General features: G+C 45.5%; 1 protein-coding gene across 1 annotated transcript; it reads right to left on the bottom strand.

Moving 5' to 3' along the window:
• Positions 1 to 15,545: 15,545 nt before the first annotated feature.
• Positions 15,546 to 49,868, bottom strand: PTAFR (platelet activating factor receptor). The gene is made up of 2 exons (XM_053575815.1): positions 49,260 to 49,868; positions 15,546 to 18,777 (listed from the first exon to the last, which is right to left on the bottom strand). Exon 2 carries the CDS (start codon positions 18,724 to 18,726, stop codon positions 17,695 to 17,697), a length of 1,032 nt encoding a protein of 343 aa, XP_053431790.1. The 5' UTR covers positions 18,727 to 18,777; positions 49,260 to 49,868; the 3' UTR covers positions 15,546 to 17,694.
• Positions 49,869 to 72,089: the final 22,221 nt, after the last annotated feature.

Consider the following 72,089-nt stretch of genomic DNA (forward strand, 5'->3'; position numbering starts at 1 on the left):
GCAAAGATGACAAAATAGCTGGGCACATTGGCTCACGCCTGTAACCCTAGCACTCTGGGAGGCTGAGACAGGAGGATCGCATGAGCTCAGAGGTTTGAGACCAGCCTGAGCAAGACAGAGACCTGTCTCTACTAAAAATAGAAAAATTAGCTGGGCATTGTGGTTGCCACCTGTAGTCAGAGCTACTCGGGAGGCTGAGGCAGGAAGATCACTTGAGCCCAGGAGTTTGAGGCTGCTGTGACCTAGATTGATACCATGGCACGCTAGCCTGGGCAACAGAGTGAGACAGTCTCAAAAAAAAAAAAAAGATATGACAAAACCAGTATTTATACAATTTGCTGTCATTGTGACTAGTACAACCCTTTAAAAGCAATGCGGCAATATAATTGAGGAGGCACTAATTCCTCTCTGGAACCTTATCCCAATTAACCCATATTAAAGAGGAAACAAAGTACCAAAAGCTTGAAAATGACCTTCATGTCACAGGTGTTTTGAATGCTTACTTTGTGGCAGATTCCATGTTATACACTCAACAGAGATAATCTCATTTAATCCTCAAACCAATTCTAGGAAGTATACACTATTTTATCCCTCCTATGCCAAATGGGGAGACTGAGCCTATAGGAATTAATGTAATTTGCCTACTGCTCAACACAGTTAAGGCTGGGATTTGAACCCAAGGAGTCTGTCTCTGGGGGTCACATGCTCCATCACTGTGGTGCCTTTGCCTGGCCTCAGTCTGTGTTCAGTTAGCGGCTGCTCCCACAGGATGCTGATATCTTTTTTTTTTTGGAGACAGAGTCTCACTATGTCACCCTGGGTAGAGTGCTGTGGCATCACAGCTCACAGCAACCTCAAACTCTTGGGCTTAAGAAATTCTCTTGCCTCAGCCTCCCAATTAGCTGGGACTACAGGCACCTGCCACAACGTCCGGCTATTTTTTGGTTGTAGTTGTCATTGTTGTTTGGTGGACGCAGACTGGATTTGAACCCGTCAGCTCCCGTGTATGTGGCTGGTGCCCTAGCTGCTGAGCTATAGGCGCCGAGCCAAGGATGCTGATATCTTGATTTGAAAACAGGCTTATGAAAAGCTGTGAGGCAAGGGAGGATTTAAACAGTTGAGGGATAACAAAAGTACAGAATCTCTTTTTCTTTTTTTTTTTTTGTGGTTTTTGGCTGAGGCTGGGTTTGAACCCACCACCTCCAGCGTATGGGACTGGCGCCCTATCCCTTTGAGCCACAGGCACCGCCCCAGAATCTCTTTTTCTTCTTCTTTTTTTTTTTTATTGTTAAATCATAGCTGTGTACATTAATCTCTTTTTCTTCTATAGTGGTGTATGGAGAAGGGGCAGTGCTCAGCCATTTCTCAAGTCTCCACAATGTGCTAGATACTGTAGATTGGTCATCTCATTAAAGCCCCCCAACTCTCAAGGTAGGGGATTGTTAGCCTCTCTGACAAGTGTGATAATTAGAAAGGGGAAATGGTCAACTCAAAGTCACACAAGAGCCCACTCTCCTTCCCCAGGATGTCTCTTTAACAAAGACTGAAAATGTAGTAATTGAAGTTGACTCAGGCCTGGGGAAAGTTGGGCTGGCAGAGGTGGGGAGGACATGAGGGTGGCTGCTGAGCTTCGGGGATGACTAATCCATCTCCGGAGGCACTTTAGGGAGGGAAAGTCAGATGGTCCCAGGTTTGGGATCCAAAGAGGAGCGGGGCACATGATGTGGGCTTCTCTGCCGTGCTTACCTGATGCAGCTAAGAGACAGGTAATATACAAAGTCTGAAGCTATTTTCAGGTGCAACTGGAGAAGTTAAGTAGGGAAACTGAGGCAGAATCCCAGACAAGGACTAGGGCAACATGGCAGAAGGAGAAGACTGCAGCACCATGACTCGTGGGTCTCCAGAAGCATCTTCTAATGCATTATGGTCTTTTCTGTGGCCACACCTGCTTTCCCCACAGGAGAAAAGTGGGGAGGTCAGGGACAATGACCTCTGACTCTTTTCTGGGGATCACCTTCCTGCCTGACAGCCCACAGGCAAATGGATACAGGAGCAAGACCAGTTCTGGAATCATCTACCCCCCTTACCACCACCTCCTGCTCTTGCTGGGCTCAGCCGGGAGCCAAGTGAGGTGGGTGACAGGAAGGGCCTCAAAGGGAAGAGCTGGAAAGGCTGAGGAAGCAGGCCCAGGGGAAAAAACCATCACAGAAAACCCCATCACAGACTTGATCTCTACCCTGGGACACTCTCATATGAAATGAAAAGCTCTCTCTACATCTCCAAGACTCCTGTCCCAGCCCTCTTAAGCCAGTGGTACAACTCTCTCCCTTCTGGCAATGTAGTTCACTGGGGGACCAGGAAAGGGATTGTGCCAGTAGAGGACAAATGAAGAAAACTGGGCACAGGTCTCCATCCCACCCATTCTGTCCCCTGAGCAATAAGAAAACTAGAGTGCGGCGGCGCCTGTGGCTCAGTCGGTAAGGCGCCGGCCCCATATACCGAGGGTGGCGGGTTCAAACCCGGCCCCGGCCAAACTGCAACCAAAAAATAGCCGGGCGTTGTGGCGGGCGCCTGTAGTCCCAGCTACTCGGGAGGCTGAGGCAAGAGAATCGCTTAAGCCCAGGAGTTGGAGGTTGCTGTGAGCTGTGTGAGGCCACAGCACTCTACTGAGGGCCATAAAGTGAGACTCTGTCTCTACAAAAAAAAAACAAAACAAAAACTAGAGTGAGTCTGGGGATTGGAGTTAGCACCTCAGGATGGATGAGTCACTCCCATTGAGTGTTGAATGAGGTGTCAAGGTGTGTGGTTCCAGGAACCTTGTCAGAACAGATCAGACGCATCCAGGAAAGACGCCAAACCAAGCTGTGGATAAGACCATTCGCACCAGAAACACCATGGCACACACTCGGGCCCAGCCTGGCCAAGGCAGGGAGATGATTAATCTGGTAAGGCCGGGGAGGAACAACCAGGAATGCGCAGAGAGTTCACTGTCTCATTTAATCCTCACTCCCCCTTGGATACTCAAGCTTCTTATCTGTCCTCATTTCACAGGGGAAGAAAGGTTATTAGTTCTGATTCTTTGCATTGGAATCAACATTTCTGTGAAGTGAGCTGTTCCCCCCAAATAGGGGGAAGAATGGGTATTAGTTTCAAAGAGTGAAGGGGGTGGCCTGGAATCCAGGAACATAGATGATAATAACAGATAATGGCTTACTTAGTATTCACCACATTTAGGCATTATTCTGTGCACTAAGGGGATGTCCAACTGTGGCCCATGGCAGACTATGAACGCTTATCTAAGAGTTGTTTTGAGCCACACATTAAATACACAAACACTAACAAGAACTAATGAGCAAAACCAAGGTCCGTGCATAATTTTCATGGTATCCGCCACCACAGATAAGCATTCATAGCCAGCTGCAGGCCATAGTTGGATGCCCCTAATAGGGCAATCCCGTAAAGTAGTTAACAATATCATTCCCACGTTGCACAAGGCACAGAGAAGTTAAATGACTTACCCAGGTCCCACAGCTAATAAAGGCAAGGCCCAAATCTGAATCATGGTAGTCTAGAACCAGACACTTGCCCTTAACCACTACCCCTATGGTTAATTAGCGACATGTCTAGCTGTCTGAGAGGTGGCTGGGCCTAAGGAATTAGCTGGAATAAGGCTTTTATTCTTTCTTGCTCCCTATCAGCTGTTGCTAGTGGAAAATGGCCATAGGGAGCTCCTGAGTTCCCATCTCCGTCACTCAAATGATTTGGGTCAGATCCATTTTTCTGGTCCAGTCAGCCAGGGTAGGGTTGGGAGAAGGAAACAGAGCCAAGATTTCTGCCATTTGCGACTTAAGAGAGACCCCCAGAACACTAGGAAGTGTGAGTCACAGGAGACAAAAGCATCATTGTTCTGCTGTCATGGTCTACAGCTTTTGTCTTCAAGGTCACTTAAAGGCCCAAGACAGCTGCTTGAGCATCAAGAAAGAAGGAGGGAAAAGCGTAAGGGGCTACTTAGCTGAGACGACTCACTTGAAGCAGCATTTCCAAATGAACTATCAACTCTTTCACTTTGTAGGAAACCAGATACAGCCAATGCCCAAACAGGCCTCTTATTTGCATAAGGTTTAGTTTGAGTTGAAGGCAACTGAGAAGCAGGTACGAGAAAAACTCTCTGCTTGCCCCTATTTGCATAAAGGCAGGATACAAATTTACAAAGGTAAAGGTGTCCTTCCCCTTTCTAGCAGAAAAGACAAAAATCGATTACCAAAGACAACTTCAGACCCTTATGAGCCTGAAGAAGTCACTAGAGGAATCTACATGACAAACTTTACTAATGAGCCTTCATCCAATATTTATTTGCCGTCCCCAAATCTGCTGCCTCTGGAGACTCAAAGCTCTTTCCTTTGCTTTGTTACTTCTCTTAAAAATTTACTGTTCTTTATGAAACATGCTCTATAAACTGAAACTCAAAACCATTAACTCTCTGAGAATTAATCCCTGGTTATCTCCCATATAAATGTGAGATATCCGTGTTCATAAATTTCTGTTTTTCTCTTTTTTTTTTGTGGTTTTTGGCCGGGGCTAGGTTTGAACCCACCACCTCCGGCATATGGGACCGGCACCCTACTCCTTGAGCCACAGGCGCCACCCTGTTTTTCTCTTGTTAGTCTGTCTTTTGCTACAGGGATCTGTCCTAGCTAAGAACTATAAAAGTTAGAGAGAAAATTATTTTTCCTCCATTACAACTTGCATCTTATTGGCCAGAACTTACTTGCAAGGCTACACACAGCTGCAAGGAAATGTAATCTTTCCGCTAAATGCATTCAACACCAAATAAAACTGAGGTTCTTCTATTTAGGAAGAGGCAGAGAATAGATATTAGGCAACCAGCATTCTTGCTGCAGTTAATTGCTTACATTCAATGGTAGACGTAATGCTTCTTGACAGATTACAAAATCCAAACTCTGGATGCACTTGGTTTTCATTACTTCTCTTGATCAGCAAATGGGCATTTGCTACAACAATATATGTCATCCTTGCAATTTCTCATGCCCTAATTCTCCATTTCCCACCCAATTACCCTTTAGCTATTTTCATTACTTCTTCACTAACAAGATTACAGAAAACAAAGGAAGGGGGAGCGTGGACTTTGGAGCTAGAAACCACCCAGTTAATCCTCTGTGTTCCTGGGGGCAGATTAGTTGATGCCCTACTCCTATCAGGAGCCAGGGAGAAAAAAGCCGAATCCTCTTATCTCACACCCACAAGAACTAGTTTTTCCTTGCTCAATGGTCAGCTGCAGGTGCTGTCCTAGTTAATCTTAAAATGGCTTCCCTTGCAAATGCACAGATAAAAAAAACCTAAGGCCTTGTTAAAAAAAAAAAAAAAAAAAATGGCTTCCCAAGCCCTTTCAGGCCCCAGCCAGGCCCTTATGGACCTTTTTCCTGGGGTCCTTCCTGGCTTCAGCCAGGCCCTTACAGACCTTTTTCCTGAAGCCCTCCCTGACTTCAGGCAGGCCTGAAGGCCTTTTACCTGAAGTCCTTAGATGTTCGTGCCAAGCTGTCCCATGAAGCCCCCAGTACACTACGTACCGTTTGGAGGCTCATGTCCTCACCCGTTATTCTGCATACCTGACCCAGATCACAAAACTTTTCATACAATCATTTCATTATTATATCAATCTAACTCTGTTCTGTAAGTTAGGACAGCATAATCCTAACTTCCCGAACGTTCACCCACAGTCTGCTTCCAAGGCAAGTGAAGAGAAGAAAATTGACATCTATTAATATAATAGCCATTTTTACATGTAAGGAAAGTGAGACTCAAAGAGGTGACATGATTTTCCCAGGATAGCACAGGCAGTATGTGACAGAATTGAGAGTCAAACCATACTAACCCTGATCCGTAGCATTTGCTAATTTCTACGGTGTACGTGTGCCCAACATGGCTGGTTTCAAGCTGCCAACATAACATCTCTGAACACAGAGTTAGGAGGAGTTGCTCACGATGCTCTCACCAGCCCCTCTGAGCACTGACAGCAAGTGAAACATCTTTCATATTTTAACTCTTCCACCATCTGCTAGAGTGTGAGGATAGGACCTTACCTTTTGTTGAACTTGTCCCCACAGCACGTGGCAGATGACTAAGTGTTTGTGGAATGAAAGGACATCCATTGTCTTTCACTAGGTCACCCTGCCTCAGACAGCCCCACACACACCAAAAATAACACATGTATATAAAACTGTATTAACGTAGCTTTTTCATATATAGCAACTCAAGCAGAGTGTGTTGCCTCAATGGCAGGAAACACCACCTTGAACATGAGCACTCACTCCGTGAAAGGCTCCTCTGGGAACCTGAATTTCTCCCTGCTCAAATGGCGTCTCCTCCCCTTTTTTAAGTTTTATTTTTTATTGTGATAACACAAAATATGCTTCATTTTAACCATTAGGTATGCAGTTCCGCGCATTAAGTACGTTCATATTGCCCTGTAACCATCACCATTATCCATCTCCAGAACTTTTTTATCTTCCCAGACTGAAACTCTGTATCCACTAACCACTTCCCATCATTCTACTTTCTGCCTTTATGAATTTGCTCTAAGTGCTTCATATAATATTTGTGTTTTTGTGTCTGATATGTCATTGAGCATAACAGTTCATCCATCTTTGTAGCTTATATCAAGATGTCCTTCCTTTTTTTTTTTTTTTTAATTTTTGCCGGGGCTGGGTTTGAACCCGCCACCTCTGGCATATGGGACCGGCGCCCTACTCCTTGAGCCACAGGTGCCGCCCAAAATGTCCTTCCTTTTTAATGCTGAATAATGTTCCATTGTGTGTCTCTACCACATTTTGTTTACCCATTCGTTCCTCCATAGACAACTGAGTTGCTTCCACCTTTTGCCTACTGTGAACGATGTAGCTAGGGATATTGGTGTACAAATACCTATTTGAGTCCCTGTTTTCTATTCTTTTGGGTATATGCCCAGAAGTGGAATTGCTGCCATAGCATTTTCCGCCGCAGCTGTAGCCCTTGACATTCACACTGACAAGGTGGGAATGCATGACAGTTCCAACCTGGTGACATTCTTGCCAACGCTTTTTTTCTTTTCTTTTCTTTTTGTCACAGTGTGGTTTTGATTTGCTTTTCCCTACTGGTAAGTGATGTTGAGTATCTTTTCATGGGCTTACTGGCCAGCTGTATATCTTCTTGGAGAAATGTATGTTCAAGTCCTTTTTTCATTTTTTTTTGGTTTTTGGCCAGGGCTAAGTTTGAACCCGCCACCTCCGGCATATGGGACCGGCGCCCTACTCCTTGAGCCACAGGCGCCGCCCCCTTTTTTCATTTTTTAATCAAGTTGTTTGATTTTTTTGTTGTTGTTGAATTGTGGGATTCTTTATGGATTCTGGATATCAATCTCATATCAGATACCTGACTTACAAATATTTCCTCTTAGGTCATAGGTTGCCTTTTCAACTCTGTTGATAGAGTCCTTTGATGCCTCATCCTCCTTATTAAGTAACTAATTCATTGTTTATTTCCAAAGGCCAACATCTCCTGACTAATTCCTAAGGCAATTATGATTTCTTAAAATACAGTCTGAATTATTTTAGAATGGCCTGGGGAGTCAAATAAAGGGAAAGCCCGACTAGTCACACCCTGTTCCTCCCCCCTACAGATGTATGTTTCTAAGGAAAATACAGTGTTACAGAATACAACCATGGGGGAAAGAAGGGGAGAAACAGGGTTACAGGCTAGAGTGAAAAAGAAGTCTGTGGGCGGCACCTGTGGCTCAGTGGGTAGGGCACCGGCCCCAGATACTAAGGGTGGCAGGTTCGAACCTAGCCCCAGCCAGCTAAAACAGCAGGGACAACTGCAACAAAAAATATCCAGGCATTGTGGTGGGTGCCTGTAGTCCCAGATACTCATGAGGCTGAGGCAAAAGAATCACCTAAACCCAAGTGTTGGAGGTTGCTGTGAGCTGTGACATCACAGCACCCTACCAAGGGCAACAAAGTGAGACTCTGTTTCAAAAAAAAAAAAAAAAAAAGGCTGTGGAGAGAAACACACACTCTTTCCTGGACTGGAAATAACATTTACGAAGTTTATGCTGTGGCCGGGCACAGTGGCTCATGCCTGTAAACCTAGCACTCTGGGACACTGAAGCAGGTGAATTGCCTGAGCTCAGGAGTTTGAGACCAGCCTGAGCAAGAGGGGGACCCCCCCCATCTCTAAAAATAGCTGGGAATTCTGGCTTGCACCTATAGTTGCAGCTACTTGGGAGGCTGAATTCTCAAGCAAGAGAATTGCTTGAGCCCAAAAGTTTGAGGTTGCTGTGAACTATGATGCCACCACACTCTACTGAGGGCAACAAAGTGTGAGGAGAAACACGCTTTTCTAGGACAAGACATAACATTTACTAAGTTTATTCTTTGGCCAGGCACAGTGGCTTAAAAAAAAGGTTTCTTCTGTGCTAGGAGCCTGACACAGTGGCTCACGCTGGTAATCCTAGGACTCTGGGAGACCGAGGCAGGAGGATCACTTGAGCTCAGGATTTTGAGAACAGCCTAATCAAGAATGAGACTTTGTCTCTACTAAAAATAGAAAAATTAGCTGGGCGTTGTGGTGTGGGCCTGTGGTACCAGCTACTCAGGTGGCTGGGGCAGGAAGATCTCTTGAACTCGGGAGTTTGAGGTTGCTGTGAGCTAGGTTGATGCCATGGCACTCTAGCCTAGCCAACAGAGTAAGGCTCTGTCTCAAAAACAAAACAAAAACTAAGTTATATATTCTGTGCCAGAGACTATTCCAAGCAATTTTAAATCCTCAAAACCACCCTATTATGTCAATGGTATCATTATTGCCATTTTACAGATGGAGAAACAGGTTCAAATAGGTTAAGCAATCAGCCCCAAATTACAGACTAGGAAAATGTGGAACCAGAAATTGAACCCTGGGGCAATGTGATCCCAGAGCCACTTTATTGGTCTTTCTGTGGAACTAGGCAGGCTTTGAAGTTAGACTTGCCTGAATTCTAACTCAAATGACTAATGAATATACGATTACAAAGCCATTAGCGATATGAGAGAAATCCAAACTAAACCAAGATTTACTTTACACCTACCTGCAATGTGAAAGTTGGACAATGCCAAGTGTAGGTGGGGATGCCATTACCCACATCCGTATGGGTTGGAGTGTAGACTGGTGCAGCGTGCTAGAAGCAATTTGGCAGTTCTTTATCAAATTTAGTGTGGGTGTAGCTTACAATCCAGGAATGTTCCTCCTGGGTTTATGTCCTAAAGAAATCCCTACACTGATCCATAGTAAACACCCGGAAGGACCTCCTTATAGTACTGTATATAGAAAAGGGAGTTGAAGGCAAACTAAGCGTTTGGTGCCAGGGGAATAGGTAAGATGTTGATGTGCACGATGCAAGATCAACCAGACGTTAGCATCAAGGAACTAGATGTACATCTTCATCATGGCTAAATCGTAAAACAATGCTGAGTGTACCTTAACCACTGTGCTATAGGCACTGAGTGTCAGCATTAGCCAAACATAACTTTTTTTGAGACAGAGTCTCACTATGTCATCCTCAGTAGAGTGCTGTGGCGTCACATCTCACAGCAACCTCAAACTCTTGGGCTTAAGCAATTCTCTTGCCTCAGCCTACCAAGTAGTTGGGACCACAATGCCTAGCTAGTTGTCATTGTTGTTTAGCAGGCCTGGGCCAGGTTTGAACCTACTAGGCCCAGTGCATGTGGCTGGTGCCCTAACCATGAGCTATGGGTGCCGAGCCAAAAACTTATAACTTATATGTAAGTTTAAAATGAATACACACACAAAGTAGCACTATACATTTTGTTTATTTATTTATCTAGGATGCAGAGTCACCCTCAGTAGAGTGCTGTGGCATCACAGCTCACAGCAACCTCAAACTCTTGAGCTCAAGCGATCCTCTTGCCTTCGTTTTTCTATTTTTAGTCAAGATGGGGTCTCACTCTGGCTCAGGCTGGTCTCGAACTTGTAAGCTCAGGCAATCCACCCACCTTGGCCTCTCAGAGTGCTAGGGTTACAGGCGTGAGTCACCGCGCCCGGCCAGCACTATACATTTTATAAGGATACACACAAAATCAAGGATACGTGTCAGACACACTGCAACTGTCAAGGAGGAGGAGACTGGGAAATGATGATGAAAGAAAACAATAGGCATTCAGACTGGAGATGTATAAAAGAAGCATCTCGCACAGTGGGGGTGAAAAAACAATCTTTGTGTCCCAGTTCTACCATGTTATTGCTGTGACCAGGGGTAAGTCATTTCACCTTCTTTTTTTTTAGAGACAGAGTCTCCCTTTGTCACCCTCGGTAGAGTGCTGTGGTGTCACAGCTCACAGCAACCTCCAGTCTTGGGCTTAGGCGATCCTCTTGCCTCAGCCTCCCGAGTAGCTGGGACTGCAGGTGCCTGCCACAACCCTTAGCTACTTTTTGTTGCAGTTTGGCTGGGGCAGGGTTCAAACCCATTACCCTTGGTATATGGGGCCAGCGCTCTACTCACTGAGCCACAGGCACTGCCCCATTTCACCTTCTTGATATCTTTTTTTTTTTAAACATACAAAAAAATTGACTCTATTGGGTATACTATGAATTTTAACATCGGCTGAATCCATGTTAGCCACTTGGTTAACCACTGCCATGATCAGGATATAGAATGCTTCTATCACCATGAAAAGCTCCCTCAAGCCATCCCTTTGTAGTCACAGCCTATAGCCACCAGTCATTTGTTCTAGTAGTTTTGTTAATAGGGATTTTCTTAAGACAGTCTCTCCCGTTCATGAATAGGAATGGTTTTATTTTCTCCTTTTCAATCTATATGCTTTTTTCCTTTTTTCTTGACTTATGAACTAACTAGGACTTTTTCATTATGATGGATACTTGTCTTTCTTCCATCTCTCTGTAAGATGGAAGACATGGACCTCACATTCTGTATCACAAAGGTGTCTGTAGAGAAAAGCAGTGGAGCGGAGCAAAAAGTACATGGGCTTGGAGCCAGACAGCCAGAGCAGCCATCCGTGGTATAGCCTTTGGGAATCACTTCCTTTTCTAAGCTTCTGGGGGTGTTTTTTGATTTGTTTTGTTTTTTTAAGACAGGCTCTTGCTCTGTTGCCTGGGCTAGAGTACAGTGGTGTCGGCCAACTCACAGCGACCTCAATCACCCAGGCTCAAGTGATGCTCCTGCTTCAGCCTCATAAGGAACTACAGGTGCACACCACCATGTCTGGCTGATTTTTAAACTATATCTTTTGTAGAGACGGGTCTCACTGTGTTGCTCAGGCTGATCTCAAACCCCTGGCCTCAAACAATCCTACCGCCTCAGACTCCCAAAATGCTAGGATTACAACTGTGAGCCACTGTACCCAGCCAAAACCTCTATTTTAAATGAGGTGTCAGGGCAGGCCTCACGGAGAACGGATGTTTGAGTAAAGCTTCGAAGTAGCATGGAGTGAGCCATATGGATATCTGGGGTAAAAGTAAGACAGGCAGAAGAAAGAGACAGTTCTACCCAATGGTGTTGGGAGGAGTAAATGACGTAAAGGTCCCCTCCCAGAGTAAGTGCAGTAAGCAGTTAGCTAATGTTGAGGGGGCGCCCCTGTGTCTCTTCTTACAGAGCTGTCAGAATCCAGGTGACCGCCTTCTAACTCCAGTGATAGTAACACTCTGGCTTCTGAGGTTCTTTGAAACACTATATTCACATACTCACAAAACCCACCCCCAGACACATACCATACTGTCTAGAGGGGCTTGGACAAGGGTACGGTCCCATGGGCGAGGAGAGAAGGAAAGGGATCCATACTTACTAAAGCAGAGCTGGGTTTGAATATTATTCTGCACTTAATAGCTCTAGTACCTTTCTAGTACCACAATGCCCGGCTATTTCTTGGTTGCAGTTGTCATTGGTGTTTAGCAGGCCCGGGCTGGGCTCCAACCCACCACCTTCAGTGTATGTGGCTGGCGCCCTACTCACTGAGCTACGGGCACCAAGCCCAGGTCCTTATTTATTTTATTCATTTCTGAGGGGGTAAAATCACTTACCTTTCAGGGAGAGTATCAGGTTTCAATGAGATAACAGATCAAAACTGTGCTTAGCATAGCTAGTGGACCAAAATAAGTGGACTCCATAAGTACTTGTTGGGTAACTGGATGGATGGATGGATGGATGGTTGATATGATGGCTGGGTGGATGGACAGGTGAATAGATGATAGATGATGGATGAATGGATGGATGGATGAATAGATGGATGGGTGGGTAGGTGATAGATGATGGATAAAGTGGATGAATGAATGGATGAATGGGTAGATTAATAGATGGATGGATAGATAGATGGGTAGATAGATGGATGGGGGTGGTGATGACAGGATGGCTTGCTGACAGGATGTCAAGGAGAACATGATTTGTTCTGCAGAAATACCAAGTCTGCACAAAACCAGGTTCTTTACAAAAGGGGTTTATTATGTCTCTTTGTGGCCCTAGGTCTTGAGCAGAGACATAACACAAATGAGTTAAAAATGGGCATAAACAAAAAAAAAAAATTCTTAAAGGCGGTGCCTGTGGCTCAACAGAGTAGGGCACCGGCCCCATATGCCGAAGGTGGTGGGTTCAAACCCGGCCCTTGCCAAAAACTGCCAAAAAAAAAAAAAAAATGGGCATAAACATATCTAGTTGTAGTCAACTGTGACTTACACTTACCATTTTCGCATCTATGACTCACCTCGATGAGGCCAGTTTTACATGAGCCAGCATTCTCCAAGTGAGATCACTGGTAATTCCCTGGGGTGAGGGCTGAGATTGGGAAATTGCAAGGTGAAGCCTTCCTAATCCACAGGATGCATTGGAAATCAATGATGTTTCACCAAAAGAATTAGGACCCAACTTTTCCCATAATCCCTATCACCTAAGATATGCAGGTGAACAGCCAGTTCTGTGCTGTGTAGTTTCAGCACAGAACTACACACTTAGCCCCTCTGACCCCTGTGTTCCCCTTAGAAAGATGAAGGCCTTGGACCCTTCCAGCTTCAAAATATTCTGGTCTTCCAAAAAATTCCTTATGTCTTCTATCAAAATTAAAATAAAAATGTAGAGGAATCTCTAAATTTAATATATTATTTGGGGCCAGGCGGGGTGGCTCATGCCTGTAATCCTAGCTCTCTGGGAGGCCAAGACGTGGATTGCTTGAGCCCAGGAGTTCGACACCAGTCTGAGCAAGAGTGAGACCCGGTTTCTTCTAAAAACAGAAAACCTAGCCAGATGTTGTGGCTTGCACCTGTAGTCCCAGCTACTTGGGAGGCTGAGGCAAAAGGATTGCCCAAGCCAGAGAGTTTGAGGTTGCTGTGAGCTGTGATGATGCCACAGCACTCCAGAGTGACAGAGTGAGATTCTGTCTTAAATATATACATTATTTAGGTGACTGTGGTGAGCAAAATTAGTCCTGGAGGTACAGCAAGTTATCTCAGCAACTGTACATAAAACTGGTTTCAGGTTACAATAGGCAGTTTCAGACATTGGACTTGCAGAGAATTACATTTATAGAGCAATGTTATGTACCCTGAGTCCTTTTTCCCCCTGGTACCTCAACTCTGATTTAGTTGGATAGGACAAAAATGACCCAATTCAGATGATCGCCTTACCTTTCACACTTCCTTTAAAATATAGACCTAGAATTTTGGAAGAATGTATGTTAAATTTCTTTCCTATACTGTCTCTATAGAGTCTCCTTAAATCCTTTCAAAATATTTGCATGTATATCAATATGTCTGCTTCTCTGGGGAAGACATACATTTTGGAGACAGGCAGATGTCAATTCCGGCTGTTTGTGAGATGATTAATAAGACCCAGTTCTTGCCCCCCAGGGTAGGGAAGACATACAGTGAAATGGATTAACCTCAATAGTCATAATAATTAAGGTATTAAAAATGTTGAACCCCCCAGTCCCAAAATGCTGCTCTCAGGAATTCAGAAGACTGCCTATTGGAGGTATTCCAGGCTAGGTCAAAAAGAAGAGATGGGGCCAGGCACTGTGGCTCTCGCCTATGGAAGGCCAGACAGGTGGATTGCTGGAGCTCATGAGTTCAAGACCAGTCTGAGCAAAACCAAGACCCCGTCTCTACTAAAAATAGAAAAACTGAGGCAAGAGGATCCCTTGAGCCCAAGAGTTTGAGGTTGCTGTGAGCTATGATGCCACAACACTCTACCCAGGGTGACAGTTTGAGACTCTGTCTCAAAAAAAGAAATGGGCTGGGTGTGGTGGCTTACACCTCTAGTCTCAACTGAGGTGAGAGGATCCCATGAGCCCTGGAATTCTAGGCTGCAGTGCACAATGATCATGTCTGTGAATAGCCACTGCTCTCCAGCCTGGAACATAGTGAGACCCCAGTCTCTAGAAAAAAAAAGAAGGAGAAGGAGAAAGAAGAAAAGGTGTGGGAGAGGACGCCACCAGGCAGAGGTTACAGGAGGAGCCATGGTGGCTGTATTGGGGTGGTGAGGAGAGCAGCAGGGCTGGAGCACCTGCTGTAGCCTGATCTCCTCTTCCCACCTCCCTGGCCCTAAGACGGAGTGAGAGGCTGGCCCATGTGTTGATGCAACGTCCTGGGAGAAGCAAGAAGGTAATCACAGGTCATTGTCTAGGAACTGTCAGAGGTGCGCTATATTGAGCACTTCCTGAATGAAGACCCTGGCACTTTATACACATTATACAGCTGGGTTTTCTGAAGTACACTATGTAAGTCACTGGGAGATATGAGGCAACTTTAGACAGAACACAGAGAAACATCTCTAGTAATTATGTTGTTATGTTTATAGTCACTTTCCTGTTTTATTTGTGTGTGTGTGTGTTTCTTTGAGACAGATTTTGCTCTGTCACCCTGGCTAGACTGCCATGGTGTCATAGCTCATAGCAACCTCAAATCCCTGGGTTCAAGTGATCCTCTTGCTTCAGACTCCCAAGTTGCTGGGACTACAGGCGTGCGCCACAACACCTGGCTAGTTTTACTATTTTTAGTAGAGACAGGGTCTTGCTCTTGCTCAGGCTGGTCTTGAACTCCTGAGCTCAAGTAATCCACCTGCCTCGGCCTCCCAGAATGCTAGGATTACAGGCGTGAGCCACCTCACCCAGCTCATGGTTACCTTCTATTTGTGGCAAGTGTCAAAATTAGTTTTTATATCATTTACAAGTTTTCTTTTAAGTAAATATATATATATATATATTTTTTTTTTTTTTTTTTTGCAGTTTTTGGCTGGGGCTGGGTTTGAACCCACCACCTCTGGCATATGGGGCTGGTGCCCTATTCCTTTGAGCCACAGGCGCCATCCTCTTTTAAGTAAATATAAATTTTTAAAAGTGACTCAATTTATGGGCAGCGCCTGTGGCTCAGTGAATAGGGTGCCAGCCCCAAATACTGAGGGTGGCAGGTTCAAACCTGGCCCCGGCCAAACTGCAACAACAACAACAAAAGAAAAAAGTGACTCAATTTAAATAAAAATATTTATTACATAAACATACAGGTAATACATATTGCAAAAATTGCGGGGGGGATGTGGGTACACAAATGACTGAAATTCAGAAAACACCGTGCATCCTCCATGTATCAGCATTTACCTCCTTTGGAGATCTCTGGTTGCAAGTGATAGACACCCCCTCTTAAGCAAAATAAGAGAATGTATCCCAACAAGGGAATCTCAAAGGAAGGAGTACAGATGCTGCGCCTTCAGAAGGGCTAGGCCCAGAGAGGAAGCACCTGTGACTTTCTCTGGTCTCTGCTTTGCTGTACACACCTTTCTGAGCAGGGCTATTTTCTCTACTGCATTCATGCAGGTAACCAGCCTCCCCTCACACACATAGCTAAGCATGCATGTAGACACATTCACAGCTGCAGAGTTTATATATCTTCAGGCAAATGACCTGCAGGGCCTGAAACAGCATCCCTGAACCTAGCCGCTCAGCTCTCTTCCTTTCAGCTCTTATTAGAGGACTGAGGGGAACAAATTCTTAGAAAAGGGGAGGGTCCTAATAGCCGAGCCTTGTGGCAGGCGCCTGTAGTCCCAGCTACTCGGGAGGCTGAGGCAAGAGAATTGCCTAAGGCCAGGAGTTGGAGGTTGCTGTGAGCTGTGATGCTACGGCACTCTACCGAGGGTGATAAAGTGAGACTCTGTCTCCAAAAAAAAAAAAAAAAAGGGAGGAGGGTCCAGGATGAGCTGTCACCCTGACCAAGAGGTGTCTGCTTCAACATTTATGCTCCTAACAATCCTAAGAGGTAGGTTTTACCTCCTAGGTAACAATCCTAAGAGGTAGGAAATTCAGCTCCCTCAACAGGAAATGACAAAGCCCAGGCTTGAACCTCAGTCTCTGTGACACTGAAGCTCAAATATGCTGCACTAGTCACCTGGTCACCATCAGCTAAGTCCAGCTCACAGCTACCATCCCAGACCCAAGCAGGTTACTACTCCAGGGGGAGGCATTCATCCAAATTAGCAATCCAGTGTTTACAGGAAAGAAGTGTCCTGACTTCATGGGGACACAGCCTGGAAGGAAGGAAGACTTCGCAGAAGCACAGAGATCTGGAAGCCAGGGAAGTCTCCTCTGAGCCCCTGAATCTGGAGGGGCTCAATGTGAGGTTCACATTGCAGGTGTATGTCTCAGGGCAGGAGAGACGGCTCAGTTGGAGACATTTGCCAAAACTCACAAACAGGCATTTAGAGTTCCTCACAAGAAGCCAATACCTGCTACGTCCTGGGACTGTGACTCCTGGAAGCCACATTGGGAGGAGACACCTAGAGAACAGGGAGGAAGGAGAACAGACGGGCTTCTTCCCCCAAAAGGCCTCACGTTTTCCCAGCCCAACTACCTGTTCCCATGGAAGCCTCTGGACTCTGAGGTGGCCAGGCCTGGAGGGCCCTAATTTAGCTTTGAGGGGCCACTGAGCCACAGTGGGCAGCTGCCCCACAGGAGGTACTTAACGCCTGTTGTTGAGAAAGAAAGATGGACGAGACCATCATCTCTTTCACACTTCCCCACAGCTGACCCAGGCCTGAGGGGAGGCCTGTGCAGAGAGATGCAAGAGCCTCAGGAAATGAGCTCCTGTCCTAGCTTTCTGACTGTTCATGTTTTATCTTTTCAGGTCAACAGTCAGGACAGGATTCTAGGTAAGTCAGGAGAAGGCTCCACGGAGCCACTTCCCCTGGGAGGTGTCACAAAGACTTTATGCCTGAGAGGGGAGAGAGGATGGTACCATCCTAGCTCAAAAGTCTGCCCCAAAGATAGTGCCACACAGCCATGGGGATGTCCCTTTCCCAAATTTCTTTTCTGCCGTTATCACCTGGTGTGGTTGCTCAAAACTTTAGGCTGCTGCCCCAATGGGATGAACTAGGCTCAAAGTCTGCTGTTAACATCTGCACTTGGCCCTGACATTCCTCTCAGCCCCATAAGACTCGGGGACTCAGGATAAGATCGCAGGCCAAGGTTACTATAAAATGTGCCCAAAGATGGATGGAGGAGCTCATTCAAGCTCTGGATTTTCTAGCAGTCAGCTCTGCCATCGTCCCTGTCAGGTCCCAGTGTCTAGGGAGGAGGTGCTCAAACCTTAACACCCAGCTCAGTCAGGGACATGCATAGAAGAAAAGAATCTGGGCCTGGACTCGACAAGCAGGGACTAATTTTTGAGAGACTTGACAGGGAGCTGGTTGAGTGGCACAATCACTTCAGTGCCTGTCTCCGTGGTGGCCCGGGAGCATTTCCGGCTGCTGCGCATACTGTAGAATTTCTCAGTGAGGTGCTTGCGGAACTTCTTGGTGAGGAAACAGTAGATGATGGGGTCTAAGACACAATTGGTGCTGAGGAGGCAGAGGGTGACCTGATGTGCATCGTTAATAGCCTGGTGGAAGTTACTGCTTCGGTAGCCCAGTTCGGCCAGTGTCCAGGGCAGCTGCACCATGTGGTGGGGCACAAAGCAGATGATGAACACGGCCAAGACGGTGCACACCATCCACAGCGCCCGGCGCTTGACTTCAGCATTGCGTGGCTGCTGCACCGGCTGGGTGAGCAGCGTCCGGATGATGACCAGGTTGCAGAAGAGTATGATGAGGAAGACGAGGAAGAAGCTGAGCACGATGAAGATATGGATGACAAGGACAGGCAGGCTGCCCTGCTCGTAATGCTCAAAGCAGCGGGTGATGTTGCCCGAGCCGGCCTGATTAGGTATGGTGTTGGTGGAGTCTAGGATGAGGAAATAGGATGCGGCGGCCACGATGGCCACCCAGATGACCAGGGACAAAGAGATGCCACGCTTGCGGGTGGTGGCCTGAGCAGTCTTGATGGGCCGTGTTACCGCCTGGAAGCGGTTATAAGTGATGACACCCAGAAAGGCCACAGAGCAGTAGGTGTTGATGAAGAAGAGGCAGCCAGCCAGGTTGCACAGGAATTTGGGGAGAGTCCAGTTGCCCTCGTTGTAGTAGTAGATAATCCACAGAGGCAGGGAGATCAAGAAGAGCAGGTCGGCCATGGTGAGGTTCACCATGAAGATCTTTATCTCATTCAGTTTCTTAGAAGGGTACAGGCGGGCAAAGACCCACAGTACATAGCCATTGGAGATGACCCCAAGAACAAAGATGATGCTGTAAACAATCGGGAAGAGAGTGTATCGGAACTCAGAATCCACACGGGAGGAATCATTTGGCTCCATCATTCTGGGCAGGAAGGGTCAGCAGGTCATAGGGTCCTGGCTGTACCTGGAGAACTACACAGGAATTCTGATTAATAAAGGGCCAAGAAGGGCGGCGCCTGTGGCTCAGCGAGTAGGGCACCGGCCCCATATGCCGAGGGTGGCGGGTTCAAACCCAGCCCCGGCCAAAAAAAAAAATAGCCGGGCGTTGTGGCAGGCGCCTGTAGTCCCAGCTGCTCGGGAGGCTGAGGCAAGAGAATCGCGGAAGCCCAGGAGTTAGAGGTTGCTGTGAGCCGTGTGACTCCACGGCACTCTACCCGAGGGCGGTACAGTGAGACTCTGTCTCTACAAAAAAAAAAAATAAAGGGCCAAGAAGGGCCTGTCTCTTTTCACCAATCCCAGGACTCCTTGCTGTGGTTGGAATGAGGGTGGTGTCAAACTCCTGAGCTCAGGCAATCCACCTGCCTCAGCCTCTCAGACTGCTAGGATTATAGGCGTGAGCCATGTCTCCTGGCATAAATTTCAGTTTTTTATAAACCAGCCAGTCTCAGCACTAATAAACACTCCCATTTTGCACATTTTTTAAACTCTAAAGTTGATGGTATCTTCCAATTAATTGGCAGTGTTTTATTTATCCACATAAAATAATAGTGTTTTTTTTACTAGAATAACACTCGATTTCAATGATATCAGCAGTTTAGTTTCTTTTCTTGTATGCATTTTTTTTTTTGTCGCCCTCAGTAGAGTGCCATAGCGTCACAGCTTATAGCAACCTTCAGCTCTAGGGCAATTCTCTCACCTCAGGGGCCCGAGTAGCTAGGACTACAGGCCCAGCTATTTTTTGTTGCAGTTTGGCGGGGGGCTGAGTTCAAACCCACCACCTTTGGTAGGTGGGGCCCGCACCCTACTCACTGAGCCTCAGGCACTGCCATCTTTGTATTCATTTTTTTTTTATCTTGTATTCTTTCTTTTTTTGGCCGGAGCTGGGTTTGAACCCGCCACCTCTGGCATATGGGACCGGCGCCCTACTCCTTGAGCCACAGGCGCCGCCCATCTTGTATTCATTTTTAAATGAAAGATACACCTCAAACAGTTTACAGTAGCCTCTGGAAAGGTGAAGTAGGCTTGGTGAGAAAATACTTGGTGAGGGTGGCCCCTGTGGCTCAGTGAGCAGGGTGCCGGCCCCATATACCGAGGGTGGCGGGTTCAAACCCGGCCCCGGCCAAACTGCAACAAAAAAAAAAGCCGGGCGTTGTGGCGGGCGCCTGTAGTCCCAGCTACTCGGGAGGCTGAGGCAGGAGAATCGCCTAGGTCCAGGAGTTGGAGGTTGCTGTGAGCTGTGTGACGCCACGGCACTCTACCGAGGGCGATAAAGTGAAACTCTGTCTCTACAAAAAAAAAAAAAAAAAAAGAAAATACTTGGTGAGAGTTCTCTCTTGGTAAGAACTTTTAAGGGGCATTTATTATTTTTTTTTTTTAATAGAAACAGGGTCTCACTATGTTGCCCCGGCAAGATTCAAACTCCTGGACTCAAGCAATCCTCCCACCTCAGCTTTATTATCCTAACAATTAAAAACTATTTAAATACAATTTTAAAAGAAGAGTAAGCTAGGCCTGGTGGCTCACACTGGGAGGCTGAAGTAGGAGGATCACTTGAGGTCCAGAGTTCATGACTAGCCTGAACATAGCAAGATCCTGTCTCTACTAAAAATAGAAAAACTAGCCCGGTGTGGTAGCATGAGCCTATGGTCTCAGCTACTTGGCAGGCTGAGGCAGGAGGATTACTTGAGCCTAGGACTTTGAGTTGCAGTAGGCTATGATAGTGCCACTGCACTATAGTCCTGGGACAGAGCAGGACCCTATCTTTAAAATAAAAGACCAAAAAACAAGAAAAGGGAACAACAACAACAACCAGTTGCTTCCTTTTATCCCCTCCCTCCCCTCTCGTTCCTCCCACTGCTGCCACTGCCTTCTCCTGGAAAGATCTCAGCTGGGGCTAAGCAAGGCCCAGGCTCATCATCTGTCCCAGTGAAGTAAAGAGCACAGAACTGGCATCAAAAAGCAAGAAAGACAATTAGCACTTTGGAGCCAGGTACCCTGCTAGGGTCTTCTACTACTGCACTACCTCGCTTGAGCCTCACAAAAACCCTTTGTGTTAGGGAGCATAATGTGCATGTTACAGAATGGGAAACCGACTACATTGTTGTGTGACTCATAGGAGATCACATAGTTATTAAGGGATGGTGCCTGGACCTCGAATGCAGCTCTGTTCTTTCATACATTCGCCCAGCAAATGTTCCTGAGCACCAGCTGCATGCAGGCACCCTGCTGAGCACAAGAGACACAGGCTGAGCAGTAACAGTGAAGGGCCTGTCCTCGGGAGTCATGCAGTGTCACAGGGAAACAGACCAAAGCAATTTAAACATAGTTGCCATCCAAAGAAAATGGGGTGCTGATAGGGAGAACAAAGAAAGAGTGACAAAGGAGGTTAACATTTCAGTTGAGACCTGAAGGAAGACTAAGGGAAGAACATTCCAGGGATCTGCCTGGGTCTAGGACTAAGGCAGGAAAGAGCTTGGTAATTTCCAGGAACTGAAATAAGTCCACCAGAAGGCCCTTGCTTTGACCTCCAGCTGCAACTCTACCCTCATCTCGTGCCCTTACCAGAGGCTCTAGCCAAAATGGATTTCCTAGGTGAGTCTTCAAACCCGTCCAGCCATTTCCTGAGTGGCCTCCACAATAACCATCTGCGCATCTTGAATGCGCTTCCCTATCAACACTTCACTTTCACCTGGCCAACTCCAACTCATGCTCGCTGGCCACAAGACTGAGACACCCCCCCCCCAAAAAAAAAGTTCCTATATTTGACAAATCTTGTGAGATGGATGCCAGCAGCCTCATCACCTCCAGCCTCCAGGAGGAGGGCAGGGTGTGGTCCCTCTGAGGGGAGGTGCCCCCTGGAAACATCCCAGGGTCCCCAGAGAACCTGGAGCCCTCAGGAGACTGGCTGATGATCATGCCTAAATTCACCTGTGAATCCATCTCCGGCCGTAAGCCACTTTAATATCTATTTTTGACTAGTGTCTGCAGACGTTAACGTACCTGTTAATATTATTTTTGTTGTACTTATTTGTTGTAGATTATTGTAAAAATATGTAACTGTTTGTTGAATTCAGTTGTTATAATTTGTGTAGAGCCCTTAGGAACCTCCAAGGGAAGGCCAAAGAGACAGGAACTTTAGACAGGGACCCCGAGTTGCCGGGCTATTGGCCTGTCAGAAGCTCTCAGAGGTGTGTGTCATGTGTTGGTAGAACAATCAGACCAGTGGGGAGCCTCAGCCCTACTGGCCTGTCACGGGCTCCCAGAAATGTGTGTCAACACTCATCACCAGAAGCACCATTGAAATAAAAGCGGGGATCCAATCAACCCCCATGATGTTAGATCACCCACAGGCCTGTTAAAAAGTGTACGAGAGTGAGAGAGTGTTCTGGTTCTGGCTCTGAGAGTACGGGAGTATGAGAGTGCCGGGCCGTGTCTGCCTTGTCGTTTCCATTCGTTCAGTGTTTATTGGAGGATTGGTCTCGACCTGAAACAAACAATCTTGGAAACATTTGTGAGTGGATTGCAGATCTTTTCTTTCAAGGGACCCTTCAAGACTTTACTCCTTCTGAGACCGCCTTATTTATCTACTTGGTTTTATGTGTCCTACACCCCTCACCACCTGGTCCGCCTTTGGCCTGGCAATCATCAGTCTCTTCATCCTTATTATTGGTATTGGGCTTGGTAGCACTGCCCCTCCGGACTGGTCCACCAGGGAGCATGTGGCCCTGACTTGTTTTTATCTCTCTGTGGTGACCTTGTTCATACTTCTGTCCCCACCTGAAGTATTTTTCCCAGCTAGTTCTCATTCTTCTTCGTCTCTCTAACTCTTTGATTCCCCATCGTCACTGGACTTTGGGCTCCACCTTTTTCTGTTGCCTAGGGAGGATCCTTCTATCAGAGCAACTAGCCCTTGATGTGGGGCCCTCTCCTTTTCCTAGTCTAAGGAGGTGCTATTGCAGGAAGTGAAAACACTCTTGAACCGTATAAAGATCCCGGCCACTTGCCCCTTTTGTTTTCCCACTGATTCTGTTTTCAATGGCAGTTGGAGTGAAAAATCGAAGCTGCCCAGGTTAAGAAATAAGTCGGAATGTGTGTATGTGAGTGCTTGGAAACTAACTGAAATGAATAACAATGTACTTCTTAGAGATCTTGGGAAAGCAATAGGCAGCTGCAGAAGAGCTCCTCTAAAGATAAAAACAAAACACTGAGCTAAAATAACCTTGAAAAGAACTCTGTAACTGACACCACCACCCTAGTGTCTAACATCTGTAGCTAGCACCATGTAGCTGATACTGAACTGAAGAGAAAAAGAAGAATAAAAGAGTTTGGGAAAATGTTCTCTAGACTCAGCATTTTATGTGTTGAGGCACCTGAGTTCCTGCCAGCAATTAAAGGTTGCTTTCTGTATATTGTTGGTGTGTCTGTCTGTTTTAATTCGCTGTTTTCCTGCAACATTCTGGTTTCCTGATGGGGATGGCGGTGCTCCCCAGCACCCTGACTTATGCCATTCTCTAAGAGCCCTCCCGTGCTGATTACACAGAGATGAAGGATTTGGCAGAGATGGGGCGGTCCCATGATGGTCCTCTTGATAGCACCTCACCAATAGAGGAATAAACATCCAGGGGAAGAGCAGGCTCTGACAATGAGCCTGCTTTTGTAACTCCATCTCTGAAGTAAAAAGTAAAATACAACCCCCTGTGTATTCTGCAACTTCTTTGCCTCTGGAAAATGAAGTTTTACTACCCTACCCCACTGTTCATATGGAATCTTAAAGTTAAGTTACACCTAACTCCTTTAGCATCACAGACTTTTAGAGAAACTTGACTGAAACTTTGTATACAATTTTCTTTTTTCTAAGTTTGGAATTAAAAATAAAAGGAACCAGTAAATAGGGGAGAGAGAGATGTGTAGAAAGACATGGGTCTAAAGATGTAGTTTTAGTAAGGAAGGATAAAAGAAAAGAGAACAATTTTGTGTAAGAAAAAATCTTGTCTGAAAACTTTTTGTCTTAAAGTAACTGGTGGTTTTAAAAAGGAAGATTTAAGACAAAAATGAAGGATTTTAAATGGTTGAAAGGTGGTGCGTGTAAGTTGTAAATAGGAAAAATTTAAAAGGAATTTCAAAATGTAATAATTTAGCTATTTAAATTGTTAGGGAAACTGGGTCTTTGTCAAAGAAAAAAATTCTTGCTTTTTAAATCTAATTATCAGTTTGACAGAACGAATAATTGGCTTCATAGTGAACTGGGATCCTGCTTTGTCGGAAATATATTTTTGAAAGTAGGAGAAATTAGACTGAAAGGAAAATGGCATTGTATAAGGAAAAAATCTTGTGTCATAAATTTGTCGTGAAACAAAATAGTTGTATAGAAAAGTGAAAGGCAGGGCAAAGATTAAAGGAAGTTTAAAATATTTGTAAAATGTCTATGCAGGTTAAATAAAACTTATGCAGATGAAGACGTTTACATGTAATCCAGTTAACTATGTATTTTCTTTAAAATCTTTTGACTTGTAATCTTGTTTGAACAAATGTTTTAAGCCTCTGATATTTGACAAAACTTCCAAAGTCAAAACTCTATAAATTTGGAGCTCGGCACCCGTAGTACTGTGGTTGCGGCGCTGGCCACATGCACCAGGGCTGGCAGATTCAAACTCAGCCTGGGCCAACTAAACACCAAAAACACAACTTGAAATTTGGTCTTTTTTTTTTTTTTTTTGTAGAGACACAGTCTCACTTTATGGCCCTCAGTAGAGTGCAGTGGCCTCACACAGCTCACAGCAACCTCCAACTCCTGGGCTTAAGCGATTCTCTTGCCTCAGCCTCCCAAGTAGCTGGGACTACAGGCGCCCGCCACAACGCCCAGCTATTTTTTGGTTGCAGTTTGGCCGGGGCTGGGTTTGAACCCGCCACCCTCGGCATATGGGGCCCGCGCCTTACCAACTGAGCCACAGGCACCACCCTAAAATTTGGTCTTTTTGAAATGGTAAAGCCACTGAAAACCTGAGGAGAACAAATTAGACTTGATTCCTTAAAATGTATAGGAAACATTGTCAAATATGAAATGGTAATTAATTTTGTATGAATTATGGTTATATGTATGTTCCAATATTATAAGACATTAGTCTGTCCTAAAGCATAAAATATTGGTCTGTCTTGGGTGGCGCCTTGGCTCAAGGAGTAGGGTGCCGGTCCCATATCCAGAGGTGGCGGGTTCAAACCCAGCCCAGGCCAAAAACCACACACACAAAAAAAAAATTGGTCTGTCTTAATGTATATTATCAGTAATAATTTTAATTCATCTAAAGGAAGGGGAAAAAAAGAAATATTAAGAGAGACTGACAATTCCCTCTAATTCAAATTTCTTTTTTTTTTTTTTTTTTTGCAGTTTTTGGCCGGGTCTGAGTTTGAACCCACCACCTCCAGCATATGGGGCCAGCGCCCTACTCCTTTGAGCCACAGGTGCCGCCCTCAAATTTCTAATGTCTTTGGAAATTGGGTACCTTTAGACTAAAAACAGACTTTTAGAACTTTCATAAAAAAGATAACATGTCTATAAGTATTGTTAACCTAACTTCAAACAGAACAGAAATCAGTTACGTGGAACTAAGCTGATTTGTTATAGTTTTTGTTTGAAATATTGCTGATTCTTTCTGTGGTTTGTTTTCCAGAAGTCACAAAAACCATCTTCTATCTTTTAAGCTATTTATAGCTTTTCAAGTATGTACTTATGAGCAGAATCTGAAACATGTATTTTTTTCTCTCTCATTAATTTCTCTGAAATTTAAAGGCCATTTGTAAATATTCTTAATTTCTGATAATAGTTATTTGCCCAAGTTCATTAAAAATCTGTTTTGTTCTATAGAATAATGAAGGCACTGGTTATTTTGCCAAGGCTTTGGCTGGAATAGCATTTCCAGAGGTGTCCAGACTGCATTAAGGAATTGAGGTTGACTTTATAAGCCAACAAAAAGCCCTTTGGAAAAACTGGCCAAATACCCATCAATGATGTGTCCTGATCTGTGGTAAGTAACAAAGGTCCCTTTCTAACAGGTCTGAGAATCAAAATGTGCTTGGGAACCTCAAGAGAAGAGGAATTTACCCAATGCATACAGGTATCTAATGGCACAGATGAAACCTGGGCTCGTGAAAGGCTTCAAGTCCAACTGAGATCCTTTATAAAAGATTCCAGCAAAGCCAATTTTAAAGGAAAACCTAAATGGCTAATAACTAATTATTCTTACTGCACTCTATGCAAATAGTCAAACCCGGTATGCTGAAGGTATAGCCTATTTTGGCAACTGAATTGGTTCTGCTGAAATTTATCTTCAATAGAAAAAGAAATCAGAGAGAGAGAAAAATGGTTTGAAAGAAAAGGAAGACTATGGCCCACCTATATTAAACCCCAGCCTTGCCTGTAATGTCAACTCATAAAGTGAGACATAATTGTTTTACTAAACTGATTTGTTAAATGGGGCTAAAAGACTGGCCAAAGAGTATAGAATTATATACAGTAGTTATATTTACTCTGAAGCCTTAAGACTTAACAAATCTGTTGACTACACTGGAAAAATGGGTGCAGTATTAAATGTTATCTGCTATGTCTAAATGTTGCCCAGGGAAATCATCCTATGGTGTAAGTTGCTACTCTGGTTTAAATTTGACAATGAACTAGCCTTCATAACAGAAAGAATGCAAATAATAACTAAAACTTTCGGTATCACCTGGAAACTGTATATAACTTAATAGGCCTCAAAGCATAAACAAAGTAAAATGCATAAACAAAACCATAAAAAAGAAATGAGTAAACTCTGCCAGGAAGCAAAGTTTAATTAGAAACAGGCCTTGCCACTAGTGTTATTCAAAGAGGCCTCTGTCAATCCTCCGCAATTTGGCAGGAACTCCTAAAAGAACTGGAAGAGACTAAATTAAATAAACGAAAACCCTAGAAAGAGTAACAAGAAAAGTCTTCACTTGCGTATTTAACAGTGTTCTGTTAGTTTCTGTGTCTGTACATTCTTTCTCTCTGAAAAATCAAGGGAATTAAGTCTAAATCCAGGATCAGAACCTATTCCCCCTAACCAAGGCAGAAAGAACTTTATAGCATCATCCTGACCACAGGACACCTTGGCTAACTACGTTCCTCTCCCACTGTTCTGTTCCTAGTGGGACTAACACACTCCAAAAGAGAGCACGGATAGTGAAACATAGTATTATGAGCACACTATCTACATATCCATTAAGATAAGAATGGAGCGATGGTTTGATTCCCCGAAATCAGAAAGGGAGAATGAGATGGGTGCCAGCAGCCTCATCACCCCCGTAAGATGGATACCGCTGCCACCGACGTGCACCAGGGGGCTGTGTAGGATAAAAGATGAAAGGACAAAAAAAGATGAGTATACCATAACTCTGAAATGATGACAGGCACCCTTACTCTAAGATGGGTCCGGATCGGCCGCAACAGAACAAGATAAGAACGAATGGGCCAAGTACTATCACAATGAGTGTTAAGGAGCTAAGTGCTGTGACCAATTGTTTTACTTATCCGTCAGTTGCTAGATCTGCATTATGTTACCTTGTTATCTAACTGCCCTTTATGTGACCTATTGGGTAAACCGCTAAATTGCAAGGTTCGCTTCTGTAAAAAAGGTTATCGTGATCCCGTGCTCGCTTTTCGCTTCTTTTGCCAACTTTCTTTTTGTTCTAATTGCTAACTTTCAGCCCACCTGTTTGGCCCTTTGCCAACTTTCAGACTAGAAAAACCCCAACTTCAGACCCCTCCCTGCTCTCTCACTTAGTCTGCTTTAGACTTTGCTGAGACAGCCCCGTGGTTAGTAAAAGACTCCTTTTTGAAATTCTAATTTGAGTTGGTGGTCCTTATCTTGCCCCATAACACTTGTAATCAGATTAGTATTTGTGGGATTACTTCATGCTTCCCCACTTGTCTCTCTATTCATCAATGTAACCCTAACACCCAAAACGAATAAATGAAGGAATGGGTGATAAAGTCTGTTAATGACACCCGGTGCTATTTTGGGGAGGCCCAGAAGTGGAAACACTTGAAGAAAACCTAAGGATACTTAACAGACATATTTAAAGAAGCCACTGCCTCTAATTGTAATTTTGTTGATTAAGAACTTTTTTGTGCTTTGCTCTATTTAGTGTGGCAGTGGTTAACCAACATTAAATTAAATAAATGTAGGCCTCATTATTCCCAGTAAATCATCATGATTCCTTTTTTTTTTTTTGAGAGAGAGAGAGTTTCACTATGTCACCCTTGGTAGAGTGCAGTGGCATCTCAGCTCACAGCAACCTCAAACTCTTGGGCTTAAGCAATTCTCTTGCCTCAGCCTCCCAAGTAGCCGAACACAGATGCTCACCACAACACCCGGCTACTTTTTTGTCGTAGTTGTCATTGTTGTTTAGCAGGCCCAGGCCGGGTTCGAACCTGCCTGCCTCAGTGTATGTAGCTGGTGCCCTAACCACCAACCTATAGGCGCTGAGCCATGTGATTCCTTTAAAAACAAATTTATCCTCCGGTCACACTTTCTACATAGTTAATTTGAAGGTACATTTTATGCTGTTTCCTCAGCAGCAAAATTATGCGCTTACACTGGGCTGGGACCTTTTCCATCCTGAGGTAGTCTTGCCATCTGATTCCAAAGCCGGTGGACAATAGTTCTCAAAGGGTGGTCCATGGAATTGGGGGCAGGGAGATCTATGAGGTAAAAACTATTTTCATAATAGTTTTATGATACCAAGTTTCATAATACCAATAATTATTTTCCTTTTCCCTTTTTGTACTAATAATGCAAAAGCAATGGTGGAAAAAACTTCTGGGTCCTTAGCACAAATCCAGGCTGGGACACCAACCTGTACCAGAGTTACTGTATTCATCAGAGCCATGGAGTTGCGGAGGAGGCAGAGGGAAGGCCAATGTCTCTTTAAAATGTCCTTGATAAAGAAAGGAAATTATTAATTTTATTAAATCTTGACTATGCATCTTTTTTTTTTTTTTGAGACAGTCTCACTATGTCGCCCTCTGTAGAGTGCTTTAGCATCACAGCTCACAGCAACATTCAACTCCTGGGCTTATGCGATTCTCTTGCCTTGCCTACCAAGTAGCTGGGACTACAGGCACCTGCCACAACGCCCGGCTATTTTTTGGTTCTAGTTGTCATTGTTGTTTGGCAGGCCTGGGCTGGATTCGAACCTGCCAACTTTGGTGTATGTGGCTGGCACCCTAGCCGCTGAGCTACAGGCGCCGAGCCATTGACCATACATCTTTTTAATATTCTGTATGTAAAATGAGAAATACACATGAAGTACTTCTGCCATAAACCAAAGTATAATGCTTGTCTTCAGGAAAAGCACTTCTGCAATTATTCCAGTTATGAGCCGATCTTTCTTCCTGGCTCACTATATCAGAAAAAATAACGAACAAAATAGAGTTTATCAGTCTTGAGCACCTGGCAGATATTTTCTCTAATATAAAATAAGAGACCCTGTCCCTTCAAGGAAAACAAATGATGGGACTTGTTGCCTATGATAAAATTCAAGAGGAAGTTAGAATTTTTGGAAAACTTATATTTGCCAGGGTAAGCTTGCCAGCTTTCTAATATTTAAAGAATCTTCTGAAGAGATTGGTGGCAATATTAATGAACACAACTTTGTGGTATTATATGATGATAGGCCAACCTTTAGAAGACCTGCATAACTCAGTGAGCCAATATTTTTCTGAACAAGGAATTTATCATTTCAAAAATATACACAGGTAAAAGATCCAGTCATTGGCAAGATAGACCAATTCAGTGTAGTGTAAGCAGTTACCAAAAGTTCAATGATATGAACTAGGTTCTCTATTACAAATAACCTTTAAGAAACTCCCATTTGTGGAACTTTGACATAGTGTCAAAGAAGAGTATCACCGGCTCGGCACCTGTAGCACAGTGGTTACGGCGGCAGCCACATACACCGAGGCTGGCAGGTTCGAACCTGGCCCGGGTTAGCTAAACAGCAATGACAACTGCAACAAAACATAGCCAGGCACTGTGGCAAGCACCTGTGGTCCCAGCTACTTGGGAGGCTGAGGCAGGAGAATCACTTAAGTCCAACAGTTTGAGGTTGCTCTGATCTGTGATGCCACGGCACTCTACCCAGGGCGACAGCTTGAGACTTTGTCTCGAAAAAAAAAAAAGAGTATCACCAATTCTAGCACTCTGGGAGGCCGAGGCAGGAAGACTGCCTTCACCCACGATTTTGAGACCAGCCTGAGCAAGAGTGAGACCAGGCTCTACTAAAAATAGAAAAACTAGCCAGGCATTGTGGTGGGCACCTGTAGTCCCTGCTACTCAGGAGGCTGAGGCAAGAGTATTGTTTGAGCCCAAGAGTTTGAGGTTACTGTGAGCTATGACACCACAGCACTCTAGGCAGAGCAACAGAGTGAGACTTTGTCTCAAAAAAAAAAAAAGAGTATCACCAATTATCTGAAAAAGCCATTGAAACCTGCCTCCCTTTACAAGTATATAGCTCTGTGAGGACAGATTTTCTTCACCTACTTCAACCAGAACAACTCATCACAACAGATTGAATCCAGAAGCAGATATGAGAACCCAGCTGTTTTCTGTTAAGCACATCAAAGAGATTTATAAAATATATATATATCTATATGTCAGTGCCACTCTTCTCCCTAAATTGTTTGTGTCTTAGAAAATCTAGTTATTTTTCACAAAAATGTGTTATTTATGTTAACACGAAAGTTTATTTATTGGTTTTTGTTTTTTTTTTGTAGAGACAGAGTCTCACTGTACCGCCCTCGGGTAGAGTGCCGTGGCGTCACACGGCTCACAGCAACCTCTAACTCTCGGGCTTACGCGATTCTCTTGCCTCAGCCTCCCAAGCAGCTGGGACTACAGGCGCCCACCACAACGCCCGGCTATTTTTTGGTTGCAGTTTGGCCGGGGCTGGGTTTGAACCCGCCACCCTCCGTATATGGGGCCGGCGCCCTACGCACTGAGCCACAGGCGCCACCCTATTTATTGAGCTTTTTGATTTAAAAATGAAAAATTTTAGAATGTATACAGTAAATGTTGATAGATAGGGCAGCGCCTTGGCTCAGTGGGTAGGGCGCCGGCCCCATATACTGAGGGTGGTGGGTTCCAACCCGGCCCCGGCCAAACTGCAACAACAAAAAAAATAGCCAGGTGTTGTGGTGGGTCCCCGCTACTCGGGAGGCTGAGGCAAGGGAATTGCTTAAGCCCAGGAGTTGGAGGTTGCTGTGGGCTGTGATGCCACAGTACTCTACCAAGGGCAATAAAGTGAGACTCTATCTCTAAAAAAAAAAAAAAAAAAAGTGATAGATATAATCTGTGTAAACAATTAGAGTCTGTAATAATTTTTAAAGATACAAAGGGATTCTGAGAGCAGAAGATTTGAATACTGCTGCTTCACAATCTCAGCACCAAGATGCCCATTCGTGTGGACTGGCCTCCTTTCTTTTGCTATACCCACCTGGCTTGGGAGGCTCTGTTCCTGGGGTGAGGAGACACATTTGGCCTAGCCCTGGCTTGAGAGAGGCAAGGGCTAAGGGAAAGTCCACGCTTGGGCCAGGCATGGGCCATGCTCACTCTGGGTCTTTAGGGAAGTCATGTCCCTACCCGCCCCCCCATGTAGGAGGTACCTTCCTCTTCTAGAACTTGGGCTCCAGCTCAGTGGGGTGAGGGCAGCCATCCTCCGGAAACTCTCCCGCCAGAGGACTCAACCCAGGACATCCTGAGCCCTCCCCCCGTACCTTGCCTGCCTCAGCCTGTGGAGAAAGTCTTCCTACCAGGGCCAGGATCAGAGTGAATCAAGTGAGGCACTCAACTGCATACAAAATTTAAAGAAGCAGCAAAACCTCAGTAATCGTGATAATTCTAATGTAATTTTTTTTTTTTTTGCAGTTTTTTGCCGGGGGCCGGGTTTGAACCCGCCACCTCCAGTATATGGGGCTGGCACCCTACTCCTTTGAGCCACAGGCACTGCCCCTAATACAATATTTTAAAAAATCAGAAGGAGTATTACTGATTGTTCCTTTTGCCTTCAGCTCTAACATCTCTCTGACTGGTGCTATTATGACCTTGTCTTTTAAAATTTTGGTATTTTGTTCAATATGAATTGTTTTGGCATTAATTTTTATTTAAATACACACATAGGTTAGCCCACTTCACCCATCCAGTCATCACATGTGCATTCAGTAGGCAAGCACGCACAGCTGCAGGATGTGAGAAGGGTACTGAGGCCTCAGGGAACAGTTCCAGTCCTTGACCTTGAGTGGCTCACAGACCATGTGCAAGAGATAGATTCAGAAACAGACAAGTGGAAAATGCTCCGATGCCGGGCGGGTCAGATGTAATGCAAATTCATAGGAGTTGCCACAGTCCAGATTTGAAGGTGAGGAACGACCTGCCTATGCTCAGGAAGAGAAGGAGTTAGCTTGGTGAAGCAAGGTGAGGGGGATCCCAGGCAGAGGAGACAACACATGGCGAGGTCACACAGAATAGGAGGGAACTTGTAACCTTTGATTTGACTAAAACTTAAAGTCCGAGGTGGGTGAGAAGAGACAGGGCTACAAAAGTAAGAAATCAGACCAGGTGCAATGCTCACACCTGTAATCCTAGTACTCTGGGAGGCAGAGACAGAAGATTGTTTGGGTTCAGGCGTTTGAGATCAGTCAGAGCAAGAGCAAGACCCCATCTCTACAAAAAACAGAAATATTAGTTGGGCATGGAATCGCACGCCTATAGCCCCAGCCTAGGCAGGAGGATCGTTTGAGCCCAGGAGTTTGAGGCTGCAGTGAGCTATGATGTTGTATGTGTCCAGGGGCAGAGCCAATGTCCATTCACTCACTTCACAGTCACAGACATCCTACTGTGGGCAGGAGGCTGCTGGCACTATGTTGAGGATACTGCAGCAATAGAACAGACAAGATTCCTGCTCATGAGGAGCTTATGCTGACGTTCAGAGAAATAGTAAAAAATAAGTAGAGAGATAAATGAACAAGATCGCTTCAAATTGTGATGAACTCAATAAAAGAACTAAAAAATAGTGACATAGGCTCAGCGCCTGCAGCTCAAACAGCTAAGGCACCAGCCACATACACCAGAGCTGGTGGGTTCAAATCCAGCACAGGCCTGCCAAACAACAATGACAACTACAATAAAAAAATAGCCAGGCGTTGTGGAGGGCACCTGTAGTCCCAGCTACTTGGGAGGCTAAGGCAAAAGAATCACTTGAGCCCAGGAGTTGGATGTTGCTATGAGCTTTGACTCGCAGCACTCTACCCAAGCCAATAGCTTAAGGCTCTGTCTCAAGAAAAAAAAAATAGTGACATAGTGAAAATTGGGTATAGGGGGCTGCTCTAAAGATAGTGACCAGGGAAGGCTTCTCAAAGGAGAGAAACCAGGCAGATTTACCATGAACTCAAGGAAGTATAAGCTTCAAGACCCCTTCCTAAGCCCCGTATCTTATTGTTTGTAATTTAGTATCTTTTCTTCAAAGAGTGACCTCCAAATTGTGTAAGCTGTAGGGACCTGAAAATCCTGTATCTTTCCCTGGCTTTAATCTAAAAAATGAGAAGGAACAAATCAGGTAAAGACGTGGAAGAAGGGTATTCCAGGCAAAGGGTACCATGTGCAAAGGTCCTGAGGTAGGAACAAGAAACTAAAAGTCTGATGTGGCCCTATGAGAGTGAGAAATGGGAAGACGGCGATATAATCAGAGGGCAACAAGCCCAAATTAAGTAACTATCAAGTTACTCTGTGACTATCAGAATCATTGCAGTGGTGTTAAACAGGGAAGAAACATGATCTCACTTGCTCTAGCTGCTGAGCAGAAAATGGATGGTAGGGGCAAGAGTGGAAACAGAGTCAGTTTTGAAGGTGAGAGATGGTGGTGATGTGGACCAGAGAGAGGCATTTCGGTTCCTCTCCCCATCCCAGCATGAGCTTGTCCAGAGCTAGAGTTTGGTAAACATTTGTCAAGTGAACAAATACCTCACAACCAACAGGATCGCCTGCTCCCAAGAGGAGCCTCTACACAAGATAGAGCCCACTACAACCTGATCACTCACATTGTGGTCCTTGGACCAGGAGCATCAGCATCACCTCAGACAAAGAAGCATCTGCTTATTCCAAATGCAGAATCTCGGGCCTCAGGCCAGGTCCATTGTATCCGAATCCACATCTTAACAATCTCCGCAGGTGATTCATGCACACATTGAAATCTGAGAAGTGCTGGACCTGAGCACGCTACCAGCCACATATGTGTCTGATTTAATACCACCTTGGCTCCCCTTGCACAAGATCAAGTCCATGCTCTCTTCTACCTCACCTCCCACCATTCTCTGCTACATGCTCCACTCTGGCCACAATGAATTTCTTGCTGCTTCCCTAAAAATTCTATTTCTCCTCAAACCTTTGTGCTTTTGTCCCTACTGTGGCCCCTACTGGGAGTACCTTTTTCCTATTGCTTTACCTAGAAAAATCTTGCCTTTGAGGCCTAAAGAGTGCTTCCTCTGGGGTAACTTCTCTGATTGCCACAGGTAAGATGAGTTGCCTTCTTCTCTGGGTCCCAAAACACTGGACATATTCCTCAGCATTATCACCTGACACACTATGTTTTAAGTATTGATTTCTGTGGCTGTTTCCTTAGATAGGAGCTTCTTGGGGGGCAGAGACTAGAACTGTTTCGCTTCTTTACTCCCAGGGTGAGGCACCTAGGAATGAATGAATGACCATACTCCTGATGACTATTCCCAAGAGCCTGGCACAGAGGAAATGTGCGGTCTCTCTGGGGGAGACGCACTGGTTGGGGAATGGGTTGGGGAGAATAAGGCCTCTGGAGTCAGAAAGACAAGAGTTTATACCTGGCTCGCCATTTCCTTGCCATGTGAACTTGGACAAGTAACTTCACCTCTCTGAGCCCCAGTTACTTAATTTGAAAATCTCACAATCCTCACAATGGCTCCAAAGGTAAGTATGCAAAGTGGCTAGGACAGGGTCGGAGGCACAAATGGCCAGGTCTCCCTCTCCCCACTGGCCCAGCTGCATGGAGCCAGGAAAGGAGACTATGGGACACTACTGACCCAGGGGCTTTGGCTCACACTGGCTCTCCCGCCAGCTCCCAACAGAACCTCCAGCTAATGCCAACAAAACTTTCAACAGCTCAGGAAGGGGATGAGCATTTGGAGAGAGAAGAAGTTTAATACATAGGCTCAGTTCCCTGATGGATCAAGGCTGGGCAGCTGGCCCAGGCAAAGTCCTTAGTGTGGGGGGGTAGGGTAGGGAGGCCCTAAACAATCATGGAGACAAAAGAATTCTGCTATCTGGATCTCCCACCCTTTGCCCTGCACAGTGTTGGGCCCCCACCCGCACTGGTAACATTCCCAGTCCCTAGGGAACCTGGAGAAGGGAGTTCTCATCCAAAGCTGGGCAGTCAGAGGGGAGAGATAATTGAGAGCCAGGCAGAAAGAAGCATGTGCTGGTTAATTCCCCAGAGCCGACTGTAGGTCAGGAAATTGGGTTCACCAGTCAGGCTAGCCCCTAATATCTGAAGCCAATTGAAGTCAAGAGTACAAAAGTCTAAATATTTATAAAGTAAAAATCAGACATGTCCACGTTCATCCACAGCCCTTGCACAATGGCTACAAGTGCTGTAGAGCATGGGCTACAAGTGGTGGCAGCTGAAGAACTTAGGTTCCCAGTGGGCACAATGACTTGGATCCAGAGCACTTTGCTCCGTGGGGGACATGTGGCTGGAGGGGGGTCAGAACCAGCCTACCCAAATTCAGGGCTTGGGGCACCATTTACTGGTTAAATGGACAGACACTTCTTACCCATGATTGTATATCCTCCTCAAATCAGCTTCTTAAGGTAAATTTTACATGTGCAAGTGCCCATTTTTCCAGGGAAGAAATTAGGTTAGAGAAGAAAACAGACTTGTCCACAGTCACACATCTAGAAAGTGGCCGACTTGGAGTTTTGAACTCCAAGGCTTGTCCTGAACTCCTAAACCAAGCTATGACACCTGCTGGGATCAAACAACTCCTTGGCCAATTTGTCCACTCGCAGGCCTGTCCTATGGCCTGAGAACAGGAGCTGCAGATGCTGTGAGGCTCTAAGAAGAGATGCCTTTGGCCTAGGGCGTCCTGTCTTTGCCTTTTCTCCCTGAAGACGGAAAGGGACCAGGACAAAGGGTAGTTTGCATGCTCTGTTCTGTGTCTATCTGACTTCTACTTGGCAGCACCAGAGCTGGAACCAAACCCTGGACCAGCCACTAAACTCCCTCAGAGTCTCTGTATCCTCATTTATAAAATGCAGGGTTTTTGTGTTTTTTGAGACAGAGTCTTACTCTCTTGCCCAAGTGAGAAAGCCATGGCCTCAGCCTAGCTCATAGCAACCTCAAACTTTTGGGTTCAAGTGATCCTCCTGCCTCCCAAGTAGCTGGGACTACCAGTGCCCACCACGACACCCAGCTAATTTTTCTATTTTCAGTAAAGATGAGGTCTCATTCTTGCTCAGGCTGGTCTTGAACTCTTGAGTGCAATCAATACTCCCACCTTGGCCTCCCAGAGTGCCAGGATTATAGGCATGAGCCACCAAGCCTGGCCAAAATGCAGATTTTTTAAATGTACCTCAGAGAAAAGAAAATTAAGAAAACAATCCCATTTATAATAGGATCAAAATAAATTTAAAAACTTGGGAATAAACTTAACTAAGGAGACAAAATACTAATACACTGAAAAGTAGAAAACATTGCTGAAAGAAATTAAAGATGATGGCTGGGCACAGTAACTCCTGCCTATAATCCTAGCACTCTGGAAGATCAAGGTGGGTAGATTGCCTGAGCTCGTAAGTTCGAGACCAGCCTGAGCCCGAGTGAGACCCTGTCTCTAAAAATAGCTGGGCATTGTGGCAGGCATCTTGTAGTCCCAGCTACTTGAGAGGCTGAGGCAAGAGAATCTCTTGAGCCCAAGAGCTGTGAGCTGTGACACTACAGCACTCCACCAAGGGCAACAAAATGAGACTCTGTCTCAAAAAAAATAAATAAATAAAAGAAATTAAAAATGACACAAATAAATGGAAAGACATCCCAAGTCCATGAGTCAGAAGACTTAATAGTGTTAAAATGTCCATATTTGGGACTGCAAAGTAATGCAGCCTCTTTGGAAATGAGTATGAGGAATCCTCAAAGAACTCAGACTTCTCATTTGACCCCACAAACTACTAGGCATCTACGCTGAAGAAAAAAACTCATTTTATCATCAGGACATATGCACTAGATGGTTTATCACAGCTCAATTTACTTTTCTTTTTTTTGGTAGAGACAGAGTCTCACTTTATCGCCCTTGGTAGAGTGCCATGGCATCACACAGCTCACAGCAACCTCCAACTCCTGGGCTTAAGCGATTCTCTTGCCTCAGCCTCCCAAGTAGCTGGGACTACAGGTGCCCGCCACAACACCCGGCTATTTTTTTGTTGCAGTTTGGCCGGGGCCGGGTTTGAACCCGCCACCCTCGGTATATGGGGCCGGTGCCTTACCGACTGAGCCACAGGTGCCGCCCATCACAGCTCAATTTACAATCGCCAAGACGTGGAAACAACCTAAATGCCCATCAATTCAGGAATGGATTGACAAACTGTGGTATATGCATACCATGGGATACTATTCAGCCACAAAAAAGAGGGTGACTTTGGGTGGTACCTGTGGCTCAGTGAGTAGGGCGCCGGCTTCATATAACAAGGGTGGTGGGTTCAAACCTGACCCCGGCCAAAATGCAACAACAATAAAATAGCCGGGTGTTGTGGCAGGCACCTATAGTCCCAGCTACTCGGGAGGCTGAGGCAAGAGAATCACCTAAGTCCAAGAACTGGAGGTTGCTGTGAGATGCCATAGCACTCTACCCAGGGTGACAAAATAAGACTCTGTCTCTAAAAAAGAAAAAAAGATGGTGACTTTACATCTTTTGTATTAACCTGGATGGAGTTGAAACACATTCTTCTCTGTAAAGTATTACAAGAATGGAAAAGCAAATATCCAATGTACTCAATACTAACATGAAGCCAGTAGATGATCTAATTCATGCCCACATAGGAGAAAAACTCATTTCAATTCAAGTTGTGGGGAAGAGGAACAAGGAAGGAGGTGAAGGGTTTGGGGTGCTAACACTGCCTGGGCACCATGTAGGGGCATATGGTACACCTTTTCATTTGAAACCTCACATGAACCTGAAATTTAAAAATTAAATTAAATTAAAAAATAAAATGTCCATACTACCCAAAATGTTCTACAGATTCAATGCAATGCCTACAAAAATATCAATATTGGGCTGGGTGTGGTGGCTCATGTCTGTAATCCCAGCAATTTGGGAGGCCGAGGCAGGTGGATGACTTGAGCTCAAGAGTGTGAGACCAGCCTGAGCAAGAGCAAGACCCCATCTCTACTAAAAATAAAAAAACTGAGGCAAGAGGATGGCTTGAGCCCAAGAGTTTGAGGTTGCTGTACGCGATGACACCAGGGCACTGTACTCGGTGCACCAGAGAGAGACTCTATCTCAAAAAACAATAAAATAAACTTCTTTTTTAAAAAAAGTCTCAATATCATTTTTTATAGGAATAAAAAAATTCTAAAATTCATATGACATCTAAAAGGACCCCAGATAGCCAAAACAATACTGAGAAAGAACAAAGCTGGAAGCCTTACAATTCCTGATTTAAAAATATATTCCAAAATTGCAGTGACCGAAATAGAGTGGTATTGGCATAGAGACAGAAACATAGATGAATGGAGAACAAAGAGCCCCCAAATCAACCCTCACATCTAAAGTCACAGAATTTTTGATAAGTGGGCCAAGACTAAAAAGAATAGTCCCTTCAACAAATGGTGCTAGGAAAACTGCACATTCATCTGCAAAAGAATGAAGATGAACTCTTACTGTGCACCATATACAAAATATAACTTAAAAATTAAAGACCTAAGTCCTGAAACTATAAAACTCCTAAAAGAAAACATAGGATAAAAGCTTCACAACATTGGAATGGGTAATGGTTTCTCAAATACAACACCAAAAGCATAGGCAATAAAAGCAAAAATAGACAAATGGGACCATGGGACTATTTGCCTGGGTTTTGTTTGTTTGTCAAAGTTAAAAGTTTCCATGCAGCAAATGAAAACAATCGACAGAATGAAAAGCTAATCTATAGATGGGAGAAAAGGCAACCTACAGAATGGGTCCGTATATCAGGTAAGGGGTTAATATCCAGGACTCCTATAACTCAGTAACAACAACAGACAATAAATAAGTAAATGACTCAACTGAAAAAGGTAAAGGACTCGAATAGACATTTCTGCTAAGAAGATATACAAATGGGCCGGGTGCGGCTCACACCTATAATCCTAGCACTCTGGGAGGCCAAGGCAGGTGGATTTCCTAAACTCACAGCTTTAAGATCAGCCTGAGCCAGAGCAAGACCACGTCTCTAAAAATAGCCAGGCGTTGTAGCAGGCGCCTGTAGTCCCAGCTACTTGGGAGGCTGAGGCAAGAGAATCGCTTAAGCCCAAGAGTTGGAGGTTGCTGTGAGCTGTGTGACGCCATGGCACTCTATCAAGGGTGACAAGTGAGACTCTGTCTCAAGAAAAAAAAAAGAAGAAAATATACAAATCTCAAATAAGTATGTGAAACGATGCTCAACATCACCAATCATCAGAGAACTGCAAATTAAAATATCACCTCACACCCATTAGGATGGCCATAATGAAAAATAGAAAATAGTAAGTATTGGTGAAGATGTGAAAAACTGGAACATTCAGACAATGTTCCCCCCACCTACACCTAGAAGGGTAGGCAGACTGGGTTAATTTCCCCACAAACTAGATGTAGGTTGCTACCTGAAGTTTTGTCAAGCGTCTTTCCCCCTTCCTAAAGCTAATGCTGACTTCCTAAGGTGATCTGAATCCTTATAAGCCAGGGGAGCTCAGAAGTTTTAACACGGTGTCTAGTCATAGCATGCGCACACCATCAAAACTTCATTGTTCTCAAGACCAAAAAAAAAAAAGCTGTTCTGCAAAGAACGCCACAGCAAAATCAAAGGCCCGAATCAAGAGACAAATGATATATCCACTGTCATCAAGAGGAATGACTTGTAGGAATACTTGTAGCAGAGGCACAATTACCCCGCTGTATGTTACTTTAAAAGTACTTTATCAGAATACAGGGTTTTTTTTTTTGTTTGTTTTTTTAATTAAATCACAGCTGTGTACAGTGATATGATCATGGGGCATCATTCACTAGCTTCACAGACCGTTTGACACACTTTCATCACACTGGTTAACATAGCCTTCCTGGCTTTCTCTCAGTTACTGTGCCAAGACACTTACATTCCACATTTACCAAGTTTCACATGTACCCTTGTAAGATGCACCGCTGGTGTAATCCCACCAATCCCCTTCCCTCTACCCACTTCCCCCTCCTTCCCCTCCCTTTCCCACCCACTTCCCCCAATTCTTAGGTTATAAGTGGGTTATAGCTTTCATGTGAAAACCCTAAATTAGTTTCATAGTAGGGCTGAGTACATTGGATACTTTTTATTCCATTCTTGAGATACTTTACTAAGAAGAATATGTTCCAGCTCCATCCATGTAAACATGAAAGAGGTAAAGTCTCCATCTTTCTTTAAGGCTGCGTAATATTCCATGGTGTACATATACCACAATTTATTGATCCATTCGTGGATTAATGGGCACTTGGGCTTTTTCCATGACTTAGCAATTATGAATAGGGCTGCAATAAACATTCTGGTACAAATATCTTTGTTATGATGTGATTTTTGGTCTTCTGGGTATATGCCCAGTAGAGAGGTAGGAGGATTCTTGAGGCCAGGAATTACAGACAAGCCTGGGCAACATAGCAAGACCCTATCTCTACAAAAAAATTTAGCCGGTCGTGGTGGCACGCACCAGTTGACCTAGCCATTCTCAGCGGCAGGAGGATCACTTGAGCCCCAGAGTTGGAGGTTACAGAGTTGGAGCGATGATTGCACTGCAGCCAGAGCAACAAAGAGAGACACTGTCTCTCTCTCTTTTTTTTTTAAGACAGTCTTACTATGTCACCCTCGGTAGAGTGCTGTGGCGTCACAGCTCACAGTAACCTCAAATTCTTGGGCTTAAGTGATTCTCTTACCTCAGCCTCCCAAGTAGGTGGGACTACAGGTGCCCGCCACAACACCCGGCTATTTTTTTATTGCAGTTGTCATTGTTGTTTAGCTGGTCTGGGCTGGGTTTGAACCCACCAGCCTCAGCATGTGGCCAGTGGCTTAACATTGTGCTACAGGCACCGAGCTTTTTTTTTTTTTTTTCTTTTTGAGACAGTCTCTTGCTGTCTTTCCCAGACTAGAGTGTCAGGGCCTCAGCCTAACTCACAGCAATCTCAAGTTCCTGGGCTCAAGCAATCCTCTTGCTTCAGCTTCCTTAGTAGCTGAGGCCACAGGTGCACACACCATACCTGGCTTATTTTTCTATTTTTAGTAGAGATAGGGTCTCACTTTGCTCAATGTGGTCTTGAACTCCTGAGCTCAAGTGATCCTCCTGGCTTGGCCTCCAAGAGTGCTAGGATTACAGGTTTGAGCCACTGTGCCTGGCCAGAAGAAATGCTTTCCAGAAATCCTAACCAATAGACCATCGGGAGTCTCAGCCAGTGCACCAGGCTTGCCCTGTCTCTTACAAAAGAAAAATTGGAACTCTTGCCCACTGTGGGTGGGATTATAAAATGGTATAGCTGCTGTGGAAAACAGTACGGAGGTTCCTCAAAACAATAAAAATAGAATGATCATACGACACAGAAATTCCACTTCTGAGTATGCTACATATCCAAAAGAACTGAAAACAGGATCTTGAAACGATATTTACACATCCATGTTCATAGCAGCATTATTCATAATAGCCAAGCTGTGGAAGTAGCCTAAACGTCCATCAACAGATGAATGGATAAACAAAATGTGGTATATACAGATAATGAAATAATTAGCCTTAAAAAGAAAGGAAATTCTGACACACCCTACAACATGGATGAACCTTTAAGACATAATGCTAAGTGAAATAAGCCAGCCACAAAATGACAAATACCATATGATTCTGTTTACACGAGGCATCTAAAGTGATCAAATGTAAAAGTAAAGTGAGCTGGGGGGTGGGGGAAATGGAGAGTTGTTCAATGGATATAAAGTTCACTTATGCAAGATAAAAGAGTTCTAGAGATCTGTTATACAACGTGACTATAGATAACATGCCTGAACTGTACACCCCAAAATTATTTAAAAGGCCTGTAATGAAACCTATATGGGTAAGGATATCTGACAGTGGTGATGAGAATGCCACTGCTTTGAAGAAAAAAAAAATTGTTAAGAAGGTAAATGTATGTTATTTTTTTTACCATAGCAAAAACAAATTAATGGGCCTAAGAGATGACAGATTTGAAAGTATATTGTACATTTCTAACGTGTAATGATATGACTCAGCTTTAGGACTTAATAACTGTGTAGCCTTTGACAAAACTGCTTCTCCTGTCTGAACTTTGTGAACTATAATAAAATCTTAAACACCCCAGCTGACTGAATGGACCCCCTCTTGGCCAAGAGGACCTCCCGAATCCCCTAAAGCTGAGTTGCTGGCCACAAGAAGGGAGGTTTTCCTGCCCCTCTTCCTTTCCTGGAGACATCCTTTGTAACTCATTAACAGGCCTAACGCCATAGAAGGCAAAGCTTAAACCACACACCTGCAGGTATTTTTTTTTTTTTTGTAGAGACAGAGTCTCACCTTACCGCCTTCAGTAGAGTGCCATGATGTACACAGGACTCACAGCAACCTCTAGCTCTTGGGCTTCCGCGATTCTCCTGCCTCAGCCTCCCAAGCAGCTGGGATTACAGGCGCCCGCCACAACGCCCGGCTATTTTTTGGTTGCAGTTCAGCAGGGGCTGGGTTTGAACCCGCCACCCTCGGTATATGGGGCCGGCACCTTACTCACTGAGCCACAGGCACCACCAGGTATTTTGTTTTAATTAACAGATCCCTTGAGTCTGGGTACTGTCCAGTGACTGGTCTCTGACTAACAGATTTCCATCTTAAAACACTCCAAGTCTTTTTTTTTTTTTTGAGACAGAGCCTCAAGCTGTCGCCCTAGGTAGAGTGCTATGGCATCACAGCTCACAGCAACCTCCAACTCCTGGGCTCAAGCGATTCTCCTGCCTCAGCCTCCCAAGTAGCTGGGAGTACAGGCTACTGCCACAAAGCCTGGATATTTTTTTTTTTTTTGCAGTTGTCATTGTTGTTTGGCAGGCCCGGGCTGGATTCAAACCCTTCAACTCAGGTGTATGTGGCTGGTGCCTTAGCCGCTTGAGCCACAGGTGCCAAGCCCAATACAAGTCTTTTGACAAAGCGTCATTTCCTTAACCAATAGCAAATCAAAGAATCTTTAAACCCATCTATACCCAGTAATGTCCTACTTAGAGATGACCTTTTGGGGCCAAACCAATGTACACCTTCCCTGTATTGATTTATAACTTTATGAGTGATTCCTGACTCCCTGAAATCTATCAAACCAAACTGGAAACCAACCACTGCAACACCACTTGTTCAAGGCTTCTTGGGCATGGCTCTCTGGGCCATGGTCTCACATATTTGGCTCAGAATAAACATCTTTAAATTATTTTACAGTTTGGTTTCTTTTCCATTGACAGCTTCATCTTTAAAAGGTGTATAGTAACACTCCTTCTTTTTTTGTTGTTGTAATTTGGCCAAGGCCGGGTTCGAACCTGCCACCCTCAATATGTGGGGCCGGTGCCCTACCCACTGAACCACAAGTGCTGCCCTTAACACTCCTTCTTTATAGGGCTTTTGTAAAGATAAGTGAAATAAAGGGCTTGGCACCTCTAGATCAAGCAGCTAAGGCGCCAGCCACATACACCTGAGCTGGCGGGTTTGAATCCAGCCCGGGGCCTGCCAAACAACGACAGCTACAACCAAAAATAGCCCGGTGTTGTGGTGGGTGCCTGTAGTCCTAGCTACTTGTTAGGCTAAGGCAAGAGAATCACTTACCCCTAGGAGTTGTAGGTTGCTGTGAGCTGTGACACCACAGCACTCTACCCAGGGCAACAGCTTGAGGCTCTGTCTCAAAAAAAAAAGTGAAATAAAGGATGCGTAGTATTTAGAGAACAATGGCTAAGAAGACAGGCTCTAGAGTCAGACAAACCTAAGTTCAAATCCTGCCTCTCTCACTTCCTAGCCACAAGATCATCTCTCTGAGTCTCAAGTCCTTCCTCTGTAAGTGGAGCAGATAATAGCCTTTCCAGAGTGGTGCGAAGATTCAGTGAAATAGTATGTGTAAAAGGCTTAGCACAATTCAAGTTGTTTACACTCAACAGCTCTAAAAAGCTGTGTCTACAGGAAATCAAGACAATTTGCTAATTAGTTCAGATCACATGTTTCTCCAAACAGTGCCCCTGTCCCTGCTCACATTGCCCCAGCTTGAAGCCAGCTATATGAGGCCACCGGCTATAACATTACATTACCCCTGCAAGCTCGTGGGAGCCAGTTATAGTCTTTTCTTGGCAGCTGGGGTCAGTTGGCACAATGTCGTTGGCTGATTCTTACCCAAGACAAGTGATTTAACTTCCATAAGCTTCTGTTTACTCATTTGTAAAGTGGAAATAATAATAATGCCTACCTCATAGGATTTGTGTAAGGGTTAAATAGAACATGTCTGATATATAGTGAGCACTCACTGAGTGCTGGCTATTGTAATCTTACTTGTAATCTCCACCCCAGACCAGGTTCCTGTAACAACACACATTAAGTTATGTTATAACAGCTGTTGAAGTCTCCCTCCTGGGCTGGGAACTCCCTTGGGCTAAGGCTTTTGCATATCACCAATACCCATCAGAGGGCCTCCTGAACAGCAAATTCTCAAGACCTCCCCTCCCCCCCGCCCCCACACACACAAGCACATGTGCACACAGGCGCACGCACAGAGTCACAGGGTCCCTCACCCTTCACTTCCAAATCTTTACAGAGCAGCTTCAGCTACTCCCAGCTCTCAGCCTCCCAATCCCAGTTTCCTCTTCTATAAAATGGAAATAAGGTCAATATTGACCTCACCGGATAGCCCTGAGGGTATTTTGTTTGCTTGGGTTTTTCTGTGACAGAGTCTCACTCATTTGCCCTAGGTAGAGTACTTTGGCATCATAGCTCACAGCAACCTCAAACTCTTAGGCTCAAGTGATCCTTCTGCCTTAGCCTCCCGAGTATCTGTAACTACAGGCACCCGCCACAATGCTTGGCTAGTTCTTCTATTTTTAGTAGAGACAGAACTGGGGGTGGGGGTGGGAGGTGTCTCATTCTTGCTCAGGCTGGTCTTGAACTCCTGAGCTCAAGCCATCCACCCTCTTCCCAGAGTGCTGGGATTACAGGTGTGAGCCACCACACCAGGCCAGCCCTGAGGTGAAAGACAGATAAACCTCTAATGTGGTTGGCAATTGCAATAAATGAGTTACTTCTTATTCTGACATCCCCTGTTGCTTGACATTTGTGTCCTGGCCTGGCCATGCTGGCCATACCCTCTAAAGATTCCCCTCACACAGCTCGGCGCCTGTAATTCAGTGGTTAGGCGCCAGCCACATACACCAAGTCAGGAGGGTTCAAACACAGCCGGGGCCTGCTAAACAACGATGACAACTGCAACAACAAAAAAATAGCCGGGCATTGTGCGGGGTGCCTGTAGTCCCAGCTACTTGGGAGTCTGAGGCAAGAGAATCGCCTAAGCCCAAGAGTTTGAGGTTGCTGTGAGCTGTGTCGCCATAGTTCTCTACTGAGGGCAACATAGTGAGACTCTGTCTCAAATGAAAAAAAAAAAAGATTCCCCCACAGAGTCATTTCATTGTTATTTCTGCAACATTCAGAAGGATTTGAGGGACAAATTAAGGAGGCAAGTATTCTGACCTCTGGGGAATTCTGTACTGCACACCACAACTCCCAGTATAAGGAGCTGGGCCTTTTCGTTGGTTGATGAGTGTGGTTGTGTCTGTGAAGGTGGGGAAGGACAGTGACAGGGCTTAGGGCCTCAGAGATAGGGTGGTCTGGGTCCTAGTCAGAGTTCCCCAATGTTCTTTCTCACTGGGGGCCCTACCCTGGCCCCCATGTACTTGTATTACATTGATAAGATTCAGTCTCTGCCCAGGGGCCTAGGGAGTCCCCATGAAGCAGCAGATCCTAAACTTGGCCTGGATCTCTCCTCCCAGCTGCCAGGTGGTATCTGTGGGTCACCTTCCCTTACTTTGCTTCCTGGAAGTCAGGGAGAGCAGAGCAGGGCAGGGCAGCGGGTGTAGGGAAGAGCCTCCTCCCCGGGCTTCCCCAGCACTGGGCTCTCACCTCTGTTATACCAGGAATCACGCTGACTTCCCCGCCCGCCCGCAGCTCCTCAGTCCAGCAGGTGTCCTGGCGGCCAGCCCAGGGTCTGGCCCAGGAAGAAAGTAAATATAGGCACAGGCCCTGGAGCCGCACAGACACTAGCTTTGCTCTTTCCTTGCTGTGTGATCTTTGGCTCTCCCAGCCTCCCTTTCTTCATCTGCAAAATGATAATTCTGAACTTTCCTTACGGGGTAGTTGTGAAAACAGAATAAAGCAATTTGCTCAATAACTGTGAGCTTCCTTCCCCGCTGTCCTCAGAAAACATTTGTTAAATAAATGAATAAAGAAGCAAACAAATTGGCCATCCACCAAGCTCATGCATCATGTCTTTTGAAAGAAGCAACCAGGGTGGATGGAGAGAAAACATAGGAGTTGGAACCAAGATCCAGGCTCTGATCTCTGTCAGACCACCCACCGCTGTGACTGAGTCTCTCCCCCATCTCTGAGCCTTGGGATTTTTTTATCTGCTAAATTTTATCTGCTAAATGCAATCAGTATCCGGCTTACCTTACCTCGAAACATTGTTGTAAAAAGGAAGTAAGATTATTGTGGTGACAAAGAGTTTGGTAAACAGTAAAATACTTGGTAAAGTGATATGGGCTTTGTAAACTGTAAAGGGCTATCCATACATTTTTGACATGCTTCTCCCATCAGCCAGCTGAGCTTAACTCCAAGTCCAGTCCCTGAGGGTCCCCCTCCTACAAAACTAAGGGAGGGGGCGATGAGTAGGGATTCTTCCCACTCACATTCTCTCGCTCTGTCTCTTTCTCACACACACAAAGTCTGCCCCTGGTTCCCACTGGCTGAAGACACAGACTTATCAACCTCTCAGCTGGTTTTGTTGGTGATCCCGCTTCTGGGAGCTGTGGGCTGGACCAGGCCCACCTGCTGGCTGGAGGGACGCTCCTGGATGGCACCGCCTCTTCAGCTATGTGGACAGAGCCCATCCATCCCATATAACCACAGACACACACACACAAAGATACACCAGCGGCTTCCCCTTGCTCTTTCCATGCTGCCAGAGAAACCAAGAGTTCTCTGACCTCTCGGATTGGAGAGGTGGCTGCAGCAGGGGCTCAGTATTTGGATTTGAGAACCAGTTCCACTCCCAACCCAGACATCCCCATCCAGGATGCCCCGGGGAGCATTCCCAGGTTCTTGGCCCAAGCCTCCACCCCACCTGAGGACCAGTACAGGAAAAGAGGGACGCCACTGAAAAGGAGAATGCCCTCCTCTTCAACGAGGCCTTTCTCCCTACCTCCCACCCCAGCACTAATCAGAGGAAACTCAGTCTTGGAGGCACATTTCATCATGAACGCTGTAGACTGTGGATCCTTTATCAAACCATCAACAGACAGTTGGGAAAACAGAGACCCAGAGAGGAGAAAGGATTTTCCAGAGGTGACAGTAGTGTCCAGGGCAGAGCTGGGACCAGATGCTGCACCTCTGTTTCACTGTCCATTCTCTTCCAATTAGGACACACTGTTCTATCACTCAGGTATTCAGTGGATATTCTGAGTGTGTAACTGTGTGCCAAACTCTATGCTAAGGGCGAGGATAAAACGATGAATAAAATGAATTTCTCATCCTTACAGCATTGAAGGTAAAATAGAGTGTCAGCGTTAGCAGTGACACAGAAGCTCACATTTGTACAGCATTCCCCAATTGACAAAGCATTTTCCTACCCTGCCTCTTACTTCATCCTCCCCACCAACCCACAGACCCCACAAACCCACAAATCAGTATTTTCGCCCCTAATCTGAAAAGGAGCAAAGTGGAGCTGCTGAATGGCTCTTGGCCTGGCTTGTAAGCAAGAGCTGAAATTAAAACTCTGGGCGCCCACCTTAGGCCCAGGGTCATTTCTCCACCTGAGCTAACTTCTTTCTCTGGCTGGCTTGTCAGGACCTAAAGATAAGGACATCTGGCCAGGTATGGTAGCTCACAACTCTAATCCTAGCACTCCGGGAGGCCGGGCAGGTGGATTGCTTGAGCTCACGAGTTCAAGACCAGGCTGAGCAAGAGCAAGACCCCACTTCTACTAAAAATAGAAAAACTAGCCAATCGTTGTGGTGGGCATCTAAAGTCCCAGCTACTCAAGAGCCTGAGGCAAGAGGATCATTTCAGCCCAAGAATTTGAGGTTGCTGTGAGCTATGACAACACAGCACTCTTCCAAGGGCAACAGAGGAAGACTCTGTCCAAAAAGAAAAGAATAGGGACATTTCTTACTTTTGCTTCCTGCCCTCCCTTAGCCCCCCACCGACACATACATATCAGACATCTGGAACACAGCTGGGTATTAGATCAGAGCTAAATGAGAGTGGCCTGAATGTCTGGGGAAAAAGTCTATTCTTCTCTCCTTCTTCACAGGTAGGTGAGTGCACAACCTCACATCTGGTCGTCCTACCAATGAAAGACAAGGAGCGCCAGCCTGGATGCTGTCGCCAGCACCAGATAGGGAACACTGCCTATGAGCCTGGCCCTTTCAATAATCTGGCTATTTTCACCATCCCCTGGGCAAACCTAGCAATTAGTGAGTTCCTTAGTACCCAGCCCTATACCAGACCCTTTATCCTTTCCAACAATTATGTTGGGAAAATGGCATTGTCCTCATTTGACAATTCAGAAAACTACACAGAGAGAGGGTGTGACTTAGCCAAGGTCACACAACTAATAAAGTCAATGGCATTCGGCACCTTGAGATCTAAGTAGCCCCCTCTTATTGCTTCTGTCACCTCCCAGTGATGTCTCTGCTGTCATCTCAGCACGGCTTTGGCCTCAGAGAACAAAAAGAAGTATTGGGTTTCCAGGGAAAGGTAGGTCATGAGGAGTTCCTTCTAAACATGAACAGTCCCTTCAAAACAGAACCACCCTCCAGGTGCAGGCTAGAGGCCTGGCCATGGCCTCCTGAAGACATTTTCATACACCTCCCCCCATGCCCAGCAGGGACTGGGACCCCTCTTACCTGCACCAGGGGCAGGGACGGTGGACCCTCAGGGACTGAGTGTCTCTGTCTGCGTCCTAGCCCCAACCCCAGCCCCAGCCTCTGCGCGTCTGGCAATTGCAGAAGTGAGGAAACACAGCCTATCACTGCCAAGTCACCCTGAGAGGAAATACTGTGACCCTAGGGCCCCTCCAACGGATGCCACAGACAGCTCCCAGCTGGGCAGCGCAGCCCTGGGCACTGTGCAGAGGCTCCTCACAAAGCCAGGGGCAGGGCTGCGCGTGGTCAGCACCAGGGCAGGGAGCTGCAGGGAGCGGGGAAAAGCGGGAGAGAGAAAGCAAGAAAGCGGGACAGCGTGTCCTCAGGGGGCGTGAGAAAGGGAGCGTGGGAGTGAGGAAGAGGAGAGAAGAGAGAGAGGAGGGCAAGAAGGAGTAAGGGAAAAAAGGAGAGGGCCGAGGAAGAGATGGAGGGCAAGAGAGACGAATGTAAACCGGGGAAGGATTGGGAGAGGAATGGGCAGATGCAGAGACCAAAGGAGTTGGAAGAGAAAAAGACAAGACGCAGATAGTGAGCATGTGGCTGCTCTGGATGGAGTGAGGGAGAAAATGAAAGAAAGGGGGTGGAGGAAAGGGAGAAGCCGCCAGCTTGTGTGCCCCCTTGGTCAGTAGCACGACTGGGCAGGGCATCCGTGGCAACCAAGAAGCGCTGAGCCCCGGACTCCCAAGGGACAGAGTGCTGCAGGGGTGTGGCAGGGAGGAAACTTCCTAAGCCAGCTCGTAGTTCAGGGGAATGTGAGGGTGAGGGGATGTGGGCAGTTGAGTGTGGGTGTGGGCCTAATGTGAGCCCGGTAGGGATTTCCTGCATAGTAAGTAGTGGGGGATGAGCCAGACTCCCTGCCTCAGTTTCCAGTCCATTTACCCATTCATGCATTCAACCAGTCAATCAACATTGACCGGGCACCCCTAGGCATCAGGCATATCAGGCTTCAGACATATCAGCCAATCCAACATCCTCAACACTAAGTAGGAAGCCGAAGTCCAGACGGGTATCAGGGGCCCACAGTGAGGCAAGTGCAAAGCCAAGGCAGGAGTACAGGCTCCCGACTCCTCACTCAGGGTCGAGCCTTGGATCTGCCCTGGGTGTCTGGGCTAGCCTTGTCCTGCTGTTCAGACCCCACTGCTGTCCCTTATCCAGCCAAAAATGGCTATCAAGAACAAACCACCTGGCTGGGTGCGGTGGTTCACACCTAGCACTCTGGGAGGCCAAGGCAGGTGGATTTCTTGAGCTCAAAGGTTCAAGACCAGCTTGCACAAAAGTGAGACCTCATCTCTAAAAATAGCCAGGTGTTGTGGCAGGTGCCTATAGTCCCAGCTACTTGGGAGGCTGAGGAAAGAGAATCCCTTAAACCCAATAGTTTGAGGTTTCTATGAGCTGTGATGCCATGGCACTCTACCGAGTGTAACAAAGTGAAATTCTGTCTCAAAAAAAAAAAAAGAACAAATCACCTTTAACATGGACCTCAGCCCTGAAGGACTAGACCCAAGAATCTGCACTTCCCCACACCCTTGCACACAAACACACTCAAACCATTTATGCTGTAACACTTGCACACTCAGCACAAACTCTGATGCAAAGATACCCACTCGCATTATGTTCCCTTCACTCACATCTATGCTCCCCTCATTCACACCAGAGGCTCACCTCCTTCCTCAAGGTCATGCACCTGCACTTCTCCACACTCACCCACCACACAGTCCCAACATGCAGCCCATTATCTCCCTTAGAGGGCTTGTGAGCCTAAAGTGGCCTGAGACACAGAGGCCATAGTCTGCACATTGCCTTTAATCTCCACAGAAACTGTCCACCTGTGAGGCAAGCCACCAGCTCTGCTCCTCAATTAAAATTCTTGTTCCCTGGGCGGCACTTGTGGCTCAGGGTGTAGGGCGCCGGCCCCATATGCCGAGGGTGGCAGGTTCAAACCCAGCCTGGGCCAAACTGCAACAAAAAAACAATAGCCAGGCATTGTGGCGGGCGCCTGTAGTCCCAGCTGTTTGGAAGGCTGAGGCAAGAGAATAGCATAAGCCCAAGAGTTAGAGGTTGCTGTGAGCCGTGTGACATCATGGCACTCTACCCGAGGGCGGTACAGTGAGACTCTGTCTCTACAAAAAAAAAAAAAAAAAATTCTTGTTCCCAAAACAGTTCCACCTCCTAGGCCTTTCTCAGGCCACTAGCCCCCAGGAGGGATGCCGAGCCTGGGAAGGACCTCCATCTGTAAAAATAGCTGTGCATTATGGCAGGTGGCGGTAGTCCCACTTACTTGGGATGCTGAGGCAAGAGGATCACTTAAACCCAAGACTTTGGGGTTGTTGTGAGCATGATGCCAGGGCACTCTAGCCAGGGTGACAAAATGAGACTCTGTCTCAAAAAAGAAAAAGATCCAGGACTGTTTTGTCTCAGCCTGTTTTCCATTTTCTATGTGTACATGTAGAAATTGCATGTCAATATCTCTTTTGAGATTGTCAATAAGCAGGATAGGCAGGTAGATATTATTATCAATAGTTGACAAATGTTCTCGGCACCTGTACTCAGTGGCTAAGGGTGCCAGCCACATACACCGGAGCTGGTGGGTTTGAATCCAGCCCGGCCTTGCCAAACAACAATGACTACAACCAAAAAATAGCTGGGCATTGTGGCAGGCACCTGTAGTCCCAGCTGTTTGGGAGGCTGAGGCAAGAGAATTGCTTAAGCCCAAGGTTGCTGTGAGCTGTGATGCCACAGCACTCTACCAAAGGCGACATAGTGAGACTGTCTCAAAAAAAAAAAAAGAAAAAAGAAAAGACAAGACCAGCCTTGGCAACATATCAAGACTCCTGTCCCTACCAAAAAAAAAAAAAAAGACTTTTTTTTTTTAAAGACACGTAGACAGAGCTGAAGACCCAAAGGGAGGGGCCACTAAAACCTGAAGAGAAGGAGATGTGACCTTGCAGAGAAAATTGCAGCTGATCCTGCAACTGGCAAGGAGAGAACAAAGAGGTAAATACTCAACCTCTCTCTTCTCCCTCTGACATCTTACCAGTGCTCTGGTTGAGCCCAACCAGAAGCAAGGGAGCCAGTTAAGGCAGTCGTGCAGATCATCCTCTAGGGGCACAGAGAGGGGCGAAGAAGGTTGGAGAGTGGGTCTGGAGGGGAAAACAGAAGATATCTAGGGCAGATATAATTGAGAAAAATCAGGGAATTTTATTTTATTTTATTTTATTTTTTGAGACAGAGTCTTGCTCTGTTTTCCTGGGTAGAGTACTGTGGCTTCAAAACTCACAGCAATCTCAAACACTTGGGCTCAAGTGATCCTCCTGCCTCAGCCTCCCAAGTAGCTGAGACTATAGGCTCCCAACACAATGCCTGGCTAGTCATTTTTAGTAGAGGTAGGGGTCTCACTTCTGCTCAGGCTGGTCTTGAACTCCTGAGATCAAGGAATCCACCCACCTCGGCCTCCCAGAGTGCTAGGATGATAGGCATGAGCCACTATGCCTAGCCCAGGATTTTATTTTATTTTATTTTATTTTTTTGAGACCAGAATCTCATTCTATTGCCCAGGCTAGAGTGCCGCGGCGTCAGCCTACCTCACAGCAACCTCAAGTGCCTGGGCTCAGGTGGATCCTCCCGCCTCCACCTCCCAAGTAGATGGGACAATGCCCAGCTAATTTTTCTGTTTTTAGTAGAGAAGGGATCTTGCTTTGCTCAGGCTGGTCTCAAACTCCTGAGCTCAAAGGATTCTTCCACCTTAGCCTCCCAGAGTGCTAGGATTGCAGGCATGAGCCACTGTGCCAGGCCTGATGGAATTTTAGATGATTCTAAGGAATTACTGTTCATTTTATTAGGTGATAATTTGTGTTATAGCTATAAAATAAAATGTTCATATATGTGGAAATATTTAAGGATGAAATTATAGGCATTTGCTTTAAACAACTACAGCAAAATAAGAGGAAAGGATGGAGAAAGAGAGAAAGAAAAGAAGCAAAGGAAGAAGGAAGAGAAAGAAAAGAAAGGAAGGGGAAAGGACGGCGGCGCCTGTGGCTCAGTAGGTAGGGCGCCAGCCCCATAAACCGAGGGTGGCGGGTTCAAACCCAGCCCCAGCCAAACTGCAACAAAAAATAGCTGGGCGTTGTGACAGGCGCCTATAGTCCCAGCTACTCGGGAGGCTGAGGCAAGAGAATCACCTAAACCCAAGAGCTGGAGGTTGCTGTGAGCTGTGATGCCACAGCACTCTACCGAGGGCGACAAACTAACACCCTGTCTCTAAAAAAAAAAAAAAACAACGAAAGAAAAGAAAGAAGGATGGAACGATAGAGAAAGGACGGAATATTGGGAGGGAGGGGGAAATAGAGACTGTGGCAATGTATTTATTGTTATTGAATCTGGGGAATGATTATTGTAGGACACTGAATAAAAGCCCTCAAAGATATGAATTCCTAACTTGTGGAACTTGTAAATACTACCTTATATGGCAAAGACTTTGCAGATGTGAGTAAATTAATGATCGTGACTCAAGAAGATTATCCTGGATTATCCAAGAGGGCCTTCATACAATTGTAAGTATCCATATAAAAGGGACAAGGAGGGAGATTTGACTTCAGACAAAGAGAAGGCACTGTGGTCACAGAGGCAAAGTGGTGAGGCCACAAACTGGGAAGGCCTGTAGCCACCGGAAGACACAAGGAAACAGATTCTGCCCTAGAGCCTCTGGAAGGAGCATGGCTCTGATGGCACCTGGATTTTGGCCCAGGGATACTGAATTCGGGGCTCCGGCCTCCAGAACCATAAGAGAATAAATGTGTGTTGTTTTAAGCCCTTTGTGGCACCTTCCGCAGGAAACAAATACAGGTAATACAGAGATTTATTACACTCTTCTCTCTCTCTCTCTTTTTTTATTTTTGCAGTTTTTTCAGTTTTTTTTGGGGGGGGGCTAGGGCCGGCCCCCTACTCCTTTGAGCCACGGGCACCACCCTTCTTTCTCTTTTTGTGTATGTTTGAAAATTCTCCTAATAAAGTTGTGTTTGAGCACGCACAATTCACAACTACTTATGAAATAGTCTTGCCAAGGAAACAAAAACAGAACCAGCAAGGTCAGCCGCCAGTTTACAGGAAATACAGAGAGGAACAGATCCTAGAGACACACTCAACAAATCAGACAATACAGAACGGGACAAACAACCTGGTTTCTTCGACAAATAAATTGTGAGAAAGAAAAAAAGATGAAGGGAGAAACTACAGATTAATAAAGGATTAAGACACCAGTGCAGTGTCTCACGCCTGTAATCCTTGCACTCTGGGAGGCCGAGGCTGGAGAATAGCTTGAACTCAGGAGTTTGAGACCAGCCTGAGTAAAAGCAAGATCCTGTCTCTAGCAAGAATTGAAAAATTAGCTGGACGCTGTGGCCAGCGCCTACAGTCCCAGGTACTCAAGAGGCTGAGGCAGGAGGATTGCTTGAACCCAAGAGTTTGAGGTTGCTGCGAGTGAGGCTGACACCATGGCACTCTAGCCTGGGCCACCCAGCAAGATGTCTCAAAATATAAATTAAATTATATTAAACTTAAAAAAAAGAATTAAAAAAATATAGATGTCAATTGCTGTATGAGAATCTTTTTTAGATCCTGATTCCACAAACAAAAGAAAAGGCCAGGCAATGCAGCTCACACCCAGCACTTCAGGAGGCCGAGGCTGGTGGATTGCTTAAGCTCGAGAGTTCAATATTAGCCTGAGCAAGAGTGAGACCCCCAACCCTACTAAAAATAGAAAAATCAGCCAGGCATGGTGGTGGGTGCCTGCAGTCCCAGCTACTCAGGAGGCTGAGGTAAGAGGATTGCTTTAACCCAGGAGTTTGAGGTTGCTATGAGCTATGTGATGTCACAGCACTCTACCTAGGGTGACAGAGTAAGACTCTGTCTAAAAAAGAAGAAGAAAAACAAAAGATAAAGATTGATGAGAAAATTAGAAATTTGAATGCTTATAAACATACTAAAGTGTTTTCCTGTAGGGCGGCGGCTCACACCTATAATCCTAGCATTCTGGGAGTCTGAGGCAAGTGGATTGCCTGAGCTCACGAGTTTGAGACCAGCCTGAGCAAGAATGAGACCCATCTCTAAAAATAGCCGGACATTGTGGCAGGCGCTTATAGTCACAGCTACTCTGGAGGCTGAGGCAAGAGAATCACTTGGGTCCAAGAGTTTGAAGTTCCCTTGAGCTATGACACCATGGCACTCTACTGAGGGCAACAAAGTGAGACTCTTGTCTCCAAAAAAAGTGTTTTCCTGACATTAATGTATTTAGCCTTCATAATTACGAAATGGATGCTATTATTATCCCCATCTTAAAGATGAGGCAACTGAGATTCAGGGATAAAGTAATAAAATTGCCCAGGGTCACTACCACCCCCCCCCCAAAAAAAGAAACTTGAACTCTTAGGATAGTCAATTATGTTAAGGAATTAATGTTAACTATTGGATGTGTTAATGATTTCATAGTTACTGGTAAAAAAAAGAATCCTTGTCTTTTAGAGATACACATAGATATTTACAGATGAAATTGTACATTTGAGATTTGCTTCAAAATAATACAGAGCCCATCTCAGTGGGAAAGGGTGAGTTAATAATTACTGAAGTTGGCTGAGGGCCTATGGGGATCCATTATATCATTAAGGGCACTCTTGCATGTGTTTTCAACTTTTTATAAGAAACAAAAATTTTCTTATTAGTTTCTTAAAGCAATTCACATTTGTTTGGATTAGATTTTGAAGATCAGAATAGCAGTGAAAAAGAAAACTGTCCCAATGTTATAATTGTGCCTTGGGATGTAATTTTCTTGTAGTAGCATCTGATTGGGATGTTAAGCACTGTTATCTCCTTCAGCGTGGATGGGAGTGAAAATTATGTAACCTAGAAAGCTCTGTGAAATGACAGAAAAGGAGCCATAATAACAATGAAGAGATGAAGATGCTTACCTCAGAAGTGCATGTAAAGGGTTTGAATAAATTTGTTTCATCAAATTTAAGACTATAATAGTCCAGCAAGAGGGAGAAAAGGGGAGGGAGAGGGGAGAGGGGTGGGCAAGTGGAGGGAGGAGGGAGGGCATTTGGTGAGATATCACCTAATGTGCACAATGAAAGGGCACATTTCAGAACAACTAAGAGTAACTTATAAATGTCTTACCACAAAAAATAAGTGATGTGATGTTTACATTAATCAGTTTGATTTAAGTGTTCCACATTGTATATCAAATCAGCACATGGTACCCCATAAACGTATACAGTTCTAATTCCATTACAAATTAAATTAAAAAATTAAATTTAGGGGAAGCACCTGTGGCTCAAAGGAGTAGGGTGCCAGCCCCATTTGCCGGAGGTGGTGGGTTCAAACCCCGCCCTGGCCAAAAACTGCAAAAAAAAAATTTTTTTTTAATTTAAAGATAATTTAAGAATATAAAAAAAAGTGTTTATAAAATAACCAACTTCAGGTGATTGGTGGGATTACACCTGTGGTGCATTTTACAAGGGTACATGTGAAAAACTTAGTAAATGTAAAATATAAATGTCTTAACACAATAACTTAGTAAATGTAGAATATATAAATGTCTTACACAATAACTAAGAAAAAATAACTAGGAAGGCTATGTTAACCAGTGTGATGAAAATGTGTCAAACAGTCTATAAAACCAGTGTATGGTGCCCCATGATCGCATTAATGTACACAGCTATGATTTAATAATAAAAAAATAAAATAAAAAATAAAAGGACCTTTTACATATGTATGATTTTTTATCATGCATTGGTAATATGGAAAATTACTTTATTAAATTATAAAAATCTTCCAAAAATAAATAAATACATAAAAAATAACAAACTTCGTTTTTGTTTTGAGACAGCGTCTCACTTTGTCACCCTCAGTTAGAGTGCTGTGGCGTCATAGCTCACAGCAACCTCAAATTCCCAGGCTCAAGCGATTCTCTTGCCTCAGCCCCACGAATAGCTGGGATTACAGGTGCCCACCACAGCAGTTGGCTATTTTTAGAGATGGGCTCTCGCTCTGGCTCAGGCTGGTTTCGAACTCCTGAGCTCAAGCAATCCACCTGACTCAGTCTCGGCCTATTTTTTTGTTGTTGTTATCATTGTTGTTCTAACATGCCTGGGCCGGGTTTGAATCCACCAGCCCCAGTGCATGTGGCCAGTGCCCTAATCACTGAGCTACAGGCGCCGAGCCCAACCAGCAGATATTTTTGAACAGCCTGGAGATGTTTTTCAAAGTCTGGAGACATTTTTGGTGGTCCCAACTGGCAGGCGGGTTGGGCTGGGGGTATACTGCTGGCATCTAGTGGCAGAGGCTAAGGTGCTGCTAAACAACCTACAATGCACAGAGCAGCCCCTACCACAAAAATATTACTTGACCCAAAATGTTACTACTTCTGAGTTTAATAAACTCTGGACTATATTATCTATATTCCTAAGAGTTTATATATTCAAGTTGGCCTACAATAAATCCTTTTTGGTGGGTTCTGTGCCAGTAATAGAAAAAAAATTTTTTTAAATCTCTTTAGGGATTATCCCCAGGAAAATAAGGAATTGCTTATTTTAGGGGTTACCTTATGTTTGTGTTTATATTTTAAAGATTCATTCATCAAATAAACTTGTCTTAAATTTTAAGTTAAATAAATTTACTTTAAACTTCAAATGATGAATAGATAAAAAGGGAGATGCAAAATCTGACTCCTCACCACCGTCACTGCTAAGCCCTGGTCCAAGCCATCTATCTCCTCCCTGGACTGCAGCTTCCTCACAGTCTCCCTGCCTCCACCCTAGCGCCCCCTTTTGTCTATTCTCAGCACAGCAACATGATTGAATCTTTTGAACGTCAGTTGAATCTCATCACTCTTCCACTTAAAACCCTCAAAACCGGGCAGCGCCTGTGGCTCAGTGAGTTAGGCGCCGGCTCCATATGCTGAGGGTGGTGGGTTCAAGCCCAGCCCCGGCCAAACTGCAACATAAAAATAGCCGGGCGTTGTGGCGGGCGCCTGTAGTCCCAGCTGCTCAGGAGGCTGAGGCAAGAGAATTGCCTAAGCCCAAGTGTTAGAGCTTGCTGTAAGCTGTGTGATGCCACGGCACTCCACCGAGGGTGATAAAGTGAGACTCTGTCTCTACAAAAAAAAAAAAAAAAACTCAAAACCCTGCCAGGTACAGAGTCTCATGCCTTCCTGGCACTTAGGAAGCAGAGGTGGGGGATGGCTTAAGCTCAGGAGTTCGTAGACCAGCCTGAGCAAGAGCAACATCTCATCTCTACTAAAAATAGAAAAACTAGCTGGATGTTGTGGCTGACATCTGTAGTCCCAGCTACTCGGGAGGCTGAGGCAGGAGGATCACTTGAACCCAGGAGTTTGAACTATGATCACCCTACAGCACTCTAGCCTGGGCAACGGAGGGAGACTCTATTTAAAAAACAAACAAATAGCCAGGCCTTGTGGCAGGCACCTGTAATCCCAGCTACTTGGGAGTCTGAGGCAAGAGAATAGCCTGAGCCCAAAAGTTTAAGGTTGCTGTGAGCTATGATGCCACAGCACTCTACCAAGGGTGACAAAGTGAGACTCTGTCTCAAACAAAAAAAAACTTCAAAACCCATCCCACTTAGAGAAAAAGCCAGAGTCTTTTAAAACACGTGCAAAGCCATCTAAGACTGGCCTCATCCCCTAAGTCTCCCCAACCCTGTTCTATTCACTCTGGCCTTCTTGCCTTTCCTCAGCACACCATGCACACTACTGCCTCAACCTTCTGCACCTGCTGTTCTCTATCCTTGAAACAGTCTTCCCCAGACACTAAGTTCAGGCCTTTCCTCAAATGCCACTTTCTCAGTGAGGCCTTTCCTGACCACTGTAGTAAAACTGCAGCCATCCCCCTGACACTGCCTGGTACTTTGCAGGTGCTGGATATTCTGTCCCTAGCTCCTAACCCTTTTAAAGTTTATTGAATGAATGAGTGAGATTAAAGAGAAGAAGTGACTTATCCAAGGTAACATAGCTGGTAGGTGGCAGAGCTGAAATGAGACCCAGATACAACAAACCCCAGCTTGGTCCTGCACAATTGCTATAAAGACTTTGTTAAGTTCTTGGAAACTGTCCTTTACCCCTTCACCTAGAGTGGACGCTTCACTTCTGTGAGCAGCCCTTTTCTTGTCTGTAAATTGAGGATTGTTGGTGTGACCCGATGCAAAATGAATAAAACCTACTCAGTCCATTTGCATTGAACTCCTGGGGGATAGGGAGATTGAGCCAGTGGCCTGCAGAATCTTCTTCACAGATTCCTCACAACTGCCTCACAGAGCAGCCTCCTCTGTGTTTTCCTGTACACGAGGAACCATTTGTCAGTGTGACTCAATGCAAATGAATAACACCTACTCAGTTCATTTTGCATTGAACTGAGAGACCCAAGGAGGCCAATACCAACAAGCACTCTGCCTGAGGATACAAGAGTGAGGCACCTCCCAACAATCCTCACAGACTTTTATTGCAATCTCGAGCATGAGAAAACAGAACAGTGACAAGCTTCAAAGAGAGAATAAAGGTTAAAAAACAAAAAAAAATTTTTTTTCAACTGTGCTTCTGTCTTCCCATCATCTTATCACCACTAATATATAACTTAGGGCTGAGGCAGTATGCTGTGTCTAGTGAGTACTGGTTTTAGTATTCAGGGCCAGCTGCGATTCTTGGCTTTTGCCCGAACCATTCTGTCCCTAGCTCCTAACCCTTTTAATCCTATCCTGACTCTTTTAGCCCTTTCCTACAGAGGATAATATGGAGGAAGAATAGCATAGTGAAAAGAAGCTGGGTTTTAGAATCAAATCTTGTCTGCCGCACTCACTTTCTGTGTGAACTTGAAAAAGCCAAATTACCTCTTCAAGCCTCAGTTTCCTAGTCTGCAAACTTTGAATCATCATATAGGAATAATCAAAACCTCACTCTGTTAAGAATACGAGACCCCCCCCTTTTAAAAGTTATAAAGATTGGAAAGGAAAAGCAAAACTATCATTTTCACAGACAATGTAACTATTTACATAGAAAAATTACAGCTATTCAATGGACAAATTAATAGAACCAATAAAAAACTCCAACAAGATTTGTGAATATAAAATCATCACATAAGAAGCAATCACCTTCCTATATAAGCAAATGATTAATCAGAAAATGTCTTTTTTTTTTTTTTATCACGGGCTTGTTCTCTGAATTTTTTTGGTTGGGGGGGACAGGGTCTCTTTCTGTCTCCCAGACTGGAGTGCAATGTCACAATTACAGCTCACTGCAACCTCCAATTCTCAGGCTTAAGTGAGCCTCCCAGTTCAGCCTCTTGAGTAGCTGGGACTACAGACAGGCTCCATCATGCCCAGCTAATTTTTTTTTTTTAGAGATGGGATCTCAAACTCCTGGCTTCAAGTAATCCTTTCACCTCAGCCTCCCAAAGATGAGATTATAGGTGTGAGCTACCATGCCCAGCTGAAATATGTCATTTTAAAATAAGGCACAACTTATAATAGCAAGAAGAGTATCTTGGCTTTATTTATTTATTTTATTTATTTATTTATTTTTGGCCAAAGAGATACAAGATCTTGATGGAGGATATTATTGAAAAAAATAATTAAACAAGAATTAAATAAATGATAGATGTTCCATTTTCATGCCTGGGACTGTCAATATTATAAAAATATAAATTATTCCCAATATAATCTATAAGTTCAATGCCAGTCCCATCAAAATCCCAATAGAGTTTTCCAAAAAACTATATAAGCCGATCCTAAAATTTCAAACAAAAAATCAAAGAGCCAGAAGTAGCCAAGAAATTTTTGGAGGGCAGGACAAGATGGCTCATGCCTGTAATCCTAGCATTCTGGAAGGCCAAGGCAGGTGAATCACCTGAGCTCAGGAGTTCAAGATCAGCCTGAGCAAAGCCAGAGCCCATCTCTACTAAAAAAAGAAAAAATAGAAAAAATAGCCAGGCTATTGGCTATTGTGGTGGTACCTGTAGTCTCAGCTACTCAAGAGCTGAGACAAGAGGCTCACTTGAGCCCAGGAGTTTGAGGTTGCTGTTAGCTATGACACCATAGCACTCTACTCAAGGTGACTGAGACTTTGTCTAAATAAATAGATTAATTAATTAATTTTTGAAGAACAAAGACATTTCAACAGTAAGGACATATGCTAGGAACTTCCTCATCATATATCGACTCTTATAAAGTTATAGGATTAAAACAGACAAGTGTTAAGAAAGGAATAAATAGTCCAAAGGAACAAAATGCAGGCCCGATAAATAGCAAATATATGGAAATTTAACATATATGACAGAGTTGCCATTAAAGATCAATAACAATCGGGCGGCGCCTGTGGCTCAAGGAGTAGGGCTCCGGTCCCATATGCCAGAGGTGGCGGTTCAAACCCAGCCCCGGCCAAAAAACCACAAAAAAAAAAAAAAAAGATCAATAGGGCGGCGCCTGTGGCTCAGTGAGTAGGGCGCCGGCCCCATATGCCGAGGGTGGCGGGTTCAAACCCAGCCCCGGCCAAACTGCAACCAAAAAAAAAAAAAAAAAAAATAGCCGGGCGTTGTGGCGGGCGCCTGTAGTCCCAGCTGCTCGGGAGACTGAGGCAAGAGAATCGCGTAAGCCCAAGAGTTGGAGGTTGCTGTGAGCCATGTGACTCCACGGCACTTTACCCAAGGGCGGTGCGGTGAGACTCTGTCTCTACAAAAAAAAGATCAATAACAATAGATATCGGTGCAAGTTATTAGCTATCCACTAGGAAAAAAATAATAAAATCAGATTATGGTGGCCGGGAGCAGTGGCTCATGCTTGTAGTCCTAGTGCTCTGGGAGGCTGAGGTGAGTGAATGGCTTGAGCTCAGGAGTTCAAGATCAGTCTAAGCAAGAGAGAACCCATCTCTACTAAAAATAGAAAAAATAGCCAGGCGTTGTCGGGGACACTTGTAGTCCCAACTACTCAGAAGGCTGAGGCAGGAGAATTGTTTGAGCCAAAGAGTTTAAGGTTGCTGTGAGCCATGATGATGCCCCCACACTCTACCCAGGGCAAAGAGTGAGACTGTCTCAAAAAAAAAAAAAAATTAATAAAATAAATTAGATTCCCTACCTTAAACCACATTTGGGAATAAATTCCAAATAGAATAATGACCTGTGAAAAGCAAAATATAAAAAGTTTTCAAAGAAAATAGAGGAGACTATCTTTCTAATTTAAGGGTGGGGAAACTTCTCTCTCTCTTTTCGTTTTTTTTTGGGGGGGAGGGGATTTTTCTTAAATGAAGACACAGAAATTAAAAATAGTAAAGAAGGGCTGAATAAATTTGACTACATAAATTTGAAAACTGTGTACATCAAAAGTCACTATAAAACTGGTAGAGACAAGTCACAGATCAGAAGATATTTGCCACACCTTTAACAAAGAATTTCCAGGAAATGCAAATATAAATTCCTATAAATCAGTAACTTTCAAGGAGGAAATAGGTAATTCACAGAAGAATAACCCTGAATGGCCACAAAGTATGAAAATATTATCAACATTTCAGGAAATTAGGAGCCTACGTTAAAACAATCACCCAACAGATTGGAAAAAATTCAGGCCTGCCAATTCCAGGTACCATGGGGAATGTAGAACAATAAAAACTCTCATTAGGAGAGCTCCCATTTGATCCTGCAATCCTATTACTAGGCATCTACCCAGAAGCAAAACAATTCCTTTTCTCATAAGGACATTTGCACTAGACTATTTATCGCAGCTCAATTTACAATCCCCCAAATGTGGAAACAACCTAAATGCCCACAACCCAGGAATGGATTAACAAGCTGTGGTATATGTATACCATGGAATACTATTCAACCATTAAAAAAGATGAAGACTCGGGTGGCGCCTGTGGCTCAGTGAGCAGGGCGCCGGCCCCATATACCGAGGGTGGTGGGTTCAAACCCAGCCCCTGCCAAACTGCAACGACAAAAAAAAATAGCCAGGCGTTGTGGCGGGCGCCTGTAGTCCCAGCTACTCGGGAGGCTGAGGCAGGAGAATCGCCTAAGCCCAGGAGTTGGAGGTTGCTGTGAGCTGTGTGACGCCACGGCACTCTACCAAGGGCAATAAAGTGAGACTCTACCTCTACCAAAAAAAAAGATGAAGACTGGGCGGTACCTATGGCTCAGTGGGTAGGGTGCCAGCCCTATATACCGAGGGTGGTGGGTTCAAATCCAGCCCCAGTCAAACTGCAACAAAAAAAATAGCCGGGTATTGTGGTGGGCGCCTGTAGTCCCAGCTACTCAGGAGGCTGAGGCAAGAGAATCACCTAGGCCCAGAAGTTGGAGGTTGCTGTGAGCAGTGACGTCAGAGCACTCTACTGAGGGCGATAAAGTGAGACTCTATTTCTAAAAAAAAAAGGATGGAGACTTTACATCTTTTATATTAACTTGGATGGAGGTGGAACACATTCTTCTTAATAAAGCAGAGAAGCAAGAATCCAATGTACTCAATTCTAATATGAAGGCAGTAGATGAGCTAATACAGGGGTGAGGAAGGGGAATAAGGGAGTGCAGAGGAGTGAGGGGCATGGGGGTCATGGTGTATCTTAGAGGTGAGACACAAATATAAGAGGGACTTTATCTAACAAATGCACTCAGTGTAACCTCATTCTTTGTACCCTCAATGAATCCCAAACAAACAAAAAAAAAAAACTCTCTCTTGGCTCAGCACCTGTAGCTCAAAGTGGCTAGGGTGCCAGCCACATACACCAGAGCTGGCAGTTTTGAATCCAGCCCGGGCCTACCAAACAACAATGACAACTATAACAAAATAGCTGGGTGTTGTGGCGGGCACCTGTAGTCCCAGCTACTTGGCTGAGGCAAGAGAATCACTTAAGCCCAAGAGTTTGAGGTTGCTGTGAGCTGTGACACCACAGCACTCTACCAAGGGTTGACAGCTTGAGACTCTGTCTCAAAAAAAAAACAAAACAAAACTCGGCTCCGCACCCGTAGCACAGTGGTTACCGTACCAGCCATATACACCAAGGGTGGCGGGTTCGAACCCGGTGCAGGCCAGATAAACAACAATCACAACTGCAACAAAAAATAGCCCAGCATTGTAGGGGGCGCCTGTAGTCCAGTTACTTGGGAGGCTGAGGCAAGAGAATTGCTTAAGCCCCAAGAGTTTGAGGTTGCTGTGAGCTGTGACGCCATATCACTCTACCAAGGATAAGATAATGAGACTCTGTCTCAAAACAAACAAACAAACAAAACTCATTAAGGCAGGCACAGTGGCTCACACCTATAATCCTAGCACTCTGGGAGGCTGAGGTGAGTGGATTGCTTGAGCTCAGGAGTTTGAAACCAGCCTGAGCAAGAGCAAGACCCCTGTTCTCTAAAACTAGCCGGGCCTGTAGTTTCAGCCACTTTAAGCACCTGTAGTTTCAGCCACTCAGGAGGCTGAGGCAAGAGAATTACTTGAACCCAAGAATTTGAGGTTGCTGTGAACTATGACACCATGGCATTCTACAGAGGGTAACAAAATAAAACTATGTCTCAGAAAAAAAAAAACAAAAAAAAAAACCTGTCATTACACAGCTAAAATAGAGTACAATTGACACTAGTATTTTGGAAATTAATGATAATTTCCAGATTTTTTTTTTAATACCGAGTCTTACTTGGTCACCCTCGGTAGACTGCATCATAGCTCATAGCAACCTTAAACTCTTGGGCACAAGCAATCCTCCTGCCTCAGCCTCCTGAGTAGCTGGGACCACAGGTGCCTGCCACAATACCTGGTTCGTTTTTCTATTTTTAGTAGCAAGGGGGTCTTGATCTTGCTCAGGCTGATCTCAAACTCCTAAACTCAGGAGATCCACCTGCCTTGGTCTCCCAGAGTGCTGGGATTACAAGTGTGAGCCACTGTGCCTAGCCCAATTTCCAGAATTTATAATAAAGTTAAAAATGTGTACATCTTCCTGAGGTATTCACTAAAAATATTAAACTCATATATTTGTAGGTTTTCACAACGTAACCCTGTACATATGTTAAAATGAGGGCAGCGCCTGTGGCTCGGTGGGTAGGGTGCTGGCCCCATATACCCAGGGTGGCGGGTTCAAACCCAGCCCTGGCCAAACTGCAACAAAAAAATAGCCTGGTTTTGTGGTGGGCACCTATAGTCCCAGCTACTTGGAAGGCTGAGGCAAGAGAATCACCTAAGCCCAAGAGTTGGAGTTTGCTGTGAGCTGTGATGCCACTGCACTCTACCGAGGGCAACAGGGTGAGACTATCTCAAAAATAAATAAATAAATAAAATGAACTTAGCCACCTGTAATAACATGAATAATAAACATAATGCCAAACTTAAAAAGTATGTTTCAAGAGGGTAAGCATAGCATGGTATTATTTCTTAAAATTGAAAAACATTATTATGTTGAATACAATACATACGCCTCAATAAATTAAGACAATGGGTGGCGCCTGTGGCTCAAAGGAGTAGGGCACTGGCCCCATATACCAGAGGTGGCGGGTTCAAACCCAGCCCCGGCCAAAAACTGCAAAAAAATAAATAACTAAATAAGATAAAATAAATTAAGACAAATTCAGAATATAATTACCAATGGGGAAGAGAAAAGGGGTGAGGTTAGTGTGGGTACAGGAGGCTTCTATTTATATCTGTGATAGTCTATTTAACTCAGCAGTGGATACATAGGTATTTGTAATGTTATTGTATATATAGTCTTATACAAACTGTATATACAATTATATTATATTTATATATACAAATATAATACATACATAACAATAATACAAATATATTAAATTTATCTTATGTTCTATGTATAATATATATTCATCCATCTGTATAATATATACTATATGAGCCTCAGATTAGCCAAAATAATTTGGAGAAAGAGAAGATGAGAAGTCGGAAACACACTGAATCACATGTCAAGGCTCCCTATAGCATCACATATGGAGGCTTACTATAAAGCTACAATAATTAAGACAGGGTGGTGCAGGGAAAGACACTCAGTGCAAAGGAACAGAATAGCGGGAGTCACTGGAGGAAGGGGACTATTATAAAACCAGAGACCCCCCAGAGCCCAAAAGCACACGGGGCAGCAGGTTCCCTCTGAGACTCCTCCCTGGGATGGCCAGCCCTGAATCTTCTCTTCCTACTCATGACAACCTCAGTTTCTCTCTCACGTCCTCTCTGGCTCACACTCTCTCTCTCACTAACTCATCTTCCCTGAAACTGTGGGTTAGAATCCAACTCTGCCACTTCATAACTGCATCACCTTGGGCAAGTTTCTCAGCCTCCCTGAGCCTCAGATTCTTCATCTGCAAAGCACCACTACTCTCACCACGGAGTGGGTGTGTAAGGGACAGCGCCTGGCAGCTCGTCCTCACTCTATTCCCCCTTTCCTCTTCTCCTCTGCCCTTCCATGCCTCCCCTCTTCTGGTAAGGGCTGGGTGCACCTGCTGTCCCTCTCCAGCCTGTGTGCACCTTTAGAAGGCAAAATGAGAACTGCTCTCAGCCCTATGTTCTCATGGGGGCCACCTCGTCATGCACCTAAGCCTCAGGGTGTAGCCAGGGCTCACGAAGTGGGTTCAAAGAGAGGAAAGCTGGCCCAGGAGCCCTAGGGGACAGTGCCCTGGGGATTTAGGGCAGCAGAAGACTCCAGTTGGAAGGAGCTCTACAAGAGGCCACTGACTTGGGCCTGGGCAGGGAAAAGCTGGGAAGGCTGGGAAAAGCCCAGCTCCTGGGTGACTCCTCAGAACCCTAGAGTGGAAGGCCATGTTTAAAGTACATGTAAATGTAAATGTCATGAGTCCAACCCAGTGGTGAAAAGGTTTCCTCCGAGAGGGAAATTGGGTGGCTGGTGAACAAGAGCAAGACTGGAGTGTCTTTTCACTACGAACTCTTACATCTATTGAACTTTTAACTCACTAATGTATTACCTCTTTAAAAAATTTGTTTAAGTTAAAAAAAGAGGTGAACTCTGGGACTAGACTCTCCTGATGAATCCCATTACTGCTTCTTAGCTTTGGCACATTGGCCAAGTTTCTTAACCTCTCTGAGCCTATTGCCCCAGCAGTAAAATGAAGATAATGGTACCTACTTCCTAAAGGTATTATGTAATTGTATAAGATGATGCTTGTAAAAGCATTTAGATTGCTGTCCGGCTACCAGGAGGCATGTGACAAACGCTATCTGTTTTTATTATCAGTGTGTGCTGAGTCCCAGGGCTCTAGGAAGCAGCACCCAGAGAGCAAGAAGAGGCAGCTTCTCTGTCCTGCTCTTTGACACAGCTGGGACCCTGGCTGTGCTCCTCCACTCTTGCTCAGCTGTGCCATCCTGGCCACCCCCATGCATAAAGCAATGCCCAGGGAGATGGGAGAAGTGAGGATGGTGTAACTGACTGGCCCAGCGCCTGCCCCTGCCATGACTGAGTAGTAGCACCCAAGGATCTTGTGGACCCATATGTGGGGGGAGTCCCGTGATATGTGCAGGTGGTTGCATTGATGTGTGTGTGTGTGTTTACACGAGATGTTTGTGTGATTATGTGGAGTGTGTTTGTTTGCAGTTGAGTGGCGGGTCTTCACTGTGTGTCTGTAAGGATGTGTATCTCATCTCGTGGGTTATAATCTGCAATGTGTCAGGTAGGACAGTTTGTGTATTGTGCACAGTTAGGAGTCATGAGTTGCATCTGTGGATGATGACGGTCTGTTGTGAGGTGTTCTGTGGGTGACAAGGAGGTGCTGAAGGGGGTAAGTCAGATAGCACCTAGCTCTGTGCACCCTTCCAGAATCTGACCAGCCTCAAGGATTCTGCTGGGTAGCTAGACAGAACGCTAGACCTCTCACCCAGGCCACCAGCCTCTTACCTGTGAAATAGCGGGATGGTGGTCTAGGAGGTAGCAAAGAGGCTGGGGGGAGGGAGCCTCAGACAGCATGTTTCCTGGGCAGCTTCTCGGGGAACTCAAGACTTGGGGATGATCAGGGAGGAGGCAGAGGCAGAGGCAGAGGATGACTCACTTTACCCTCCAACAGGCAGCAGCAGGATGGAGGATTAGGAAAGACCTGCCTGCCAACTCTGTTGGGTGGGTGGGGCATCTGAGCCTGGGGAGCCAACTCCTTGGGTGGGGCCCTAACTTCAAGTTATTGGAAATAACCCCCCTCCAGCCAGGCAGTGTGCATACCTGGTCAGCCAACAATGCTGGCTGGGCTGTCCCATCCATGCTGAGCCCCCCTAGGAGAAAGGGCTGGGCCTGGGCAGGCAGAGGAGGGAGGAACTGGGTCCCTTGTCTGAGGGGAGGATGGGCCCTGACTAGAAAAGATCCCATCTCTGTCCTCAGGAGCCTCCAGTCTGCGGGGGCCAGGGGCCTATAGCCCATCATACCTAGCATGATAGCTGGCATATAATAGAGATTTAATAAATGAAAGTCACTTTATTTACCCCAGCTTCTGCCTAGTGTCCCAGAGTTGGGGGTCAACTCCTTTCCCCACATCAGACTCAGTTAGAGAACTTGTTAAAAATGAAGATTTTTTCTTTTAAGCAGTTTTTCAGATTCCCCTTTCAGAGATTCTGACCCAGTAGTGCTGGTGGTAAGGTCCAGGAAATGAAATTTTAACTAGCACCTGTGCAATTCCAAGGTAGCAGTCCCCTGAGCAGGGCAGGCTTGGAAGGGTGCTGGAGGAAGTAGGGACTGGGTGGGGGAGAGTTCAGTCACCTAGCTGTTTCTTGCCCATCTGTCTCCTTAAGAATGGCTGCCCTGGCTCAGCACCTGTGGCTTAAGCGGCTAAGGCGCCAGCCACATACACCTGAGCTGGTGGGTTAGAATCCAGCCTGGGGCCCATCAAACAACCATGACGACTGCGACCAAAAAATAGCCCGGCATTGTAGCAGGTGCCTGTAGTTCCAGCTACTTGGGAGGCAGAGGAAGGAGAATCACTTGAGCCCAGGAGTTGGAGGTTGCTGTGAGCTGTGATGCCACAGCACTCTACCCCGGGCGACAGCTTGAGGCTCTCTGTCTCAAATAAAAAAAAAAAAAAAGAATGGGGCGGTGCCTGTGGCTCAGTGAGTAGGGCGCCAGCCCCATATGCCGAGGGTGGCGGGTTCAAACCCAGCCCCGGCCAAACTGCAACAAAAAAATAGCCAGGCGTTGTGGCGGGTGCCTGTGGTCCCAGCTACTCGGGAGGCTGAGGCAAGAGAATCGCGTAAGCCCAAGAGTTGGAGGTTGCTGTGAGCCGTGTGACGCCATGGCACTCTACCCGAGGGCGGTACAGTGAGACTCTGTCTCTACAAAAAAAAAAAAAAAAAAAAAAGAATGGCTGTACTACTGAGCCACAGGTATGGGGTGAGTATAATGGCACCTCTGATGGAACCCCAAGCTCTACCCACCCCTACCTCTTGGAGAACTGGCTGTCTGTCCTATGGCTCCAGCCCTGGCTGAGTTAACTGGGAGCCAGCACTGATGTGAGCACACATACACACCCCTTGAATCAGAACCCACAGGGAAACCAGAAAATGTCTTTTTTTTTGGACACAGAGGCTTATTCTATCTCCCTGGGTAGAGTGCCATAGCATCATAGCTCACAATAACCTCAAATTCCTGGGCTCAAACAATCCTCTTGTCTCAGATTCCCAGGGAGCTGGGACTACAGGTGCCAACAGGAACACCCAGCTAGTTTTTTTTTGTGTTTGTTTTATTAATAGAAATGGTGCCTTAATCTTGCTCAGGGTGGTCTCGAACTCCTGAGCTCAAGCAATCCACCCACCTCTGCCTCCTAGGATGCCAGGATTACAGGCATGAGCCACCTCCTTCAACCAAAAAACGTCTTTTTAAGTTTCTCAGGTGTTTTTGATCCTTAGCTCTCTTGTCCAATTCTGGAAGCAGGGAAAGCCACGCTGGGGAGCAGCAGCTACTCTGTAGGTGCTGTGCTGGCACCTGGTTTTCCTGATTTCCTCAACCCTCAGGGCAACATGCAGAAGTGAGGAGGCTGAGAGGTTTTTATTTTTTTTAGACAAGAGTCTTACTTTGTTGCCCTCGGTAGAGTACCCTGGTGTCACAGCTCACAGCAACCTCCAGCTCTTGAGCTTAGGCGATTCTCTTGGCTCAGCCTCCTGAGTAGCTGGGACTACAGGTGCTTGCCACAATGCCTGGCTATTTTTTGTTGCAGTTTGGCCAGGGCCGGGTTTGAACCTGCCACCCTTGGTATATGGGGCCAACGCCCTACTCACTGAGCCACAGGCACCGCCCGAGGCTGAGAGGTTATAAGACTTGCCCTAGGTCTCTATAGTGGAGCCAGGATTCAAATTCCAGTCTGATGCCAAATGCAGGCTTGTTGCCTCCATTCACAAGGTTTGCTCTATTACAGTAATAAACAGGATCTCACTAGAGTTCGGAGACTGGAGTGGAGAAAGTGTTTTTACCCTCATTTTACCCAAGAGGAAGCAGCTTAAGCCCAGAGAGGGAAAATGGCTTGCCACGGTCACAAAACTAGTGAGTAGCAGGGCAGATACTCAAGGAGGTGACACCAAGCCTCTTCTGAACTCATCCCACAACATCCCTATAGAGCTCTGAGCCCCAATTCCAGGGATGAGAAGCACTAACCTCCAGCAAGGAGGCAGATGATGCAGATATGCTGGGATGGGGTCAGGGAAGAGGGGGAAGGAAATGGAGAGGGGCAAGCCCTGTTTTCTTGTGTTTCCTTCCTTAGAGCAGGCCCAGACCCATCCATGGCCTCCCACACACTTCCTCCTACCTCCACTGGGGCCTCAGGGCAGTGAGAGGGGCCAGAAGGTGGGGCCTGGTTGTGACGCTCAGGAAGCCACTGAAGGCCACAGCCAGAGGTGAGGGTTCAGGTGACTAAACTGCCAAAGGGGTGACAAATCCTCTCAATGGTTACACTTTCTTTTAAAGGTACAATTCCCATCTTACAGACAAGGAAGCTGAGGTTCAGAGATGAAGTCAGCTCAAGTGCCAGCGTGCTAACTAACCCTACCAGACCGGCTCTTTGCACTTCACCCGCAGTGGTACTCTTAGCCCAGTTGGCTGCACAGTGGGAGTTGAGGGGTGGCAGCTAGCTGCTCCATTATTCAAGCAAACCACAGGAAGGAGTGAAGTGGCTCTTCAGCTCTTCATTCTCTCTGGGCTTTGGCGCTTCTCCAGCAAGGCTTGCCTACCCAAAGAGCTCCCCTTAACCTATTACTGGATGAAGGGGCTGGAGATACTGCCACTGCCAGGGCCACAGCTCCGCCCCAGAGGCCAGTCATGACTATTCTGCCTCAATTCACTGCCCAGTGCAATCTTTTCTTTTTTTTTTTTTTGTAGAGACAGAGTCTCACTTTATGGCCCTCTGTAGAGTGCCGTGGCCTCACACAGCTCACAGCAACCTCCAACTCCTGGGCTTAAGCGATTCTCTTGCCTCAGCCTCCCTAGCAGCTGGGGACAATAGGCACCCGCCACAACGCCCAGCTATTTTTTTTTTTTTTTGGTTGCAGTTTGGCCTGGGCTGGGTTTGAACCCGCCACCCTCGATATACGGGGCCGGCACCTTACCGACTGAGCCACAGGCGCCACCCCCAGTGCAATCTTTTCACTGGGAGAAGATTGCTTCCAGCAGGCTTGTGAGATGGGCTCGAACCCCTGCTAATCTTGCTAGTGGGTCTGTGGCTAACATGTGCCAGAAAGGAAACTGGAAGACTTTGGTCCTTCTGGGAAAATAGGATATCCTGTCCAAAACCCAAATTCCTTGCTATGACTTCACATTTGCTCCAGGAGTAAGGAAGGACATTCAATTCCATGAAT

Source organism: Nycticebus coucang, chromosome 22 (genome assembly GCF_027406575.1).
Source record: "Nycticebus coucang isolate mNycCou1 chromosome 22, mNycCou1.pri, whole genome shotgun sequence".
Classification (NCBI taxonomy): Eukaryota; Metazoa; Chordata; class Mammalia; order Primates; family Lorisidae; genus Nycticebus; species Nycticebus coucang.

Coding starts and splice junctions, on each gene's coding strand:
- PTAFR (XM_053575815.1), bottom strand. CDS start 18,726: ATGATGGAGCCAAATGATTCCTCCCGTGTGGATTCTGAGTTCCGATAC.